The sequence below is a fragment of the Hordeum vulgare genome, chromosome 2H (assembly GCF_904849725.1).
Source record: "Hordeum vulgare subsp. vulgare chromosome 2H, MorexV3_pseudomolecules_assembly, whole genome shotgun sequence".
In the NCBI taxonomy this organism is placed as follows: Eukaryota; Viridiplantae; Streptophyta; class Magnoliopsida; order Poales; family Poaceae; genus Hordeum; species Hordeum vulgare.
Window position 1 is genome coordinate 293,359,646 of NC_058519.1, and position 72,089 is coordinate 293,431,734.

The window sequence follows — 72,089 nt, forward strand, 5'->3', positions numbered from 1 at the left end:
CTCCGGTAGTGTACCGGGATGTGCAACGATCTAGCTTGGCGTATGACGTTGAAACATCTCGCTAGCTATCTTACGATCATGCAATGGCAATATGAAAGTGACGGCACAAGTCATGAGACGGAACGGTGGGAGTTGCATGGCAATATATCTCAGAATGACTATGAAAATGACATAATAGGTAGGTATGGTGGTTGTTTTGAGAAAGGTATATGGTGGGTTTGTGTACCGGCGAAAGTTGCACGGCACTAGAGAGGCTAGCAATGGTGGAAGGTGAAAGTGCATCTATACCAAGGACTGAAATTAGTCATGAAGAACTCATATACGTATTGCGAAAGTTTTATTAGTAATCGAAACAAAGTGCTAAACGCATACTCCTAGGGGAAGGGTTGGTAGGTGTTAACCATCGCGCGATCCCGACCGCCACACAAAGGATGACAATCAATAAATCAATTATGCTCCGACTTCCTAACATAGCGGTTCATCATACGTGCATGCTACGGGAATCACTAACTTCAACACAAGTATTTCTAGATTCACAACACCCTGCTAACATAACTCTAATATCACCAAATCCATATCTCAAAACTTAATTGTTAGGAATCGAACTTCTCTTACTAATCAATGCACTTGAATATAGAAGTTTTTATTATATCCTCTTTGGATGCCTATCATCTTTAGGACTACTTTCATAGCACAAGCCAATTACCGAGTTACTTAGAGAGAGCACTCTCAAAAAGATATAAGTGAAGATCGAGAGTTTTTATTTCTTAAAAATATGACACCTTCGTGCTCTAAAAAGATCTAAGTGACGCACTAGAGCAAAGTTATCTAGCTCAAAACATATAAGTGAAGCACATGCGAGCTAAATTGCCTGACTCAAAAGATATAAGTGAAGCTCAATGAGTAATCTAGCAAATTCATGATGAGTGCATTTCTCTCTCAAAAAGGTGTGCAGCAAGGATGATTGTGACACAAAAAAATAAAAGACTCCTATAATACACGACGCTCCAAGCAAAACAAATATCATGTGGTGAATAAAAATATAGCTCCAAGTAACGTTACCGATGGATTGAAGACGAAAGAGGGGATGCCTTCCCGGGGCATCCCCAAGCTTAGGCTTTTTGGTGTCCTTGAATTTGGCTTGGGATTCCTTGGGAATCCCCAAGCTTGAGCTCTTTGCACTCTTTATCCCATTGTCCATGAGAACATCACCCAAAACTTCAAAACTTCACAACACAAAACTTAAACATAAACTCGTGATATCATTAGCACAAGAAAACAAACTACCAACTATTTAGGTATTGTAGTAAACTTGATTTCTATTTAGATTGATGTTAGATTACTGTATTCTCACTATTCCATGGCTAGTACCCCCCTATACTATCCATAGTTTCATCAAAACAAGCAATCAACACAACAAAAACACAATCTGTCAAAAACAGACCAGTCTGTAGCAATCTGTATACTTCGTATACTTCTGGTATCTCAAAAATTCTAAACAATTATAAAAATTAGGGAAATTGGCATATAAACCAGCAGCAAAAAGAATCAACTCAAAAGCTATTCCTGGATAGGAATTGAAAATAATTTCGAGAGCGCAAAGTTTCTGTCTTTTTCAGCAAGATCAAACAACCATCACCAAAACTAGTCATAAAGGTTTTACTTGGCTCAAACACAAAAAGAAACAAAAACACACAATCATAACAGAATTATGATGGTGTGGACACAACAAAACAGAAAGCAAAAAGGCAAAGATAAATTCATTGGGTTGCCTCCCAACAAGCGCTATTGTTTAACGCCCTTAGCTAGCCAAAAGGCGATAGAATCAAATATCGTCGTCTTTGGTGCTCAAACCATAAGTAGCCCTCATCATGGATTCATAAGGCAATCTTATTTTCTTTCTAGGAAAGTGTTCCATGCCCTTATTTAATGGAAATTGAAATCTAATATTCCCTTCCTTCATATCGATGATAGCACCAATGGTCCTAACGAAAGGTCTACCAAGAATGATGGGGCATGTCGGATTGCAATCAATATCAAGCACAATGAAATCTACGGGTACATAGTTCCTATTTGCAATAATAAGAACATAATTGATCCTTCCCATAGGTTTCTTAACAGTAGAATCCACAAGATCCAAATTAAGAGAGCACTCATCAATCTCGTTGAAGCCTAGAACATCACATAAAGACTTTGGAATAGCGGAAACACTAGCACCCAAATCACACAAAGCATTGCATTCATAGTTTCTAATCTTGATTTTGATAGTAGGTTCCCACTCATCATGAAGTTTTCTAGGAATAGATATCTCCAACTCAAGTTTCTCTTCAAGAGATTTCATCATAGCATCAACGATATGATCGGTAAAGGCCTTGTTTTGGCTATAAGCATGTGGAGAATTTAGCATGGATTGCATCAAGGAAATACATTCAATCAAAGAGCAACTATTGATGGGGTTATAGTCCTAGGGTAGGGTCATAGGCCTGCCCTGTAGGTCCTACCCAAGGACTACCCTTCACAAAGGACAAGGCCCTTAGTCAGCTCCGACTGAATTAAGGACTCCCCATCATCCAGTCGGTAACAGGTCCTCAGCTATCCAGTCGGAGACTAGCATTCGGAGGATATCAAGCTAACCGACTGGTTACCACTCGGTACATCGTAACCTCCCTGGAGGGAAACGGTCGTACGTTTCCAGGTGCATTTATTAGCATTTAGGGCATCCGTTACTTGTAACGTATGCATTCAATCGTCGCTACTCCACCCCTGTACCAGGACCGTTGTGGAGGGTAGCGCACTCTTTATAAGCCACCCTCCCCCGCTGGTAGAGGGGTTAGCAACTCATTGTATTCCATATTTCCACTCGACAACAAGCTCCCTGAGCACTGAGACGTAGGTCTATTACCTCCACCATAGAGGGGCATGAACTCATACAACCTCGCCGTAGCTAAGGCTCTGCCCATCCTTTTCGTACCCTACACATCTACTGTCAGGCTTATACCCACGACAGTTGGCGCCCACCGTGGGGCAGGCGTCTAAGCGACTTCCGGCGAGTTTGCGACTACTTCCTTTCGTCATGTCGTCTGGTGGGGATTCGACCATGGGTCACCAGATCTTCTTCGGCGCTCTCTCCTTCATCGTCGACGATTCGGCGTGGCTTCGGGATGCGCCCCTCGACGTCGAGGCGCTTCCCCGTCACGGGGCTACGCACTTCCGTGCCGGTGCCCGCGGCATTCTTCTTCTCCAACAGTCGGTTCCGGTGTCGACCTACACCGCCGTCACGCGCCGCGTCAAGCGGTCCCGACGTCCGCGGCTCCAGCATTGGGTGCAACACGCCCAGGCGCACCAGAACGCATCTTCACAAGTGGCGGTTCTAGAGTCACTTGTGGTTGCCCCGCCGCCCCAACGCTCGGGCTCGGTTCCGACTGAGTTTCCTTCCGAGTACGCGGGTCGCGGGCCTGCAGTAGAAGTACACATGGCCAATTCCCATGAAGACCCCCATCAAGCTGGCCAGAACGAGCACGAGATCGGCGAAGCGTCTGGCGCGCGTCGTCCACCTCGCCGTTCTGCGAGTCGGCACACTCGGCGGAGCAACGTGGAGTTGTTCCGCACACCTCTCCTCAACTTGGGTGCAGCTGCCAAGATATCCGATTCCCTCCAGTCGACTCATTCAGAGGCTGGTAGAGGGATCGAGCAGATCCGAGCCCTGTTGCACACGGCGCAGCAGCAGAATTCGGCGGTCTCCCAGTCGCACAACAGGATCTATAATAGTTCTGTTCATGCGAATACGCATCGGTCGGTTCACAGCCCAGGTTCCCATCAGCGGCACAAAGGAGGCAGCCGTTCCATAAATCACGAAGATCGCCGCCGTTCACGCACCCCTCCGCGGGGTGGGCCCTACGGGCCCCGACATCATGATGATCGGCGTTCAGTCGGTGACACTTACGACCCAAGGCCCGACGCAAGAGGGCATATCGCCCAGCGGAGGGTCGACAGGGGCCGGGCCCACCGCGATGGTCGCGATATTGACCGTCCGAGTGGAAGCAGGGCCATCGTTTCTAGTCCCGAGTGTTTCAGTCGAGCCATCCGTTCGGCTGATATCCCTCCCAACTTCCGATTGGCGACGGGAATTAACAAGTTTACACGGGAGTCCAAGCCAGAAACGTGGCTGGATGATTACCGAGTGGCAGTCCAGATCGAAGGAGGAGATGACCATGTCGCCATGAAGCACCTCCCTCTGATGCTCGACGGCTCGGCGCGAGCGTGGCTGAACCAGTTGGCCCCCTCAAGCATCTACAGCTGGGCAGATCTGGCCCGGGTGTTCATCAGGACCTTCGAAGGGACGTGCAAGCGCCCTGCTGGCCTCGTGGAGCTCCAGCACTGCGTCCAGAAGCAGGATGAGCCCCTGCGCGACTTCATCCAGCGTTGGACAACTCTCTACCACACGGTGGAGAACGTCACCGAGCATCAAGCAGTCTGCGCCTTCAAGGCAGGCGTGCGGTACAGGGATCTGTACCTTAAGATTGGCCGAACAGGCGACATCTCCATGAGCAAGATGATGGAGATAGCGACACGCTATGCAAATGGCGAAGAAGAGGACCGCTTCCGAAGCGGCAAGCACAAAACAGTCACTGAAGGAGACGGGGGCAACACTCGGAAGCAGAAGCACAAAGCTCCGACCGCGCCGCAAGCAGAAGCTGCAGCCGTAACCAATGCCAAGTTCAAGGGCAAAGGGAAGGCTCAGTTCACCCCCAAGAAGAAGCAGTTCAATAAGCCCATCCTGGACCAGCCATGTCCGGTTCATACGAAGATGGACGAAGAGGGCAACCCCATATATGCGAAGCATACCACTCGACAGTGTCGCCTCCTGATCTAGGGATTCAGCGAAGGGCAACCGAGTGAGAAGGACCATGAACAGGATGAGGAGGATAAGGAGGATCCGTTCCCCCAAGTCCATGCAACCCTGATGATTTTTGCTGACGTCGAGAGCAAGAGTTGACTGAAGCTGGTGAACAGAGAGGTGAACATGGCCACACCTGCCAGCCCCAAGTTCCTCAAATGATCTCAGACTGCGATCACCTTTGACCAGTCGGATCATCCAGCACATGTACCCACCCCGGGAAGACAGGCCCTGGTCGTCGACCCGGTGGTAGAAGGAGTCCGACTACGCAAAGTCCTCATGGATGGCGGCAGCGGCTTGAACATCATGTATGCCGACACACTCAAGGGGATGGGCATCCCGATGTCCAAACTCAGCGAGAGCAGCATGCAGTTCCATGGAGTCGTCCCTGGACGGAAGGCCAAGTCACTCGGCCAGATCGCGTTGGACGTCATTTACGGCTCCGACAAGAACTTCCGCAAGGAAAAGCTGACGTTCGAAGTGGTCGACTTCCAGAGCGCTTATCACGTGATTCTGGGTCACCCAGCGTATGCGCGTTTCATGGCCCGTCCATGTTACGTATACCTGGAGCTGAAGATGCCAGGCCCGAAGGGTGTGATCACCATCCCAGGCAATCGGCAGCGGGCCGAAGAGTGCCTGCAGCAGGGATCAAGAATCACCGACCAGCAGATGGCCGTCCTCGAGCTCGACGAGTACAAGAAAACAGTCGACCCCGCCGACCTGATGCGCTCAAAGAAGCCAGCTTCAGAGTCTGCATTCCAGTCGGCGGGAGAGACGAAGAAGGTCAGAATCCACCCGACGGACGCCACTGCTGCCCCGACGAACATCTCCACCACCCTCGATCCTAAATAGGAAGCCGAGCTCACCCAATTCCTCCGTGAGAACTGGGACATCTTCGCATGGAAGCCCTCTGACATGCCGGGTGTACCCAGGGAGTTGGCTGAGCACCGACTGCACGTGGATTCCACTGCTCGGCCTGTCCGAGAGCGCCTGCGCCGGTCCGCCGCGCACAAGAGGAAGGCAATCGGGGAAGAGATGGCCAAGTTGTTGGCGGCCAACTTCATTCGCGAGGTTCACCACTCCGAGTGCCTCGCCAATGTTGTCATGGTGCCCAAGAAGGACAAGTCGCTCCGAATGTGCATCGACTTCAAGCATCTCAATAAGGTCTGCCCGAAAGACCATTTTCCGCTCCCCCGCATAGATCAAATTGTCGATTCGACTGCGGGTTGCGAGCGTCTGTCATTTCTTGATGCCTACTTGGGCTATCATCAGATCCGTCTGTATGGTCCCGGTGAGTTAAAAACAGCCTTCATCACCCCATTCGGGTGCTTCTGCTACATCACTATGCCATTCGGTTTGAAGAATGCAGGAGCTACCTTTATGTGCATGATCCAAAAATGTCTCCTCGACCAGATCGGTCGGAATGTGGAGGCGTATATGGATGATATCGTAGTCAAGTCACGCAAAGGTTCCGACCTGCTGACTGACTTGGCAGAAACATTCGCCAACCTTCGTAGGTATGATATCAAGCTCAACCCCGCCAAATGTTCATTCGGCGTTCCCAGCGGAAAGTTACTCGGTTTCCTCGTTTCCGAACGAGGGATCGATGTCAACCCCGAAAAGATCAGGACCATCGTCCGAATGGAGAGGCCGGTCAGAATACACGACGTTCAACGGCTCACAGGTTGCCTAGCGGCTTTGAGCAGGTTCATCAGTCGACTCGGTGAGAAAGCGCTTCCTCTGTATCGACTCATGAAGAAATCAGATACCTTCGAGTGGACAGACGAAGCCCAAGTCGCGTTCGACGACCTCAAAGTCCTACTTTCCACCCAGCCGGTTCTTACTGCTCCGCTCAGTAAAGAGCCCCTTCTTCTGTATATCGCGGCTACAAATCAAGTCGTCAGTACTGTTCTTACAGTCGAACGAGAAGAAGAAGGCAAAGCATACAAAGTTCAGCGGCTAGTGTACTACATCTCCGAGGTCCTGACTCCTTCCAAGCAGAGGTATCCCCACTATCAAAAACTTATCTACGGGATTTACATGACTGCGAAGAAGGTGGCCCATTATTTCCAAGACCACTCGGTGTCTGTCGTTTCTGATGCTCCATTGTCGGAAATTCTCCACAATCGAGACGCGTCAGGCCGAGTGGCGAAGTGGGCGATGGAGATGCTGTACTGTGATATCAAGTTCGAGGCCAAGAAAGCTATTAAGTCTCAAGCCCTGGCTGACTTCATAGCAGAATGGGTAGAACAACAGCAACCGACCCACATCTACTCGGCCCATTGGACAATGTTCTTCGATGGGTCCAAGATGTTGAATGGCTCCGGCGCTGGCATTGTGATCATATCGCCAAAGGGCGACAAGCTCAAGTATGTGCTACAGATACACTTCGATTCCTCCAACAACGAGGCAGAGTATGAAGCTCTCCTCTACAGGTTGCGTATGGCCATCTCACTCGGCGTCCGTCGCCTGATGGTCTACGGCGATTCGGATTTGGTGGTCAATCAAGTGATGAAAGAGTGGGACGTCACGAACCCCACCATGACTACATACTGCAATGCAGTGAGGAAGCTTGAGAAGAAGTTTGAAGGTCTAGAACTTCACCATGTTCCGAGACTGAAGAACCAAGCAGCGGATGAGTTGGCAAAACTCGGATCCACTCGGAGACCAGTCCCGAGTGACGTCTGCCTCGAGCACCTCCACCTTCCCTCAGTCAAAGAAGATCCTTTTACAGAGGAGCCGGTACAACCGAAGAGTTCAACGGATCCGACTGAAGTCGATGTACCTGCTGTGGTTGATCTGGTCATGGAGATTCTTTCTGTCGTCCCCGATTGGACTGTGTCGATCATTGCATATATCCTGAGGCACGAACTACCAGAAGACGAAGTCCAGGCCAGGCAAATAGTCCGCAGGTTGAAGTCATTCACTGTCATTGATGGCCAATTGTACAAAGAAAGTATCTCAGGCGTTCTTCAACGATGCATCTCCCCACAGGAGGGGCAGCTGATTCTGGAGGATATTCACTCGGGGACCTGCGGTCATCATGCTTCTTCGAGAGCAATCGTCGCCAAGGCATTCAGGGCTGGTTTCTTCTGGCTGCAAGCTAACGAGATGGCTAAAGATATGGTTGACCAATGTGAGGGCTGCCAATTCTACTCCAACAAGTCCCACAAGCCGACGTCTGCGTTGAAGACGATCCCTCTTGTGTGGCCGTTTGTAGTGTGGGGATTAGATACAGTCGGCCCATTCAAGACAGGCCAAGGTGGATACACACATCTGTTGGTGGCAGTCGACAAGTTCATGAAATGGATCGAAGCCAAGCCCATCAAGAAGCTCGACGCCTCAACAGCCGTCAAGTTTGTCAGGGACATCATCTTCAGATTCGGTGTACCTCACAGCATAATCACGGACAACGGGACAAACTTTGATTCGGACAGATTCAAAGGATTCTGTGGAAGCCAAGGTATCCGAGTGGACTTTGCTTCCGTGGCGCACCCGCAGTCCAATGGACAAGTAGAGCGGGCGAACGGACTTATCTTGCAAGGTCTGAAGCCCCGACTCCTGCGAGAGATAGGACATGTCGCTGGCGCTTGGGTTACCGAGCTACTTTCAGTGCTTTGGGGACTTCGCACAACCCCGAACAGATCTACAGGGCGATCACCGTTCTTCCTCGTTTATGGAGCAGAAGCGGTCCTTCCGAGTGACTTGCTTCACAATGCGCCACGAGTTGAACTCTTCTCCGAAGCTGAAGCAGAACAAGCAAGGCAAGACGGAGTGGATCTTTCAGAGGAGGAGCGCGAGATGGCACTAACTCGCTCAATCATTTATCAACAAGATCTGCGGCGTTTTCACGCGCGACACGTCAGGAGTCGTACGTTCCAAGCAGGCGACCTGGTGCTCCGAGTGGATCAGCAAAGACCTCATAAGTTGGCTCCTGCCTGGGAAGGACCCTTCATCATCTCCAAGGTGCTGAACAATAGGGCATACAGACTCTACAACGTCGACAGGGAGATAGACGAGCCGCGAGCATGGAACGGAGATCTCCTCAAGCGCTTCTACACGTGACCGTCGACTGAAGCAATGTAAAGAACAAGTATTGGTGAAATAATATAAAGCAGATTGAGTTTTTTGCAGGTTCAAAGTTCTTTCGCGGTCGCAGACTCCGGTCTCAAAAAAAAACTTAGCTGCGATACAGAATCGCCTAAGTATTAACCTTCTCCGAGTGTGCACTTCACGTCACACTCGGGGGCTTAGCTGCGATCCAGAATCGCCTAAGTATTAACCTTCTCCGAGTGTGCACTTCACGTCACACTCGGGGGCTTAGCTGTGATCCAGAATCGCCTAAGTATTAACCTTCTCCGAGTGTGCACTTCACGTCACACTCGGGAACTTAGCTGCGATCCAGAATCGCCTAAGTATTAACCTTCTCCGAGTATGCACTTCACGTCACACTCGGGGGCTTAGCTGCGATCCAGAATCGCCTAAGTATTAACCTTCTCCGAGTGTGCACTTCACGTCACACTCGAAGGCTTAGCTGCGATCCAGAATCGCCTAAGTTTTAACTTTCTCCGAGTGTGAACTTAACGTCACACTCGGGGACTTAGCTGCGATCCAGAATCGCCTAAGTATTAACCTTCTCCGAGTGTGCACTTCACGTCACACTCGGGAACTTAGCTGCGATCCAGAATCGCCTAAGTATTAACCTTCTCCGAGTGTGCACTTAACGTCACACTCGGGGGCTTAGCTGCGATCCAGAATCGCCTAAGTATTAACCTTCTCCGAGTGTGCACTTCACGTCACACTCGGAAGCTTAGCTGCGATCCAGAATCGCCTAAGTTTTAACTTTCTCCGAGTGTGAACTTGACGTCACACTCGGGGACTTAGCTGCGATCCAGAATCGCCTAAGTATTAACCTTCTCCGAGTGTGCACTTAACGTCACACTCGGGGACTTAGCTGCGATCCAGAATCGCCTAACTATTAACCTTCTCCGAGTGTGCACTTAACGTCACACTCGGGGGCTTAGCTGCGATCCAGAATCGCCTAAGTATTAACCTTCTCCGAGTGTGCACTTCACGTCACACTCGGAGGCTTAGCTGCGATCCAGAATCACCTAAGTTTTTAACTTTCTCCGAGTGTCAACTTAACGTCACACTCGGGGACTTAGCTGCGATCCAGAATCGCCTAAGTTTTAACTTTCTCCGAGTGTGAACTTAACGTCACACTCGGGGACTTAGCTGCGATCCCGAATCTCCTAAGTATTAACCTTCTCCGAGTGTGCACTTAACATCACACTCGGGGGCTTAGCAGCGATCCAGAATCGCCTAAGTATTAACCTTCTCCGAGTGTGCACTTCACGTCACACTCGGAGGCTTGGCTGCGATCCAGAATCGCCTAAGTTTTAACTTTCTCCGAGTGTGAACTTAACGTCACACTCGGGGACTTCGCTGCGATCCAGAATCGCCTAAGTATTAACTTTCTCCGAGTGTACACTTAACGTCACACTCGGGGACTTAGCTGCGATCCAAAAATACAACTCGGTGATAATACAGATCCAATCGGAAATTCCACGGACACTCAATGAGGCTCATGCAGATGTCAAGACTATTGACATGTTCCGAATGTTTCCCTTTGGCTTCACCAAGAAACGCCAAACCAAAACTCGAGTCAAAATTGCAACAGAAGAGCAAAAGATTCGATTCAAAGTTCAACCAAAGATAGTGGCTCGGTGTGGATCAAGCTTACCCACACCGAAACAAGAATGTGACGGCCAACAGCAGTGGCCAAAAGTTTCTTACAGGTAAACACTTGGCATACCGAGCATAAAAGTGTTCTTACACATCATCTGGATTAACACCAGGACTGGAGGGCTCTACGAACGTGTCCAGACAATACCGTCGGCGATGCGGGTGGCACTTTCATGGAAGGTTTCCATGAAGTCTTCGAATCGAAGTTTCTTCGTGTTGGCGACCTTCAACGTCTTCAGTTTCTCCTCGCGCACCTCCTTGCTATGGACTCGGACCAGGGACAGAGCAACATCTGCACCACAACGAGCTGCAGATTTCTTCCACGACTGCACTCGGTTCGGAATCTCCTACAGTCGGGTCATCAGGTTCTCCATCTCCTGCCGCGACTCATCTTCTGGCCAAAGCTCCTTGTCGATTCGGCCGACGACTTCTCTCAGTCGACCAATGAAAGGACCAACTTTGCCCACGCGGATGTGCGCACGGAGCAGATCCCGATTGGCATCCTCGCTGAGTGGAACGTTCTCGAGAATCGACCGCTCCACATCAGTCGCTTCAGCTTCAGCGTCGAAGCAAAAATCTGCGACAACAGGACAAGCAGACAATAAGCACCGAGTGTGACGCGCATAACACAACCACTCGGAAAGAGCAGGACTTACCAGCCAGACGCGTCATCATCTGCCGAGCCCAGTCGCTGACGTATTTCTCGTGTGCTCTCCACCGTTTGTTCAGCACGTCCATTTGTCCCATCAGAGCAGTCCTTTGTTTCCCCATCTTTTCAACTTCCTCAGTCAACACCCTGTTCACTTCGCGAGCCTCCTCCACTGACTTCTCTCGTCCCGCCAGAGCATCCTTCATGCCAGCCATTGCAAGCAGCGCCGCATCAAGCTCACCAGCTAACTGATTCTTCTCCGCCCTGAGAGTCTCATAGGTTGTTCCCATTTCACAAGTTTTCTGCCAGCAAACACCAACAGACAATCAGAAAATTCCACAATAAAGGTCTAAGTTCTTCAGACCCCTGCCGACGCAAGCAGTCGACAGCGGTCTCCGGGACTACACCCAGTGGGTTCACTCAGAGTGACCCCACTGGCACGCAACTCAAGCAGGACCGCCCTATTGAGATGCATGTTACCACCTACGCCTATGAGGCCAATACTACCCGACCTGAGTACAAATTACACTCGGGGACTCTTACAGTAAGTGCACTCCGAGTGCCACAACTGCTCGCAGTCGGTCATATTATTTACAGATCCGATCAAAGCAAAGACATTATGTATAAAGACAACTGCCGGTGCAAGCACTCGACAGAAGTCTCGGGGACTACAACCACTGGGTTCACTCAGAGTGAACCCATTGCAAACAACAGATGCTCTCCAAAAACACCCAGTGGGTTACAAGAGAAAAGTAAATACTTACTAGCCCACTTACTCGGATATCATCCCGCAGCTCCAAGCTCCGCTGGTACAAGGACGCGACGGAGTCGTAGGCCCTCTTGGTTTCTCCAGCCATCAGCTCCGCCTGCACCATGGCTCCCTTGGCCGCTCCCACCTGCTCCTCCGGGAGACGCTGGATGTTGAACTCGACATTCGACGAGCCTGGCATCGTCGGAAGTTCCTGAGGCATCCCAAGGTCCGCTCCAGTCGGCACCTCAACCACCAGCGCCAGTTCAGTCGGCGGCACGTCGGCGGCGGGAGCAGCAACAGGCGGAGCAGCCTCAAGAACGGGCTCCGCAGCCTGTTCAGCTCTCCCCTGATCACCCTCGTCCATGCAAATCGCCCCTGATAGACCGAACGACGCAAGATCTCAGAAAAAGAAACAGGCAGAACCTATGATAGAATAAAATACTCGAAGTCACTACAACGCACCTGGCTGGGACGAGACGACGTTGTCCGTGTCCATGGGGTCATCCTCCTGGCGCGCCGGAGAGGTGGCAGAAGTAGCGACTCTGTCGAGTGAAATCCATTGACCAATGAACAGGAATTCACTCGGATATCAGAAGAAATTAGAAGATCGATACACTTACGTGGAGGTGACGGGGACAGCAACCCTCATCCGCGGCAGAGCCTTCCGAGGTTTGGACCCACTCGGTTTGGCCGCCTTGGAAGGCTGACCCGCGGGCTCAGCGGCAGCATCCCTGACCCTCTTGGTGCTCCGAGCACTCGGGACCACCGGGGCAGTGGGCGGAGCACTCGAAGATGCTGGAGGGTCCGAGGGAACGGCAGGCTCGTGTCGGCGCTTGGTCCGATGCTCTGTTTGCGGAGGCGGCGAGTCCTGCTCTTCGTCTTCCTCCTCTTCCTCGCTAGTCTCTTCCTCCGACTCCCCGCTGTCGGAGACATATTCGGCGCTCTCCACGCTGCCTTCCTCGCTGCCTTCCTCCTCCTCGGCTGGGTTCCCGTCCGAGACGGGAGAAAACCAGTTGGTCCACTCCTGCATAAAATTCAGTCGGCGACATCAGATGTCACACAGAGATTCAAGCAAACGATAAGATTAAGACAGTTAGGAGCACTCGACAAGTGCCACTCACCTGATTCGGAGGAGGACTATCCGCACAGAAAGGCTTCAATCGCCGAGATCCTTTGGGATTCTCGCAGGGGCCTGTGATCTGGAGCACCCACGAGGTCACCTTCTCCTCAGTCACGCCCACAACGTTGGTCCGAGTGGAATCCTCGGGCCCCGTATAATGCCACATGGCGTGGTCGCGAGCCTGCAGGGGTCGGATACGCCGGCCGAGGAAGACCTCCAGCAAATCTATGCCAGTGACCCCCCTCTTGACGATATCTACAAGCGCCCCGACCAGAGGCTGGATGTCGTTCTTCTCCACCCTCGTGAGCGCGAGTTGCTTAGGTGGGGCGGGCCGATCTAAGCTAAAGGGAGGCAGCCCTGTCGAAGCATTCGGACAGGCGATATCCTGGCAGTAGAACCACGTCGACTGCCAGTTCCGACTCACTTAGCTGGAGGGCAGGATAACTGCTCCGACTCCTTTTCTAGAAACCTAGGCCCCCGCAGAGCTGGAGAAGATGTGTTTTATCATCCGACTGGCTGAGTCGTTTGATGGTTTGGGATCTAGCAGAAAATATGTGCTTGAACAGCCCCCAATGGGGAGGACAGCCAATGAAACACTCGCACAGAACTATAAAAGCGGAGAGATGGGCAATGGCGTTCGGAGGAAAGTGGTGAAGTTGTGCCCCGAAGTGATTCATGATGCCCTTGAAGAAAGGATGCGGGGGCAAGGAGAAACCTCGATAGACGTGGCTGAGCAGCAAGACGCGCTCCCCCTCCCGGGGCGCCGGCTCGACCTCGTTCTCCGCCGGCAGCCTCCAAGACTTGTGCACGATAATCCCATGCTCAACCAGCTGCAGCAGATCCCCCTCCGTCACCGTGGAGGGGAGGAAGTCGCCTTGAATCCACCCCGCCGGCAGCGGCCACTGCCGCCGCTGAGCAGGAGCCGCCGCCTTCCCCTTCTTCTTCCTCGCCTCCATCTTGCTGGTCTGACCCTTGGTCATGGCGGAAACTGCTAACCCGCGGGAGGAAGGAGGAGGGAGGAGTGTAGAGGCGCTGGACGTGGCGAGAGAGACGGAGCAGGTGAAGGCAAGAGATTCGGCGAGCGTAACGAAGAACCCTCGCCGCCGAGATTTAAGTAGGGTTCCGACTGGGTCGCTGGCAGGTGGGCCCGAAACCTTATCCCCCGACCCACCGCGGCGATATTAGTGGAGAGGTTGAAGGCGCGAGAATCGAGGCGTCAGGCGCTACTCGAGCGCAATGGCGTCATCCCCGCTGAGCGCGCGGAACCCGAAATTTGAGATCCCGGAAAATCCGCCGCTGTCAGTTGACTGTCGCATCAAAAGATGCCGCAGAAGCACTCGGCTTCCGACAGTCTGTTTCACGAGTACTTCCACTCGGATCGTTGGTCAGAAAAGATAAAATGGATTGAGGCAAGCAACGCCCAAGCCAAGCCTGCTCCAATCGGATCCAAACTTCAAGCATCGCTTCGTCGTCCCAACCCCAATCCATTCAGGGACTAATGATGGGGTTATAGTCCTAGGGTAGGGTCATAGGCCTGCCCTGTAGGTCCTACCCAAGGACTACCCTTCACAAGAGACAAGGCCCTTAGTCAGCTCCGACTGAATTAAGGACTCCCCATCATCCAGTCGGTAACAGGTCCTCAGCTATCCAGTCGGAGACTAGCATTCGGAGGATATCAAGCTAACCGACTGGTTACCACTCGGTACATCGTAACCTCCCTGGAGGGAAAAGGTCGTACGTTTCCAGGTGCATTTATTAGCATTTAGGGCATACGTTACTTGTAACGTATGCATTCAATCGCCGCTACTCCACCCCTGTACTGGAACCGTTGTGGAGGGTAGCGCACTCTTTATAAGCCACCCTCCCCCGCTGGTAGAGGAGTTAGCAACTCATTGTATTCCATATTTCCACTCGAGAATAAGCTCCCTGAGCACTAAGACGTAGGGCTATTACCTCCACCATAGAGGGGCCTGAACTCATACAACCTCGCCGTAGCTAAGGCTCTGCCCATCCTTTTCGTACCCTACACATCTACTGTCAGGCTTATACCCACGACAACTATCATAATTGAATTCCTTGAAATCCAAAGTAGTAATTTCATCACTACTCAAAGTTTTGATATCCTCTACTTCGCTTTCAGTGCTTTTAGCATCAAGATAGATAGACTCCGAATCATTGGGGCGTTTCTCAACCAAAGTGGATTCATATCCAGCCCCTTCATCATTAGGTTTGACATTAAAAAACAAGGATTCAATGGGAGTCTGTTATGACCGGTACAACGTACCAATGGAGGAGGCCCAATGGGCAGGGTTAATTACGGGCTTAGCCCAAGTTATCTTACCTATCTTAGAGTCCAAGTTATATTAGAGTCCAAGTTATCTAGGGTTTAGTGGAGGCTGTCCTCCTATATAAACACATGTACCCCTTCGATATTAAGCAAACAATAAACAGTATATTCTGTTGTCGTCTCCCTCGAGAGACGAGAGCCCCAAACCCTAGCCGCCTCTCTCTCTCTCTCTCTCACGCCGCGACGGCGCCCAACCGCCGGCGCCCGCGTCCCCAACCTCGCAGCCCGCACTTCCACCCCTAGAACCTACGTCCGAGACCTGGTAAAACCCTAGCCTCTACCAATTTGGTATCAGGTAGCTTGGGTTCGATGAGTTTGTCGGACCTTCCCACCACCACCGCCGCCGCCGCCACCGCCTTCCCCGCCACCTCGCAGCAGCCGCCGCCGCACCACTCGCCGTCGTTGGCCACCTCAGGTCCGGCTGCCTCCGGTCCCGCGGCCCTGGCGGCCGAACCCGCCCCCGTCCTCTCCCCGGCGGAGATGTCCTCGGCGATCCGCGACCTCAACCTGGCGGTCTCGAACCTCCGGACTTTCCTCCAGGCTCCGTACGCAACCCCGCCACCACCGCCTCCGTCGGCGGTGCCCTTCGCGCCACCGCCCCCGGCCACTTTCGCGCCTCAGGGCCTGTCGATCACCCAGGTCCGGTGGTCGCCGTCGCCGTCCTCGCTACCGACTTGGATTGACACGCCGACCTACACGACGACGCCACTACAGCCGACAGTGTTGCAGCCACCCGCCCCCACCTTCGGGGGGTTCATCGGGTACACTGATCCGTACGTCGGGAGCTCCGTGGTGCCGCAGCACTCTCCTTCCGCCGCGCTGGGTCGTCACGAGGGCACCTACGCGGCCTCGCCACACATGTAGCAGCCACCCCGCTTCACCAAGCTGGAGTTCGCCACCTACGACGGCACCGTCGACCCCCTGAACTAGCTCAATCAGCGCAACCACTTTTTCAGGGGGCAGCGGACCATGGCGTCCGACCGCACGTGGATCGCCTCCTACCACCTCCGTGGCGCCGCCCAGACTTAGTACTACGCCCTCGAGCGGGACGAGGGCGGGATGCCTCCGTGGGAGCGCTTTCGCGACCTGTGTCTCCTCCGGTTCGCCCCCCCCCCCATACGTGGGAGCCGCTTGCCTGAGCTCGGTCGCCTTCCCTTCACCACCTCGGTGCAGCACTTTGCCAACCGCTTCCAGACGTTGGCCTGCCATGCGCCTCACGTCACGGCTCGCCAACGCGCCGAGCTCTTCATCGGCGGCCTTCCCGGCCACATCCGCATCGACGTCGAGATGCGCGACCCCCAGGACCTGCAGACGGCCATGTATTACGCACGCGCGTACGAGCAGCGCGCCAACGCCCTGCAGCAGGTGTTCCCGGGCCACGGCACGCGTCCCCCGACCAGCCCCGCCCCGACGGCCGCCACCCCGACAGGCCCCGCCCTTCCGGCCGCTACTGCGGGTGCCCCCGCACCGACACGCACCTTCCAGCGCTTGACGTCGGCCGAGCAGCTCGAGCGGCGCCGCAAGGGCCTGTGCTTCAACTGCGACGAGCCGTATGCGCCGGGTCATACGTGCGCCCGCCTGTTCTACTTGGAGACCGTCGACGACGCGGAGGTGGAGGCCCTCACCGCGGAGCTCGACGCCAGCACACTCTCCGAGGCCGGCGTCATGACCTACAGGCCGGTCGACGCGACCGCCTTCGTTGTCTCCCTTCATGCCATGGCTGGCATCAAGACGACAAAGACGATGCTGCTTCCGGTGACGATCAACGGGGAGCGTCTCACCGCGCTCGTGGACACGGGTTCGACGCACAACTTCCTGTCCGGGGACGCCATGCACCGCCTCGCACTCCAACCGGCGGGCTCGGAGAAGTTCAGCGTCACCGTCACTAACGGGGACCGCCTTGCTTGCCAGGGGGTGGCGCGGCAGGTTCCCGTCCTCATCGGCGACGAGCCGTTCTCCATCGACTGCGTCGGCATCGACCTGGGCTGGTACGACTTCATCCTCGGCATCGACTTCCTGTCCACTCTCGGCCCCATCCTTTGGGACCTCGATGTGTTGTCCCTCATCTTCTGGCGCGAGGGCGGCCGTCGCGTTCATCGGCGGCTCCAGCGCCGTGACTCTAGAGATCCAGTTGATGGCGGCCGCACTCGACAAGGCGCATCCCCTCCTGGCCGACCTCCTGCAGTAGCACAGCAACATCTTCGATGAGCCACAGGGCCTCCCTCCCGCGTGGCCCTGTGACCACCGCATCCACCTGCTGCCGGACACGGCACCTGTAGCCGTGCGTCCGTACCTGTACCCTCAGCTCCAGAAAGACGAGCTCGAGCGTCAGGTGGCGGTCATGCTCGCGTAGGGCATCATCCGGATTTCGACATCACTGATCTCCGCCACGGTGCTCCTTGTGCGCAAGCCCGACGGCACATGGCGCTTCTGCATCGACTACCGCGCCCTCAACGCCCTGACGTCCAAGGACAAGTTCCCCATCCCCGTCGTGGATGAGCTCTTGGATGAGCTACACGGAGCGCGCTTCTTCACCAAGCTCGACCTTCGCTCGGGCTACCATCAGGTGCGCATGCACCCTGACGACATCGAGAAGACGGTGTTCCGCACTCACCATGGCCACTTCGAGTTCCTGGTGATGTCGTTCGGCCTCTCCAACGCGTCGGCGACCTTCCAGGCCCTGATGAACGACGTGCTCAGCCCATACTTGTGCCGCTTTGTGCTTGTTTTCTTTTATGACATTCTCATCTACAGTGCATCTTGGGCGGAGCACCTACAACATGTGGCCATCATCTTCAATGAGCTTCGAGCGCATCGTCTTCACCTCAAGCGCTCGAAGTGCTCATTCGGCACGACCTCCGTCGCGTACCTGGGGCACGTCATCTCGGCGGACGAGGTAGCGATGGACACGGACAAGGTCGCCGACGTCGCCGCGTGGCCGATCCCGCGGTCACCGCGGGCGCTCCGCGGCTTCTTGGGCCTCGCCGGCTACTACCGGAAGTACATCCGGGACTTCGGCCTCATCGCCGCGCCACTGACGTGTCTCCTTCGACGCGACGCCTTCTACTAGGACGAGGAGGCGACTACGGCATTCGAGGCTCTCCAGCGGGCGCTCACGATGAGACCCGTCCTCCAGATGCCGGACTTTGATATGTCGTTCATGGTGGACTGCGACGCCTCTGGCATCGGCTACGGCGCCGTCCTCCACCAGGGCGAGGGACCGCTCGCCTTCTTCAGCCTCCCCTTCGCCGCTCGCCATCACAAGCTCACGGCCTACGAGCGCGAGCTTATTGGGCTGGTTCAGGCGGTGCGCCACTGGCGGCCTTATCTTTGGGGTCGGTCATTCCGTGTGCGCACGGACCACTACAGCCTTAAGTTCTTGTTGGACCAGCGCCTCTCCACAGTTCCGCAACACGAGTGGATCAGCAAGCTCTTTGGCTTCGACTTCACCGTTGAGTACCGTCCCGGCCGTCTCAACACGGTCGTTGACGCCTTGTCCCGCCGCGACACTAAGGATGTCGCGGACGACGTCGCCATGGCTGGCACTATCATGTGCATTCGCTCCGGGCCATCTTTCGCCTTCATCGACGACATTCGTCGGGCAACTTCGACGGCCGTGAACGCCCAGGGCCTACGCCAGCGCCTTGACGTCGGCGAGCTGGACGCGCCCTAGCGCTTGGACGAGGGGCTGCTCCTACATGGCCGCCGCATCTTCGTGTCCGACCATGGCGACTTGCGCCACCAGGTCCTGACCTTAGCGCACTCTGCAGGGCACGAGGGCGTGCACAAGACTCTCCATTGTCTCTGTGCTAATTTTTACATCCCCGGTGATGGCGCGATGGTCCGCGATTGGGCGCGGTCGTGCGTGACGTGCCAGCGGAACAAGACGGAGACACTACAACCCGCGGGTCTACTGCAACCGCTGGACGTACCCTCCCAGGTGTGGGCGGATATTTCCATGGACTTCATCGAGGGCCTTCCATGGACTTCTCCAAGTACGCGCACTTCATCGCCCTGGGTCATCCATATACAGCCGCCTCCGTGGCGTGGGCCTTCTTCAAGGGCATCGTCCGCCTCCATGGTTTTCCGTCGTCCATCATCAGCGATCATGATCCCGTGTTCATGGGACATGTCTGGCGGGATCTATTTCGACTGGCGGGCGTGAAGCTCCGCATGAGCACGGCGTTCCACCTTCAGACAGACGGCCAATCCGAGGTGGTCAACAAGGTGATCGCCATTTACCTGCGTTGTGTTACTGGTGATCGTCCACGAGCTTGGGTGGACTGGTTGGCGTGGGCAGAATACTGCTACAACACCTCCTATCACTCCGCCCTGCGCACCACGCCTTTCGAGGTGGTCTACGGGCGCCCACCTCCGACGATGCTCCCTTACGAGCCTGGGACGGCTCGGTCCGAGACGGTGGGCGACTTACTCCGCACCCGTGACGACATTCCGGCTGAGGCACGCCAGCGTATTCTCCAAGCACAGCAGCTGGCTCGGAAGTACTACGATGCTCATCATCGCGAGGCGGAGTTCGCGGTGGGCGATTGGGTGTGGTTGCGCCTCCTCCATAGGACCACGCAGTCTCTGGACCCGCGCTCCAAGCGCAAATTGGGATCTCGCTACGCTGGTCCCTTTCGTGTGCTGGAGCGTGTCGGCACACTCGCATACCGCTTGGAGCTGCCAGCTGGTTCTCGCCTCCACAACGTCTTCCATGTCGGCTTACTGAAGGCCTACCGCGGGGACCCTCCTGCAGCGATGCCGGCCCTTCCTCCTACTTCGGATGGCTGCCTCCTTCCAGCTTCCGCACACGTGACAAAGGAGCTACAGGCGCAGCAGCGCCGCGGCATCTGGCATGTCTTGGTACAGTGGACCGGCCTAACAGATGAGGAAGCGACTTGGGAGAAGCTCGACGATTTCCGCCAGCAGTTTCCAGATGTTCAGCTCGAGGACGAGTTGTCTAAGAAGGCGGGGAGAGATGTTATGACCGGTACAACGTACCAACGGAGGAGGCCCAATGGGCAGGGTTAATTACGGGCTTAGCCCAAGTTATCTTGCCTATCTTAGAGTCCAAGTTATATTAGAGTCCAAGTTATATTAGAGTCCAAGTTAGAGTCCAAGTTATCTAGGGTTTAGTGGAGGTTGTACTCCTATATAAACACATGTACCCCTTCGATATTAAGCAGACAATAAACAGTATATTCTGTTGTCGTCTCCCTCGGGAGACGAGAGCCCCAAACCCTAGCCACCTCTCTCTCTCTCTCTCACGCCGCGACGGCGCCCAACCGCCAGCGCCGGCGTCCCCAACCTCGCAGCCCGCACTTCCACCCCTGCAACCTACGTCCGAGACCTGGTAGAACCCTAGCCTCTACCAGAGTCACACCAAGCACTTTAAGATCTTCGTGATTCTCATCACGAGAACACGCCTTTTTAAACCATTCATGTCTAGCACGAATTTGGGTTGTTCTTTCTTTACTCTCATTCATGGAAACATGCATAGCTTTCAAATTTCATCCATATTAATCTTGGGAGGAGCACATCTCAATTTCAAAGCATCAATATCAAGAGACATTCTATCAACGGTCCTAGCCAAGTTATCAATTTTGAGCAGTTTTTCTTCTATGGACGCATTGAAAGTATTTTGCGAGTTGATAAACTCTTTAATATTACTCTCAAGATCATAGGGTAATTTATTGTAATTTCCATGAGCATTGTTGTAGAAATTGCCAAAGTTATTAGAGGGATTACTAGGAAAAGGCCTAGGAATAAAGTTACCTCTATAAGCATTGTTGTTGACAAAATTATTCCTACCAACAAAATTAACATCCAAGCTCTCATTGCTATTCTCAATCAAGGAAGACAAAGGCATATCATTTGAATCTAGAGGAGCACCTTTACTAGCAAACAATTTAATTAACTCATCCAACTTAGCACTCAAAGAGTTAATTTCTTCTATAGCATGCACTTTTTTACTAGTAGGCGACCTTTCAGTGTGCCATTCAGAATAGTTTGTCATGATATTGTCTAGGAGTTTTCTGGCTTCTCCTAGTGTGATTTCCATGGAAGTTCCACCGGAAACGGAATCCAAGATATTTCTAGAAGCAAAATTCAAAGCAGCATAGAAGATTTGTATAATCATCCAAAGACTCAAGCCATGAGCGGGACAATTTCTAATCATCAATTTCATTCTCTCCCAAGATTGTGCAACATGTTCATGATCTAGTTGCTTAAAATTCATGATATCATTACGGAGAGAGATAATCTTAGCCGATGGAAAATACTTGGATATATAAGCATCTTTGCACTTGTTCCAAGAATCAATACTATTTTTGGGCAAAGATGAAAACCAAGTTTTTGGTCGATCTCGTAATGAGAACGGAAATAGCTTTAATTTAATCACATCATTATCCACATCTTTCTTCTTTTGCATATCGCATAACTCAATGAAGATATTAAGATGGAATGCGGCATCTTCACTAGAAAGGCCGGAAAATTGCTCTTTCATAACAAGATTCAGCAAAGCAGCATTGATTTCATATGATTCCGCACTAGTGGCGGGACCAATCGGAGTAGTAATAAAATCATTATTAATAGTATTCGAGAAGTCACACAATTTGGTGTTTTCAGTCATGGTGACTTCAGCAAGCACACAAGCACACAAGCGAACAGAAAGCAGGCAAAAGAAAAGGGCGAACGAAAAAGGCAAATATTTTTGTAAATTTTTATTTTTCAGAAGTGGGGGAGAGGAAAACGAGAGGCAAAAGGCAAAAAAGTAAATGCAAGAGCTGAGTTTGCGACAGTTACTTGGATAAGCTTCACTTAGAATAGTCCCCGGTGCCAGAAATTGACACGTTGAAGTGAGACTATTCTTGACTTGATACTCCTCGGCAACGGCGCCGGAAATTCTTCTTGCTACCTCTTGAGCTTGCGTTGGTTTTCCCTTGAAGAGGAAAGGGTGATGCAGCACAGTAGCAGTAAGTATTTCCCTCAGTTTGAGAACCAAGGTATCAATCCAGTAGGAGTATCAAGACAAGTCACCAATGTACCTGCGCAAAAACAAACAAACTTGCACCCAACGCTATAAAGGGGTTGTCAATCCCTTCACGATTAATTGCAAGGTGAGAACTGAAGGTGGAAAGTGCAACAAAGTAAAAGTGTAGAGCTGAAAATATGATGTGAAGTATACCCGAGGGCAATAGTGTTCACTAGAGGCTTCTTTCACGGTAGCAAGTATTACGGTGGGTGAACGAATTACTGTCGAGCAATTGATAGAACCGCGCAAAGTCATGATGATATCTAAGGCGATGATCATACATATAGGCATCACGTCCGAGACAAGTAGACCGATACTGTGTGCATCTACTACTATTACTCCACACATCGACCGCTATTCAGCATGCATCTAGTGTATTGAGTTCATAACAAACAGACTAACGCCTTAAGCAAGATGACATGATGTAGAGGGATAAATTCATGTAATAGATATAAACCTCATCTTTTTACCCTTGATGGCAACAACACGATGCATGCCTCGCTACCCCTTCTGTCACTAGGTGAGGACACCGCATGGTATGAACCCAAAACCAAGCACTTCTCCCATTGCAAGAATTATAGATCAAGTTGGCCAAACGAAACCCACAACTCGAAGAGAATTACAAGGATACGAAATCATGCATATAAGAGATCAGAGGAGACTCAAATAATATTCATAGATAATCTGATCATAAATCCACAATTCATCGGATCTCGACAAACACATTGCAAAAGAAGATTACATCGGATAGATCTCCATGAAGATAATGGAGAACTTTGTATTGAAGATCCAAGAGAGAGAAGAAGCCATCTAGCTACTAGCTATGGACCCGAAGGTCTGTGGTGAACTTTGGGGGGTGAATAGGCAACGATCACTTTTTAATTAATCTTAACAAGTTAGGGTTAGCAACATAAAGGTTCTCTAAAATGACAACAAGGTGATGAACCTATATGATGCTACCAACTATAAACACTAAGGCAAGTAAGAGATAGTCTACAACAAAAACATACACAATGTAATAACCGCAAGTGGAACCAATGAAGACGAGGATGTGTTACCGAAGTTACTTCCCTTTGACAAGAAGTAAGTCTCCGTTGGAGCGGTGTGGAGGCACAATGCTCCCCAATAAGCCACTAGGGCCACCGTATTCTCCTCACGACCTCACACAAAGCGACGTGTCGTGATTCCACTATTGGTGCCCTTGAAGGCGGCGACCGGACCTTTACAAACAAGGTTGGGGCTATCTCCACACAATGCTGAGAGGCTCCCAACAAGACCATAGAGCTTCACCACAATGGATATGGCTCCGAGGTGACCTCAACCGTCCAGGGTGCTCAAACACCCAATAGTAACAAGATCCGCAAGGGATTAGTGGGGGGAATCAAATATCTCTTGGTGGAAGTGACGATCTTGGCCTTCTCAACCAATCCCTAGGAAATCAACAAGTTTGATTGACTAGGGAGAGAGACGGGCCCAAATGAGCTTAGGAGCAACAATGGAGTCTTAGAAGGTCAAAGGTAGGGTTCTTGGAGTGGAAGAACCCTTTATATAGCGAGGGGGAATCCAACCGTTTTCTCACTCACAGCACGAGCCCAGCGGTACTACCGCTGAGCCCATGGTAGCGCGAAGATACTACCGGCCAACCGCCGCCAAGAAAAGTCTTCGTAAAAAGTCCGACGAAGTACAACCGCAAGGATGGCGGTACTAAAGTCCTGGGGCGGTACTACCGCTGACCAGGGGCGGTACTACCGCTGGGCCAGCGGTACTACCGCCAACACCAGCGGTACTACCGCCAACACCAGCGGTACTACCGCTAGGTGACCTTTTTGCAAGAGGAGAGAAACCAGAGATGGGAAAAGCTCCAAAGTTGTAGGGAAAGGGGATGGAGATAAAGTGTGTGCGTGCCAGATTGATTTCACCCAAACCTTTCCAATACGGATCCCCTCTTAATAGTACGGCATTCCTATGACTCAAAAACCACCAAAGAGAATCGTAGAGGACACCGTGCTTCTGTTCCACGGAGGGTGTCGAATCGTCTTGTGCCTTTGTCATGTATTATCTAAAAGCTCAATGCACACGATTAGTCCATTAAGGTACTGTCATCAATCACCAAAATTACTTAGGCATAAATATGCCCTAACAACTGCGTGACGAAGAACTTGGTGTCGATGGTGGGGTCGAGGCGAGAAGATGGTACATCTGCTCGTCGAACGTGGCGCGGTTGTCGGAGACGGTGCCGGTTTGGCGAAGCTGCAACAACTTGTGCAAAACCAGCTCGTACTCGTCGGCGCCGAATTCTTCAAGTAGGGAGGCCATGAACGCCTCGCAAGCGATGTCGTGATGTGTTTGACGAAATGCATGTAGCTAGTGCACGGACTGGCCCTCGATGTACAAAGTCGCAATGGCCACCCAGTTATGTGGTGCCACCGTGTACAACTCGAAATATGCCAGGCAGCGATCGATCCACAAGTACGTGGTGGTGCCTTCTAACCTTGGAAAATCATGCTTGGGCGGCTTGTGGTGCTCCCCATTGGTGTAGAACGCGGTCGGGGAAGAGGTCGACCCCATCAGTGGCGCAACGACCGTGGGCGGGATCAGAATTAGGGGCGGACGGTTGTCCCCCAAACGAACCTGCGATCCTGCCGGACGAGCCAGATCCGGAGGGTTGTGCGGAGACGGGGTGGTGGTGGTGGTTGTGGCTCCGGGGCTTGGTGGACCAGGGTGGTGACCGATCCGGGGTGGACGAGGATCGCTCCACCATCTTGCGCGTCAATGCGATGTTCGCCTGTGTCAGATCGATCTGCTTGGCCAGGCCATGTAGCTCCTCGAAGAACTGGTTGTTGAAGGCGGCTTGGATCTCGATCTGCTTGTTGTGGAACAATTTCTGCTCGTCGACCTTGGTGATGAGCGACTCGAGCAGCTTGGTGATGTTGTTGCCCGCACCCATGGCCGCCAGGATTTGTCGCTTTGTTGCCTAGGATTTGTGGGGCACCGTTGCCGTTGACTGGGAGAGATCGAACCCCGCGACGGATTTCAAGCGAGTCGACCGGAGTGGCTCACACCGACACCATAGATGTTATCGGTCTGCTCACTAGAACAGGGGGAAATCGACGAGATTTTGGCTCTGAATACCAACTGTAACGCACCACATGAAGGGGAAAGGGGATCAGATCGGGAGTGAGAGGCAGAGAGGGGAGGGAGGAGGGTTGAGGGAGAAGGAGGTGAGATTACGAAGGAATCTTAGATAGGTTCACAAAAGTCACATAGAACACACATCTCTCTCACAGACGGCTACTTTATAACTTCATACCCATGCATACGCTTTCTCCTCAGTTGCATGCTGGCATGCCAGGTCACACCTACCAAGTATGACAGCACGCTCGTAACGGAAAGCTGCATGTTAAGTGTTGCTAACATGACAGGTGTGGGGCATGTGTGGTGAGATGCATAAGATAAATACGTTAGTGAGTACTTCCTCCATTCCTAAATATAAGTCTTTTTAAAGATTTTCATTAAGAAACTACATACAGGTGTATATAGACATACTTTATAGTGTAAATTCATTCATTTTGCTCCATGTGTAATCTTTTAATAAAATCTCTTAAAAGACTTATATTTAGAAAGAAAGAAGTAGGATTTGCACACCACAAATAATGACGTGGGAAAGGTCCTGACAGTCATCCATCCTACCAGGGTAAAAACAAAAAGATTCAAGTTACCCTCAGGCCCGCTAGGATCCTCGGTTGGCCCCTTAATACCCCTAGGTCCCCTTTGACTTTTAGGATTTTAGAACATAGAAATAGGAAAAATATATAATTTGAGTGACATGTATACTTGAATCTTATAGGATTAGCATAGCGTTTGATTAGACTAAAAAAACTGAAAAAAAAAAGTTGGAGTGGATGCTAGATTTTTAATGAAATGTAATACATTTGGTTCCAAAGAAAAAAATCTTATAATATTCAATCTTGTGAATGAAAAGACAAACGTATCAAGAAAAATAAATGACAAACATAGGAAAAAGTCCTAGGATTCTAACGCCACAAATTCTATGGAAATTCTTTGAATCAAAGGAGCCCTTAAAAAATACACACCTCCAGACATCGTTCTTTTTCCAGACGTAAATCATATGCAACCAGTAATATACACCTATAAAATAAATACAGAGGTATATATTTACACCCATGCCAAGCAGGCCTCAATACAATAAATTGCTAACCGAACATGATAACTAGTTAAAAAAATGTAGTCTCTCCGTTCCTAAATGTAAGTCTTTTTAGATATTTCACTACGGAACTATATACGAAACAAAATGAATGAATCTATAGTCTAAAATATGTCTACATACATCTGTATATACTCTTCTAATGAATCTTTAAAAAGACTTATATTTAGGAACGAAAGGAGTATGATATTTGAAATCATTGCAAAATACCAACAAGAGAGATCATCCGAAAGGAAACATTTAACTGGGACATCATTACAAAAATACTGAGCTTGTCAAAGGCACATATTAGATTGGAACAAATAATTCGTCTTAAGTATGAAATGGTACATCCACAACTCCTAGCCAGCTCTGCAGTCAAAATACCAAGCCTCAAGCCTACAGACACCAAAACACGTGTGAATCAAATCAGGCTGTAAACTATTCTCTCCGTCCCAAAATAAGTGATTCGAAAATGACTCAGCTTTATACTAACTTTAATATAAAGTTAAGTCATTTTTGAGTCACTTATTTTAAGACGGAAAGAGTATAATTTTATAGCAGAACAAAGACATTTGTCGAACTAAGTATAGAGTGAATTATAAAGTTGAGTCATTTTTGAGTCACTTATTTTAAGACGGAGAGAATATAATTTTATAGCAGAACAAAGACATTTGTCGAACTAAGTATAGAGTGAATTATAAATACCTTGCTGGCAATGTTATTGGAGAGCCAGTCCAGGCCCTCATACAGACCCTCACCGGATGTAGCACATGTGCTCTGGATATACCTGTTGAAATGAAGAATCTTGAGTTGGTTAGAGCAACTCCAACTGGCCGATCCAAACGGACGGCGGTTTTGTCCGTTTGCTTTTCTTTTTGGGTCGGCAGTGCTACGCGGGTGACCTATTTTATGTCCGCACATTAGATAAAATAGGTCAGCATGCCAACGCCCAAGAGTTCATGCCAGCATACATTGCCGGCCTACATTAAAAACCACCATGCAGTTCATGATGGCACACTTGCCAGCGACCGGCACACATGCCAGCACGCCAAAAGGGGCGGAAATTCGACCACGCCATGTCGACCCGTGGTCATGCCAGCACACTTGACGGCATACAGAAAAGGTTCCGTGATCTTCGTCGTGGATCACAGCTGATCGAACTTGAGCATTTCGGCCTGCATCTTCTCGAACCATAGCCTCTTCCTCGGCGAAACAGTGTTCAGATCAACCTTCATGATCTCCACGCCCGTCTTCATGCTTGCGAGGGCCACTTTTTTCGCCTTGATCCTAACATTGGTGGCCTCAATCTCAAGCATCTTGGTTTGCTTCGCCCCCTCCAACTCAAGCATCTTGGCTTGCCTCTCCGCGTCCATCTTGAGCCTCCTTTGGATTTCCATTAAGGCGTGCATTTGCTCTTCCTTTTCTTGCCGACCCTTCTCCTCCGAAGTCTTTGTTTATCATGCCCTCCACCTTTTCAAGCAAGGCGATCGACGCCGCGTCCCGCATGTCCTCCTTCGAGTTGGTCTTCCCTCACGGCCAGGCCTTCTTGCCGTCACCATGGTCCTGCATAGCTTCTTTCCCCCCACACGCCAAGAGGGCGGCATATTGCGCCTTGAACTTCTCCCGGTTGATGATAGTCCAACAATGGGTGAGATGGAAGGCTTTGTCGTCGTGTTGAACCTTGAATGCCTCCAAAGCTTGAAATACCTACAATTGAAACCAAGCAAGCATATGTGAGCAAATGGACAAGCAATCCACGGGAAAAAAGCGTGGCACGAAAAGGGAATGAGAGGGCATGCATACCATGTCTTGAATGCCGAGGTCGGGCGTGCCTTGATGCTCTCATAGGTGGCATAAAACTTGTTGTACTCTTGTTGAATCACCCTCCAACGCTTTGAAAGTGACACCCATCCACGCTTGCTTTGCATTTGGTACGGGGGAAACTTCTTGCGCTCATGAAACTCACGGTGAACATGAGTCCATAAGGCTGACCACTTTTGTTCGGCGCGATCTTCGGATCTTACCCAATGTCCCTACAACACTCACAAAGGAGCTTGTCCTCAGCCGACGTGTATGCCTTTGTCCGCTTGCTCTTGCGCTTCGGCTTCGCCCCAGCAGCAGTTTAGTTGGTGAGCTCCTCCTTGAACAAAGGCTCCCCGTCGATGTCCATGTCATCGTCCTCCTCCTCAAGACTGAAGTCCTACGCGAACTCATGGTCGAGCGGGAAGCCGTCTAGGCCGACCTGATCTTGCATGAAGGCGTCATGTGGATCATTTATGGCTTGCGTGAACGGCGCTCGGCCGTCCTGGCTTTGGATCTCATCGGGATCGTACGCACCAACCGGCACCTTTGAAGATCATGTTCTTGAGGAAACGGTTGGCCGTGTCATCGTCGACGGCCGCCGGCATTCCGTCGAACAAATTGCGGGCGCCGTTGAGCAAGTCGGCTGGCATCTCGCGTTGTCGTTTCCTCATGCCTCCGAACGATGATCCGTCTGCTACCGACGCGGCGTTGAGGTCGATGGTCACAGGCGCAGGCGTGGAAGGGGCCACGATGCTCACCTCCGGCAAGCATTCCCCGAAGAAGCGGCTACCTTGCAGGTAGACGTGGAAGTCGGGAATCGACTGCGTGCAAGACGCGCGCAGCGACTCCGGCGGCATAATCCGAGGATATGCTGACGAGCCCGTGCTGGCCGCGGCTGGGTTTACCCCTAGGTACAACAAGGCCTCCATCGTTGCCGCCTTCACCCGGGCATTGGTGTCTTCCTGCTGCGCGACAGCGACGAAGGCGGCGGCGGCGGCAGCCTCGCCCCTTGCAGTGCGCATGCCGCCAGCCCTTCTTCTTGGCCGACTCCACGGCCCGCTCCTCGGGTGTCAACTCCTTCTTCTTCTTGGGCAGCGCGACGCCCTTGCGGGGGGCACGGGCCTTGCCTCTTGCTTCGACGGAGGCGACGGGCGAGGCCATTAAGCCTATGGCAGCGACGGCCTCGAAATCGCCGTCCATGGCGATGGAAGCGGGCGCGGGAGCGAGTGGGAGAGTTTGGAGAAAATGGAGGGAAAAGATGGCCGCTTTGTCATCGACTTGCGGGCCAGGGAGGGAAGTAGGCGCGCGTCCGCTTCGTGTCCGCGCCAACGCAAAAATTAGGTCAGGAATGAATCAGCTGCAGACGCACGTCTATTTGAATCGGCGCGTTGGGCCAACTTTTTATCCGCGCGGACCCAAACGAACGGCTACGGACGAAATGGGTCGCCCCGTTGGAGTTGCTCTTATGTAGGTGGATTCCAAAACTTATTCCACAGCAAAAGATAAGCAAGAAAAACAGGTAGGACTTGTTTACCAGTGGCGTTGGCGAAGGGAATGTAATCCAAGCTTATCAGTAATTTCAGCAGCATTCATAGCATTTGGAAGATCTTGCTTGTTGGCAAAGACAAGCAACACAGCATCGCGCAACTCATCCTGTCATCAATAATGACTTTCATATAATGCAGTCGAACAAAATATCAGTTCCTAACTACATAAATTAGAGGTTCCTTAGATGTATGTATGCCAAAGAGGATGTATGCTAGAACAAGTGCAACAAAACCATATACTATAGTAACTCTCTACTAGCTAATAGGCAACAAAAACTGCATGAACAGGCCACTTCCTACAGATATTTTTTCCCAAAAAAGGGGTTAAAAGTTAAAACATAATAAACAGTAAGTGGTCTCATATGAACTTCCTGTCAAAATAATTGCTTCTTCTCACATTAGTGTGTTACACTATGATAGTTCAAACCGTTGCTATGTTAATCAAGCTCGCCAATTGGTTGCTATATTGTATGGATGGCATGATAAGAGTAATCCAGCACAAATGTACCTCATTCAGCATCCTGTGGAGCTCATCTCTGGCTTCAACAACACGGTCCCTATCATTGCTGTCCACAACAAAAATAAGACCCTGTGTGTTCTGGAAGTAATGCCTCCAGAGAGGTCTGATCTGTTCTTACAAGCACAAAGCATCAGCTTAAATGAAATGTAACAATTTCCAGGAAGATTAATGCAAGGAAAACACTGAATTTACAATACACAGAACACTGCAGGAGGTCATACCTTGTCCTGACCGCCAACGTCCCAAACAGTGAAGCTAATGTTCTTGTACTCGACAGTTTCAACATTGAACCCTGCATTTTTTGAAGGAAACATTGTCACCATGTCATTGTTCAAGCTTAAGTAGAGGCTGTTCAATAAGAACATGTGTTCAAAGCATTTTGTCAACTTTTTGTTGATATCAGCCTGTGTAAATATGTGTTCTGGGTCTGGGGTACGACGGAATCATTGGGACGCAACCCGCTCCTCCCCACGCAGGCAACCCGGGAGCCAACCCTAGCCGTCGCCCAACCTCCACTTCCCACCGCCCTCCTCCTGCCACCGCCGCCACCGGAGCGCGCCACCGGGCAAAGCCCGCATGGCATCGGCCACGGCGGGGCCTTCTCCCCCGACACAGGTGGCTCGGCTAAGTAAGGGCAGCACGAACGCACGACGGGCTGGCTGCAATGAGGGCTTGCGCCGACGAACAGGTGCACGGACAAGGCTTGCACGCGTGTGCTGGTGCACGGTTCTAGGAGCAGTGACTGCGGATCTGGCGCTCGGCCAATGCGCCGACAAGTCTGCGGGTGTGTCGTGTGTTGTTGTGGTTGGTGGCAAGCTGTCTAGCGTGTTTGGCCACTGCCAGTGAGAGTTGCTGTGGTGACTGCAGGTTCGGTGAGCTCCAGGTGAAAGCCTAGCAAGACCTAGGTTGATGCTGGCATCGACAGCATCCTAGGATGTCATTCCCTCCTTGGAGACGTCGTCTTGGGAGCCCCTTCACCTACCTAGTCATCTCGATCAAGAGCTCACTAGATGAAAACTCCAAGCTTCGGCCTTGGTCGGAGCGACCGGCGGCGGCGGTCCTCGTCGCTTCCCCATTGGGGGCGACGCCTTGGAGGTCCACTATTGTATATTGACGGTTGCTTGTGTGGCTTTGTTGATTCCATCGGCTAGGCGAGAGCGGCTCCAAAAAACTCAAGTGTTGTATTGGCTTTGGTTGTTTGGACGACAAAGCTATCGACTAGGCTGGTACGCGGCCTCAGGGTTGGTGTGGAAGTCAGAGCGGCGATTCCAAAAATCTCCTAAGAGTAGGGTGTTGGCTTTGGCCACATGGGCAGCAGGGTCGTCGGCTTGATTGGTACGCAGTCTCGAGGCTGGCGTGCACGGATATCGCAGTTATATCAGTCTTCCGCCGGTTTTCCTTATAAAGTGGTCAACTCTTTTCTTAATGAAAAGGTAGAGCTCCTGCCGGTTGCTCAAAAGAAAATTTTATCAGTTATATCATTGTAGAGGACACATGTAATGTTGGCTTCAAGGTCCAGGCTATCTTTTTCTCCATCCTATTATTCAAGCAAGCATTTGATGATTCTGCCTTCTAAATTCGAACAAGAGATAACACATACCAGTGATTTAATCAACCACATCAAGACTTGAAGAAGAGGCAACAATCCTGATGTGCGTAACAATAGTTCAAGCAGGAAGAATACAGAGGTAGTATTACAAGTTTGCAACTTCATTATCAATTAAGAATTTGAGCTTGAGAGGTACTCCCTCTGTCCGAAAATAATTGTCATGGCTTTAGCTCAAATTTGTTATAATTTGAACTAAAGCCACAACACTTCTTTTCAGATGGAGGGAGCAACTTTTATGGCATGCGCTTTAAGTAGAGCAGCCATAGGCTCTTATAACCTTTTCAGGTAGGGAACTAGGGATGCCCTGAAAAAACAGTTACATATTTTTAGACATCAAATAAAATAGGCTCTAATGCTTAGAATTCAGGTTTCCACACAATGTAGATCCATCGAATCCTCATAGTTTAACTAATAACCTTCTATATACAATGAAAAAAACAGATGTTCGGTTGAGAATGAAGTGGACTGTCACAAATTTAGGCTACATCACCCCCCCCCCCCCCCCCCACACACACACACACACACTATAAAACCCGTTACATAATCCCTCAAGTTCCAAAACCAAACAAAACATCGCCTAGACCACGTAAACCTGTTTTGGAAGCCGGTTTTGCTGATGTGGACACATTGTACAGGTTATTAATGCCGACAAGCTTTTCACCAAGTGTCTCGTGCCAATATTAGCATCTCTAGCCCATTCCCCAAGAGTTATATATGGGGCAGAAACTTCCGTTTTGGGGGATTAACAGCCATCTATCCCATCGCCGATTTCCTTTAGCACCCCAAGAAGTAGCGTTTCATCCCCCCAAAAAATTCACACTTCTCATTAAAAATGAGGCCACTCCACTCCCGCATTCATGGCATGGCGGCCAATGGCACGGCACAAATCAATGGACCGCCTCGATCTCCCCACGCCGTCCTAGATTTGTTGATGTTATCCAGAACCATTTTCCCACATCTTCCCAATCGCTGAGCCCTCGCACAGCTTGTCGACGCCTGCCTAGTTCTCCGATCCCGGTCTCGAGCCTTCTTCCATGTCGCAGCAACCGCCACCAAAGGACTGCATCATTAGGCTTATGGATGTGGGGCAAGTGGGCGACGGAGATCCATACCACGGTCGCCTGAAGTGGGTGTGGCTTAGCATGCGCGTACAACATCGCCGTGCTCCACTTATTCGAGAGCCGCGTGACACATAACTTCCTCGAGACGCCACAAACACCATCACGCCCCTTGGTCCGAGAAGGAGCACCTTGCTAACAAGCGCGCTGATGCCGCCTTGGTGGCGGTACTGTTCGAGGATCCACGTATGGTGGCCCCTTGGTGCTCCACTTATTCGAGAGCCGCGTGTCGGTGCACTAGAGACTAGGGTCTCCTGTGCCCCACACTTGTGCACGGGCACCAGCAGCACCCTTGGCGACAGTAAACTAAGAAAGCCGACGGGAAATTAAACCCCAGGCTCAACAAGACCACACCCCACAAAAGGTGTGAAGAACCAGCCCAGGCTACAAGGCACCGACAAACCCTCCTTGCCGAGAAGACTCACAAGGCCCCGGCAAGCCCTCCTTGCCGGGAAGACTCGCAGGACCCCAGCAAGCCCTCCTTGCCGGGAAGATGTCCAAGGCCCCGGCAAGCCATCCTTGCCGGGAAGACGGGCTAGGCCGCAGGCAAGGACGCCAGGCCGGCAGGCTCCCTTCGCCCGCCAGGTATCCCTCCTGCCACAATGCCACCGACCGCCACCGCTCCAGCGCATCCCTCATGCGCGCACAAAGCCCAATTGTCGATACACTTGGGTACGTGTCGAAGCCACCTTGATGCTGGTCAGGTGGCCTGACAAGGCATTTACTGCCCCTGACACCGCAGTAGATGGATAAGCGGTGAACCCTGTTCACTATGCAACCCGTGAGCACACTGTTGGTGACCCATTTGCCTATAAAAGGAGGCCCAAAGCTCATTTCTAGGGGTTGGACCTTTTGGGGTTTAGACTCTTTGATCACCAGCTTAATTATTGTAGCAAATAACCCTACAGTAAGCACCCAATACAAACAAAGCAAGAGTAGGGTTTTACGCGTCAAGCGGCCCGAACCTGGGTAAACGACCTTGCCGGTGATGATCCCTAGTTCCGCTCTTGGCGCCACCTCTCTCCCTCCGCCGAACGATCAAGGAATCCCTAGAGTTTCCCAAAGGCACGTCGTTTTCCCGACATCTTTGGCACGCCAGGTAGGGGGAGCTGCTGAGAGCCTTTTCGCAGATTCTAGCAAGCTCCGCACCAGATCTTGGGAAGTTGAGCGCACCGCCGCGGTTCCCCAAAGCTGGATGCAGCGATGGTCGCTCCACTTCGCTATGGTCTACGAACGCCTGCACGAGCGCGCCGCTGCGCGAGCGCGGGCCAAGGAGGCGGAGACCCCGAGCTTCGACGAGGCCTCCGACGCATACTCCGGCTGACGCACCTCCGCGGAGTGATGCATAGCCGTCGAGGATGCGCCAACAGGTCTGGAAGCCCAGGCACGCACTCCAGCGGAAACGTTTCCCCCCCTTTGGAAGCGTCGCGTCGCCGCCAAAGATGCGCTCGGGGGCTCCGCCAGCACGGCCTGGCAAAAGAGAAAAAGGAGTTATACTCCGGCAACCCCTTTCCTATACGATAGTCAAGGACTATCGGTAAGAACCTTGTCGGTGGGGAAGTTGCCGGGAGAGTGTAACATCCTGCTTGCCGGGGATCTGAGGCCCCGGCAAAAGATCCAAACGTCGCGCGAAGAAGTGCCGTGGCACAACAGATAAGTGATAGAGATTTTAGATGAAATTCTCGAGTAGATAGGTTGTTTCCTTTCTAGAAATCCCAATCTTTGTTTGAGAAATCTACGCGCAGATGGAACATTGTCAGGATCAGTGCACCTTGGCTCTGTTTCGAACTCGTTCAACGACCTGAATGGCCACAGAGCGCCTTCACACTGTTTCGAACTTGTTCAACAGACCAAGCGGCTACGCAGCGCCTTATTTCGCCTCGAGGCGCGCTCGACGATCTAATGGTTGCACTGAGTGCGGCAAGGAGCCTTGCCGGTAATGACACCTCCGACGAACTGCTAAGGATCCGTTCCTCAAAGCACTAGCGGCAGGACCAGTCACGCCGGCAAGCTTCCGGAAAACGCAAAGGGTGTATCATAGAAAGAGGGGGATCAGACACAAAGGAAACAACATTTCATTCATCTGTTTGAGGCAAACTCAGACATATTACATGGATGATTTTTACTACTCTAACCTATGATACTGTCTTTTGGCGAGGGACATGCTTGCCGGACAGAAGGTCAAGAAGACAAAAGGCGTGACGGCCTTCGGCGCAACCCAGGCTGGTTCCTCCTGGACCAGCACTGCGCAGAGGAGAACGAGGCCGGAGGACAGGGCGACCGGAAGGGATGAAGAAGTCGGACCCCGCGATCGCGCCTCCTCAAAGACGAGGCGCCGATGCCGGCTCCGGCAAAGTAACCCCGCCGGGCGGGGGAGAGGCGTGAGCTGGCCTCAGCGGCATGGCCGGCTGTCAGTTAGAGCTCGGGGTGTGTGGGGACCCCGACTTACCAGTCGAGATCGTCAATGAACGTGCTCAGTGATCCGAGAGATAAATGCTCACCGAACACGCAGATACTGAATAATAAGAGTCTTACATCCAAGTACCGAATTATTACATCGTATGACCGAATGATCAAGTTCACGAGTAGGGCCTAAAAGGCCAAATCACACGGATACATCTAGTAGCGGAAATCTTAGGGCTAAGCGGGTGCCCATGCCATCAGCCTACACCAACAGGCATTCTGACTGGGAAGCGTCCTAGTTCGCAGGGCCGTCTCCAAAGACGTACTCTTCTTCAAACTCCGGTCCTTCCATGTCTGGTCAATATTATAACCAGTGGCAAGCCAATGAGTACTTTTGAATGTACTCGCAAACAGCCCACACGAGATGAACAATGCAAGTGAAGGATAACAATAATATGCATCTTTGGTGGATATCATCTTGGTGGTAAACAGACATGATCATGGGTATGCAACATAAGTTAAATGTTACTTTGAAGAACAGGTTACAGATATCAATATATCTGCCAAGGGCTGAACACTCCGGGTTCACCCTATATGCCAAGTCACCAAACTTGGTCATATCAACTCTTTTATTTTAACACCATGTTACCACATACTCACACACACTTGGTTTATGCGGAAACGACTGGACGTAGTTTAAGCAGAATTACCCAACTGTCCTTGACCGTGGACACGGCTATTCGAATAGTTTTACACTCTGCAGAGGTAGTACGCTGGACCCACGAGATCCGGGAAACTTTCGTGTCATCCATAACTCGCCGTATATAACATACCCGAGGTAAGTACCCGATCAATGCCTTTCCCCTGACGATAATAGACAAAGAGGTCCACTCGATTGGTACCCAGCCCACATGTTGTACGTCTTACGAGCACCGACTCTGGACAATATCAACCATGCGGGGACCAACGGTGTGACTGGAACACGTAAAAACGGCATAGTCGCCCTACCTGGCACAACCCCATCACGAGAGTGACCACACATCACTCCCGCCACTAGTAATGTGGCTCTTTGCTAGCACCGACCAGAGTAATCAACAAAGCCCCGTCCCATAAAGGGGTAACGTGGTCGTACATGTAAGGTTGGGACGATCGACACATCATAAATCTAATCCCATTTCCGAAACCATACTCACTCAAAATACCCGGTGCACCACTTCACCAAAAGTGGCCACCTACCTCATCATCACCCTCGGGCATTAGTGGCACCCGAGGGGTTTTCATAACCTTGGTTTTATGTCATCATCATGCTCATGCTAATACTATTCTAACGTTACTTGTCGTACATGATATTAGCATGACCCTCATAGGTGGTAGGATCAAGTTCAATGCATGTGCTCCGGACGAGCCATCGGTAACATCACTTCAATGATTTATCATATGCAACAGAAATATTTGCTACACTACCATGCATCATAACATATGCTCAGACATGGTCAAAGGGCTGCTTGCCTTTGCTCTCATAAGTTCTCGGGGTCTTCGAGGTCTTCCGATCCAACTCCGAGTATTCCGTCTACTCCGTCAACTATCGTCGGAAACAAACACAATAAGCCACACAACAAGCAGAAATAAAAAGGGCTACAAAAATGGAAGTTATATTTTTCTTGGACCTCTCTGATCATAAGAAAAATACCTGAAGCTTGCCATAGGAGATTTGAATCATCAAAGATTTTTGGATGGATGAGAAGAGGAATAGGTGATCTCTAAAGATGCCTACAGAAAATATCATGATAAAAATGAGTGAAGGCACTCATTTAATAGAGCATAATTTTAGAAATATTTAGGGAGTTGTTTCACTGGATTTGGAGTTGGCATGAATATTCTAGGGATTTTATAACATGGAATAAATAGCAAAAGGGAGCTATTTATTTATGGCAACAGAAATATGTCATAGAAAAATGTTGACCAAGGCTTCAAAAATAGGGCATGATATTAGATGTCTCTGGAATTTGGAATCACTTCATTTGGAGTTGATTTAAATCCTGTAGGAATTTACAAAGTGGGGTTTAAAATATTCAAATGGGCATTTGAATATTAATTCCCACAGAAAGTCTTCTGGAAAAATATGCAATGCACATATGTGGATAGGTTTTGAATTTAGGAACCTGCAGAATTTTGAATCATCAGATTTGGAACTAGAGTAAATTTACTATGGATTTTACAAGTTCCTGATAAAAGAAGATGCAAAAGGGCTAAACCGGGAGGTTAAACTGCGCCCATGGCGCTAAATAGGCCTCGGGCCGGCCCAACTGAGCGGCTGGAGCGCACAAGGGCCACGCTGGAGGCGTATTCGCCCGAGTGCGCGTTCGCAGCGGGGAGGCGGCAAAGGCGGAGGCGCTACCACTTAAGTGGCGCGGCCCACCTGGCTGCCTCACCAGCCAGCTGAAGCACGGGGCCCGCTGGCCTTCTTCAACCTCCCGCCGTGGGGAGGCAGAGGAGGCTCGACGAAGCTCGCCAGCGCCACAAGGCACCGTTCCCGCTGACCCGGCCACCGGTGCACTCGGGAAGGCCTCCCGCGTCTTTAGGGTTTAGGCGCTACCACTTAAGTGGCGCGGCCCACCTGGCTGCCTCACCAGCCAGCTGAAGCACGGGGCCCGCTGGCCTTCTTCAACCTCCCGCCGTGGGGAGGCAGAGGAGGCTCGACGAAGCTCGCCAGCGCCACAGGGCCCCGTTCCCGCTGACCCGGCCACCGGTGCACTCGGGAAGGCCTCCCGCGTCTGACCAGGGGTCAGTCCCCCGCAGAGGAGCGCAGGGGAGAGGGGCTCCTGGCCGCGGCGGAGGTTGGCAACGGCGAGCGTGGACAGGCCGGCTCGGCAGGGGAGAGAGGGAACTAGGTGGAGGGGAAGCTTCAGGGGAGCGTGGGGGACGCCCAAGTGTCGCAGAACAAAGGGGAGGGGCTCGGGAGAGCCGAGATTTAGGTGAGGCCAAGGCGACGTCGTGGCGGCCATGGAAGAAGGGGGAGAGGGAGGAGAGCTTGGAAGAGAAGGGGAGGCTCAAGAGCTTCACAGGAGAAGGGGAGGAGGAACTGAGGGAGCCATAGAGGCTCGTGGGAGCGCTTAAGTGGAGAGGGCAACACAGGAGGGCTCGGGAGCTCTGGGTGCTCCCTGTGCATGGCGTCCACGCGCCCCAGAAGGAGCTTGGAAGCTAGCAGGTGCCGGGAAGTGGCTTGACTGGTCAAGGGAAAGGGTTGTGACATACTGAGACAAATTGATTCGGCTAGAAACGGTCGGGAGGAAAGAAACAAGGTGTAGAGCACCGTTTCTACACTTTAGGGAGGTGGTCACCACCCCACTTGGTGTCCTGGGCCACCCCTTGGCCAAGCCAAGGTGTCAAACATGCAAGGCATGAGTGCCACAATGCACTGGTGGAGTTTGGACAGATATGGAGCTAGTTTGAATTGGTTTGAACACTGATTAAGTTTGCAACAGGAAACTAGGGGCTGGCAGAAGTGGTTTTCAAAGGGGAAGTCTTGGGGTGAAACCATGTCTAGCAGCATCTGGTATGGAAGGACTACACCACTGCAAGGTTTCAGCTCAAGCAAGGGAGGGTAGCTAGTACTTGTTGTACAAAGCTATATTTCAGCCTGAAATCTGGTTGTAGATGTGCTGCTCATTTTCTCCACATGAGCATGCCATCTTTTGGCTTGAAACAATGCTTTGGAATGCTAGGAACCCTCTGGCAAGAGGTGGGGGCTTTGGCTTAAGCAGGAGTGGGGCAAGAGGGGTAAAAGTGATGATCCAAGGGTGAAAATGAGTGGTAGCTACAAAGGGTCTCTTTCCAATAATTGACCAGTCGCCATGGAAATGTTACTGGAGGTAAAATGTAACTATAGAAAGTTGTGGTAGAAAGTTGAGCTCAAGGGTAAAAGTGGAAGGGGCCAAAGTAGCCATTAAAGTAAGTGCACACAAGGTGTTTGATGAGTGTCAGGGCAATCAGATGGACTTCAATGGATATGAAACTTAACAGCATCAAACAATAGATGAAAATAAGCTTGGACACCAAATTTGGGATTTGGTGGAGAAGGTTTCAAATGTAGACTTGGAAAACCCATGAAATGGGCAGAAATGGCTTTCTGCTTACAAAATCATTCAAATCAATTCCCACAAATTCAATATTTGGTGTGGGGGCATTATTTGAGCATTAAGGCATGCACAAAAAGTTTGGGGTCAAATAGAGAAACTTTATAATGTAAAATTTCCCAAAGTCAGAAATCAACAGAGAGGGTTTTGAGGGGCTTGGGACAAGTTCTTCTATTATCCTTGATGCACCACTTGGTGTGGATGCATTATTGGAGTATAAGAACATGTCCACCAAATATGACCACAATTGAAGACACTTGACAATGTAGAGTTGCTCAAATTTGGATCTGGACAGATAGGGTTTAGAATAATTAGGGGAGTCAAGATTGAGATTGAGATGAAAGTTGGCAAGATCATCAAACATGTCATAGGTGACATGTTGGAATTTTACTGGAATTTATTGAGAAATATTCCAAAAGCTTGAAATAGGCAGGAAGAGTTCTGAAGGGGTTTGCCCAATAATTTTAACATGACCATGTGTTGGAACTCATATATATGGAATATATATGTCCACTGACTTTCCCAAATATTTTGAAAGCAATAAAAATAACTTTCCTTCATAAGAGACCATTTTTTGTCCTCCAAGAAGGCATTTAAATAAAATGGTAAAATAACTTTTAAAATAATGATTTTGTGGTTTTTGGAAATCATTTTGATAATGGATTTTAAATAAAATAATTGGTGCAAAATAAATTTCCTAATTTGAGGACTTGTAGTACAAATCCCATCTCAGGGGGTTTTGAAAGCTTAATTCAAGGAAATGCTTTTTGGTGAAAATAATATTGATAAAGTAAGTTTTTGGTCCTAAACACATGGCATGATCATTAGGCAGGAGTTTTGGGCTAAGGAGATGAGTCTGAAGAGTAATAAGAATTATTGAGAATCAAACACAAGCATACAAGCAAGCAAGCAAGCAATAGTCACTTCAAGCATCAAAAGCATTCACAAAAATTTAATTGGTCCTAATTTTTGAAATAAGTTAATTTTTCAAGAAAGCTAAACACAGGGTGTTACAGGGTGTCGTGCTCCGACTTGACGCCCCGAGATCCTGACCTGCCAAGAGCGCCACTACCACTGTTGTCCTCCTCGTCGCTATCGCTCAAGGAGGGACATTCGGCGCCGCTCGAGCTCTCTTCGCAATAGCCGAGACGCACACCTGAGCGCCCATAAAACTTGACGGATAGCATATTATCCTACGCCAGCTTGAAGCGGAGGACATGCCCATCCTCGAGGTTGTGGGTGCGGGCGAAGGCTTTCCAGCCCCGCCCGAGCAACATGGAGCGGCGTTCCGGGTACTCCACGTGCACCTGCATAGCGTCGCGGGAGCAGCCGTACGCCCGCAACCACAAGACGGGAGGCTTGGCGGCCTCCATCGCCCTGGCAAACTACAGCGTGCAGCTCCACGACGAACTACAGCGTGCAGATGGCCCCGAGGAACACCGTGCAGCTCCACGACGAACTACAGCGTCGTCCCGTCCGAGTGCCCGCCCCATGAAGGAGAAGCTGGCGCTAGGGGAGAAGACGGGGTGCTAGAGTAGCATCTCGCCTTCCCCGGTTACGGCCTCCACGGCGACCGCGGCCCCTTGCCCCTCCACCACCTCGGGCGCTCGGGCCGCCCTCCGCAGCTGCGGCCGCTGAAGTTGTGGCATGATCCGAATGGGATCCTCTTGCCGCCCTGGCGGCCGCCCTCGCCCTGGTTAGGGGTGAGCGCCACCTGATGCTAAGGAAGACACTGCAGAAACAAGCTGGGGATGCTGAGTGTTTCGGGAGTTGGATGGATGAGCAAAACCCCCTCGCAAACCTCCTAATTTATAGGGCGAGGCGCGGGGGCTAGCTCTCCTCACTCCAGAAACCACCGTCCCTCTCGCCCAATCACCCCTGATCACGGGCGAACAGGGAACCGCCCTGTTGCACAAATGCATGCGGGGGCGGGCCCTGCCACGACTGTGACCTTTAAGGCCACGAACGCCACTTGCCTGACCGTTACTGTGCATGCCTCACGCGTGGCAGTAATGCTTCGGGAGGTGGGAAGGCCAGTGTGCGCACGCCTCTCCACCTCGCACGCTCGATGCGCGACGTGGGGAAGGGCCACTTGCAATGGCTCCAAGCTGCCAATCGCCCTATCACGGAAGCCCATGCACCACTTTGGGTCTGGCCCAACTACGCATCGTGCACGTGTGTGGCCCAGGCCCGAGGGCTCCTGTCGGTGCACTAGAGACTAGGGTCTCCTGTGCCCCAGACTTGTGTATGGCCACCAGCAGCACCCTTGGCGACAGTATACTAAGAGAGCCGACGGGAAGTTAAACCCCAGGCTCACCAAGACCACACCCCACCAAAGGTGTGAAGAACCAGCCCAGGCTACAAGGCCCCGGCAAGCCCTCCTTGCCGGGAAGACTCGCAGGGCCCTGGCAAGCCCTCCTTGCCGGGAAGATGTCCAAGGCCCCGGCAAGCCATCCTTGCCGGGAAGACGGGCTAGGCCGCAGGCAAGGACGCCAGGCCGGCAGGCTCCCTTCGCCCGCCAGGTGTCCCTCCTGCCATAGTGCCACCGACCGCCACCGCTCCAGCGCATCCCTCATGCGCCAGCACAAAGCCCAGGTGTCGATACACTTGGGTACGTGTCGAAGCCACCTTGATGCTGGTCAGGGGGGCTGACAAGGCATTTACTGCCCCTGACACCGCAGTAGAAGGATAAGCGGTGAACCCTGTTCACTATGCAACCCGTGAGCACACTGTTGGTGACCCCTTTGCCTATAAAAGGAGGCCCAAAGCTCATTTCTAGGGGTTGGACCTTTTAGGGTTTAGACTCTTTGATCACCAACTTAATTACTGTAGCAAATAACCCTACAGTAAGCATCCAATACAAACAAAGCAGGAGTAGGGTTTTACACGCCAAGCGGCCCGAACCTGGGTAAACGACCTTGCCGGTGCTGATTGCTAGTTCCGCTCTTGGCGCCACCTCTCTCCCTCCGCCGAACGATCAAGGGATCCTTAGAGTTTCCCATGGTGTCGTTTTCCCTACACCGCGCGAAGCATAACTTCCTCAAGACGCCACAAACACCATCACGCCCCTTGGTCCGAGAAGGAGCACCTCGCTAACAAGCGCGCTGATGCCGCCTTGGTGGCCGCACTGTTCGAGGACCCGCGTATCATCAATGAGAATCATGCCTTCTTAGTGTATGTGGAGAATGCACGCACGATCGAGCACGAGTGTCGCGAGATCATCCACCTCATCGATGATGACTCGATGTGCTGGAGTGAGCGCACTACCAACGACCATGGGGCCAACCCCTGCGACGGGGGGTGGGCGTGGGGGTGGGTGTGTGTTTGTTCCACATCTACTTTGGGTCTGACTTCTTGGAATTCTCCTAGTAGAGCTCCTCTTCATATATCTAGTTCTATTTAGTTTATATACTCCCTCTGTTTTAACTTACACCACATATTAGCTTTGACCTAAGTCAAACTTTTTAAAAGTTTGACCAAGTTCATGAAAAACAATCTAAACTTTCACAATAAAAAATACTCCCTCCGTTCCTAAATATAAGTCTTTTAAGAGATTTCACTAGGGGTCTACATACGGAACAAAATGAGTGAATCTACACTCTAAAGTATGTCTATATACATCCGTATGTAGTCCACTAGTGGAACCTCTAAAAAGACTTATATTTAGGAACGGAGGGAGTATATATGGTACGAAAATATATTGAATGGTGATTCCAATAGTATGGATTTGGTATTGTGGATGTTAATAACTTTTTGTATAAAGTTGGCCAAAGTTTAGAAAGTTTAACTCGTGACAAAAGTAATAGGCGAAGTAAATAAAAATGGAGGGAGTATGTAATATGTAGATGCTTTAGTAAGTTTGATGTCAACATAGTGGTATTGTAGTAGGTAATGGAATGTTTAACTATGCAATTAAGTAATACAAATTTGTGTTTGAAGAATTTGTGTGCAAACAAAATTATTTGGGGGATAAAGTCTTGGGGTTGGGGCTAGGCATATAGAAGTTCAATTCCCTAAGGAATGAAAAAATAAAGGAAGGGGGTAGGATGGGGAGTTAAAAAATAGGGGATTGTCAAGAGATGCTCTTGTCGCACCTTGACCTTGCTAATCATAGCGTAGCATCCACCACGGTCGAGGCGCACCAACCGCGCCTTCAACACTGACAAAGCTCCGCTCAAGCACTTTACGACCATGAGGCGAACGGCGATGTGGGGCGAGCGCCATGGTGCACGAAGCCCGTGGCAAACTACAACATTTGGTGGACATGGCACCGGCTCAGGTATGGTAGGAGTAGAATGTGCCCTACTGCCTGCACTGACTTCTTATGCATCCTTGCGTTGAGATGCATACTTGCGGTGAGAAACAACATTGGATGGACGTGGCCCTGGCTCGGGTATGGCAAGAGCATCATGGCCCCCAATGCTTATGCTGACATCTTATTTGTCCTCACGATGAGAAGCCAAGGCTACTTACTTAGCTAAGCTAGTTGTGTGTCACAACACTAGCGGCCACTGTTGTTGTGTTTGATCTAACACAGGAGGAGGCACGAGGCCCTTCGGCATTGCTCACTGCTCCTACACACTACTACATCTTGACACCGCCAAGACACTTCCCATCATCACATAGCTGCAAGCCACCGCTATCGGCAACACCCAGTACCCCACCTCCCATATCAACCGACGCCCTATCAAGCTGATCGGTATCAACGAAGCATACAAGTGAGAGGAACCACCAGCACACACACTCAAGTCATTATACCAATCTAGGTGAGTCAAATCTCGCTGGCACCAGAACAACACGTGTGAAGGGGTTTGAGTCGACAAAGGACGAGCCGGTGCTACAAGTAGTGTTGTCATGGTCTGCGGGAGGTGAGCCCCTACGCAGTGTTGTCGTGGTCTGCGAGGGGTCCTAAAACGGCATAGCTTGCTCAGATGCAAGCAGGTAGGTGCACAATGGAAACAAGGACGACGAGAAGTGGGTGCACAACAATTGTATGCATGAAGAGAAAACGGTTCACACTGGTGCTGCTGACCTACGCTCTCCTCTAGTGGACCATCTCACATCGCTCCTCCTTGCATGGCATCCTCTCCTACCTCATAGCACATATTGTTCCCACGCAGGAGTCGATAACCTCTTCCCACCAGCATGGTGCGGGTGCCAGGTTTAACTCCGAGACTACACCGCAGAGATGTTGTGTCTCACATGTGTCAGGACTGCAGGACAGCTTTTCTAGGAAGGCACTGCTATAATGGTTCCCAGGATGATTTGCCAGTACAAGTTAAAAAATAAATCCTAGTCCGCATACTATGTGGATCAAACCATCTTCAGAACTTCCACACACAAAAAAAACATCTTCAAAACCAGCTTGGAGGTATGCGATCAGGTGTGTTGCCTGGTTTGGAAACTTGAGGTGATTATATAACCAAATTTGGAGTTAATGTGGTAATGTAGCCAGATCGTGAAAGTTTAGGGGGTATATGAACTCTTTTCTTTGGTTGATTAATTACAGCCTAACATTTTCTCCCAACTATTGGTTAGCCAAAATATTGGCTAGAGATACCTTGACCCTATTGCTAAAAAATTGCACCAAGAATAGTTTCAAAGACTAGCATGCAAACAAGACGAGAAGCACATCTCACCGATAGTTGGGATGGTGGTAACGATCTCGCCGAGCTTAAGCTTGTAAAGGATGGTAGTCTTTCCGGCGGCATCAAGACCGACCATGAGGATCCGCATCTCCTTCTTGGCGAAGAGCCGGCTGAAGAGCTTCCCGAACGCGAGCCCCATCTCGCCCTTACACTCTTCCGATCACCTGAAATTCACGACCATTGCTCGCTCAGATCTACATTACGGGATCCAGCCCGAAAAACAAACGTCTCAATACACATCCTCATGCGCAAATCTAACCCCACGCTGACCGGTCGCAGATCTAGCGCCGCCGAGAACCACGCAATTCGAATGTCAGATCCAATCTTTGGATCGGTGATCTCGGCAGAAAATCGATGACCGATTCCTCTGTGGCAACGGGAACAGACAGGGAGATAATAGTCGTGCCTACCGGCTGGGGAGGAAATGGGGTGGGGTAGTGGGGATCCTCCTTGATAAGGATGGCAGTTTGGTCATGCGTATGGGTATCGCGGGTACTACGGCGAGGTTGATGGTGCCGCCGCGGCGCGATGCTTCAGACGGGCGTCTTGTGCGTCCCGCTAGAAGTAAGCTGCGGCGCTATGTATTCCCAACTGCATAGGGCACCTAAGAGAATTTAGATTTTCCAAAAGTATTTGTCGCGTAGGCAATTAAATCCTCGCAGTGCATGCATGCCTATTGATTCGCTATTCATCCTGAAATTTGAGAAAGGTTGGCGTAGGAGTGGGTTAGTATAGGTGGTTCATTTGAAAAATTAAATATGTGTTATATATCACGAAAAGTATATCACTCTACACGAATGTAGATTTTAAATATATATTTTTTGTCACATATGATACATATTTAGATAGTTAAATTGTCGACCTAAAACTACGCGAATGACTTATACAACGGGACGGAGATAATAAAGAATTTGCCATTAATTGGTTCAGATAACAAAAAATTTCAGCGTATTTTACATCTATCATACCGGCCGATTAGCACGCGCCTAAATCAGAGTGCATAATCTTAGGCTGGTTGTAATCGATAGTATCACATGATACTAGTATATGATATCACATATGTAATGCATAGTATCATATGTTAGTATCATAGAGTAGTTCATTTATTATCATAGAAGACACATAGTAGCACATCATTTAATATGATATGGTATCATGATATGATACTCAACCCTCTTTTTCTTCATTAAATTATATGTCACCTCATTGAGATTGTTTAGTTGGCATGAATGATATTATCTATGATACTCTCATTACGGACAGCCTTAGACGCCATATGCATAGTAACTAGAGATGCTACTTGTTGTTTCTGATCTCACGCCGCTTGTTGTTTCCGACGATGTTGCTGCTGATCAGGGTTAGTGCGACGGCAGCCATTCACCCTGTTTTCTTTACTAGCTCTAACAACATCTCCAACAGTTGCGCTATATAAGCGTCGCGTTGAAAAAACAGCGTCTATTGCGCGCGCAGCCGCTTCGGACGCTTCAACGGAGGCGGAAAAAAGCGCGCGGGGGAAAACGGTTCAGCGCGCGAGGCGAAACGGCTTCGCGCGCCTCATATTTCGTGTGTCCGCTACCGTGCGCTGGACAGCGACGACTCGAGCGCATCGTCTACCCACCATTGGATCCAGGGGTTGGCGTCACCGCCCTCGCCACCTCATTTGCTCCGGCGACCCGACGGCGCTTCCCAGGCCTATGCCCGCGACGCCTCGGTTTCCTCCATCTCCCTCTAATCCGCGCCGCCCCTCGCGCGCCATTCCATCGATGTAGAGCGCTCGGCCACCAACTTCCGCTCGGCGCCCACAAGGTGTTCGACAAAACGCTTGCAAGGTATGTCTTGCTTCAGCTTGATATTTTTTATATGAATTCGGTGCATGCTTTTTCTAGTTTTTATAGACTAGTTTAAATTCAGTATTGTAGATGAGCTCGTCATATGATTCTTCCGAAAAAGAATTTGATATTGAAGAGGAGGATGACCTTGCAATGATCCTAGCTATGCACATCAATAAAAAACCGAAGCACGGCGGTTCGGTTATGGGTCGGCAGAAAATTTGGAGGGATAAGATCGATGCCGAAAATAGGTTGATGAGGCACTATTTTGTGGATAATCCCGTGTACCCCGAGTCGTACTTCCGGTGTCGGTTTAGGATGAGCACCGAGTTGTTCAGGCGCATTGCAGAGAAACTGGCGAGCCTTGATTGTTCTTTTCAGCAGAGGAGGAATGCCGCCGGAGAACTCGGCCATAGCACCTTTCAAATGGTGATAGTCGCTTTGTGTATGTTGGCATACGGTATTCCGGCTGATCTAGTTGATGACCACTTGGCCATGGACGAGAGTCAGGCCATCATGTGTGTCAAGCGCTTCGCAGTCGGAATTATGCAAGTGTATGGCCCGGAGTATTTGAGATCTCTCAATGTTGAAGACGTCGCAAGGCTATTGGAGATGAACAGAGCTCGTGGGTTCCCAAGTATGCTTGGCTCAATAGATTGCATGCATTGGAGTTGGACGAACTGTCCTAAGGCATGGCATTGGCAATTCCGCGGCCAAAAAAGGGTTCCACTATAATCCTTGAAGTAGTGGCCGATCAAGAGACTTGGATTTGGCATGCTTTTTTGGAATGTCTGGATCTTTGAATGACATCAACGTTGTTAATCGGTCACCACTCATGAATAAGATTACAAATGGTGAACTTCCACCGGTGGAGTTTGTAGCAAACGGTCATACGTACAACTATGGGTACTATCTTACGGATGGCATCTATCCAAAGTGGCAAACATTTGTGAAGCCGTTGAAAAAACCGGAAGGTAAGAAAAAACTAGATTTCCACAATGCTCATGCGGCGGCTCGGAAAGATGTGGAGAGAGCTTTGTGGATTTTGCAAGCCTAATTTGCTATTGTGGGAGGACTGGCTAGATTTTGGGATCAAAAGATGCTTTGGTACATCATGCACGCTTGTGTGATCATGCGTAACATGATCATCGAGAATGAGCATGGCCAAGATTTAGACTACTCTCACTATGAGCTCATGGGACATCCCATGCGAGTGCGTCGTCGGGCTGCGAGGGTGGCCCGATTTGTTGCCTCTTATCATGCCACTCAACGTGCCGAAACGCACAATGATCTTAAGAAGGATCTAATCGAGGAGTGGTGGACATGGAATGGCCAACGAAATGAGAGTGATGACCCGTATGTTTCATGTTGTAGTGTCGAACTATTTATTGTTGACTATTGTGAAAAATCAAACTATTTATTGTTGATTATTTTTTATTTGTTTGATCTTCTAAAAACTCATTTGTAGTCTCGTATATTGTTTGTGTTGGGCGTGTGCTATGCATTTTTGCAGCGCCTGCTGGAGCGGCGCGCGCGCAATATTTTACGGCGGCCGCTGGAGCCAGCACACTCCGACGCGCTATATTTTGCTATTTCGGTGTTGCAAATTGTTTTTAGCGCGCTCGGTATTTGGGCGCCTGTTGGAGATGCTCTTAGCAATTAAGCTAGGGTTTTGCTGTCCTCCGGCGGCTTCGTCGTTCAAGAGTTTTTTCGTCAATCTTCGCTAGAAAGTTATTGGCGATCCCCGAGGCGGGTCGCCGAGAGCAATGAAGCTTATCAGTTGGAACTGTTGGGGCCTTCTGGGTGCCCCGACAGTTCACTCGCTTCTGGATATCTAGAGGCGGCATAATTGGGATGTGTTTTTTCTGTCTAAGACACATTTGGATGAAACTAAGACAAACTTCTTGACGAAGAAGATGGGCATGGACTTCAAAATCGTGGCGCCATGCCTTGATGGAAGGTTTGGAGTTTTACTACTAGTTTGGAAGAAGGAGGTAAGGATCTACTCCTGGACTACGATGTTTAGCTTCATTGATGTGTCGGTGGTGGAACAAGATGACAGAGAATGGAGGTTGTGAGGAATATATGGCGAACCAAGCTCGGACAGTAAGGAGCGTACCTTTCGGTTGGTACGTGATCTACATGACCAGTCTCGTATCCCATGGTTGGTGGTTGGGGATTTTAATGAGATTTTACTCTCGTCGGAGAAGGAGGGAGGTGCCCCACGTCAACATTCGTGCCTTCAAGCCTTCCATGATATGCTATGGGACTGTGCTTTGGAGGACATTGGATATCATGGCGACAAATTCACCTGGTTCAGAGGTGGGCTGCGGGAGCGCCTTGACCGGGATGTTTACAATGTTGATTGGATGGAGATGCATCTGATGTCTGGACTTTGCAACCTCGAAATGGGGAAATTAGACCACCGACCCATCCTCCTTGACACGGAGTACCTGACGGGAGTGGCCGTGCAACCATCAAAGTTGAACCGCAAGTTTGAAGCGAGGTGATTATCAGAAGAAATGGTGGAGGAAGTGGTTAGAACTGCTTGGCAAAAAGCTATTGCACAAGGTCTGTGCCCGTCAACAAAAAGTAAGCTTGAGGTCGTGCACAAAGATATGCATGAGTGGGACCGCAAGGTTCTGAAAGGTCCTAGGGACCGGCTTAGAGCTAATCAAAAGGAAATGTACATCCTGATGAGAGCAACCTTCAATGCCGAAACCAAGGAGAAACACAAGGATCTCTCACTCTTAATCGAAAACCTCCTCGAAGATTTGCCCGCAAAGTGGACGGGTGAACTAGCTGAAACGGTGAGATCGCAATACAAAATACTTTCACCAGTTTGCTTCCGCTCACCGGCGTCGTAACCTTATAAAGAAACTGAAAGATAATAATGTTGTTTGGGTGGAGGGTAATGATAACCTCAAACCCCTTATTTTTATTACTTCCATGACCTCTTTACTTTGGATGCTGGTGTGATCTATGAGGGTTTGATAGCTACGATCAAACCGAGGGTTACGGAGAACATGAACATGATTCTCACAGCTCCGTGTATGCAAGAGGAAGTAAAGAAATAGCTTTGGCAGATTGGTGAAATGAAGGCGCCCAGGCTTGATGGCCTTCACACTATCTTTTTCAAGAGGTTTTGGCACATTCTGGGTGAGGAGCTTACCAAAGAAGTGCTTTAAGCAATTAATAATAAAAAGATCCCTGAAGGATGGAACTCAACGAATGTTGTGCTAATCCCAAAGATAGATAGCCCGGAGGTTTTCACCCAATATAGGCCCATAAGTGTATTCAATGTGGTCTACAAAATAATTTCCAATATGTTAGCAAACTAACTCAAGAAAATTCGGACTCAGGTGATCTCTCCTACTCAGAGCACCTTTGTTCCGCGCAGGCTGATTACACATAATATTATGGTAGCGTATGAGTGCTTTCATGCAATAAAAAAGAAGACTCGTGGAATCAATGGTATATGTGCTGTTAAACTAGATATGCTAAAGGCATATGATAGAGTTGAATGGTTCTTTTTGCAGCAAATGATGTTGAAGTTGGGCTTCAACCCACAATGGGTGGAATTGATATGGAGTGTGTCTCCTCTATGAGCTTCAAAATCAAATTCAATAACACGGAGACGGACGAGTTCAGTCCCATGAGGGGGCTTGATACGTCTCCGTCGTATCTACTTTTTCAAACTCTTTTGCCCTTGTTTTGGACTCTAATTTGCATGATTTGAATGGAACTAACCCGGACTAACGCTGTTTTCAGCAGAATTTCCATGGTGTTGTTTTTGCGCAGAAATAGAAGTTCTCGGGATGACCTGGAAATTTACGAGGACTTTTTGTGGAATATATAAAAAAAATACTGGTGCAAGAATCAACCGAAGAAGTGGAGTGTGGAGCCCACAAGCCCACTAGGCGCGGGCCCCCCTCGCCACACCTGGCAGGCTTGTGAGCCCACGAAGCTCCACTGCCTCCAATTCCAACTCTATTTAGTCCCTTTCGTCCGGAAAAAATTCAGAGAGAAGAGTTCATCGCGTTTTACGATACGGAGGCGCCGCCACCTCCTGTTCTTCCTGTGGAGGGAAGATCTGGAGTCCATTCTCGGCTCCGGAGAGGGGAGATCGTCGCCATCGTCATCACCAACCTTCCTTCATCGCCAATTCCATGATGCTCTTCACCGTTCGTGAGTAATCTCATTGTAGGCTTGTTGGACGGTGATGGGTTGGATGAGATCTATCATGTAATCGAGTTAGTTTTGACGGCGATTGATCCCTAGTATCCACTATGTTCTGAGATTGATGTTGCTACTACTTTGCCATGCTTAATGCTTGTCACTAGGGCCCGAGTACCATGATTTCAGATCTGAACCTATTATGTTGTCGTCAATATATGTGTGTTCTTGATCCTATCTTGCAAGTTGTAATCACCTACTATGTGTTCTGACCCGGTAACCCCGGAGTGACAATAGCCGGAACCACTCCCGGAGATGACCATAGTATGAGGAGTTCATGTATTCACTAAGTGTTAATGCGTTGGTCCGGTTCTTTATTAAAAGGAGAACCTTAATATCCCATAGTTTCCATTAGGACCCCGCTGCCACGGGAGGGATGGAAAGTAGATGTCATGCAAGTTCTTTTCCCTAAGCACGTATGACTACATACGGAATACATGCGTACATTACATTGACATACTGGAGCTAGTTACATATCTCTCCATGTTATAAGTGTTGCATGATGAATAACATCCGGCATAATCATCCATCACTGATCCAATGCCTACGAGTTTTTCCTACTGGTCCTTGCTACATTACTTTGCCGCTACTGCTGTCACTGCTGCTACTATTACTTTGCCGCTACTGTTGTCACTGTTACTACTGTTACTGTGTCGCTACTGCTGTCACTGCTGCTACTGTTACTCTGTTGTTGCCACTGGTTACCTTTGCTCTTGTTGCTATCACACTACCTTGCTACTGATACTTTGCTGCAGATACTAAGTCTTTCAGGTGTGGTTGAATTGACAACTCAACTGCTAATACTTGAGAATATTCTTTGGCTTCCCCTTGTGTCGAATCAATAAATTTGGGTTGAATACTCTACCCTCGAAAACTGTTGCGATCCCCTATACTTGTGGGTTATCAAGACCTTTTTCTGGCGCCATTGCTGGGGAAGCATAGCTCTATTCTCTGAGTCATTTGGGATTTACCTCTGCTGATCACTATGAGGAATTCGAAAGATCCAAGAACTAAAGTCTTGCCTCCAACTACGAGGACACGTAAGGAACTGCCATCTAGCTCTACACTTGATTCACCTTCAGTTATGAGTAAGTTTGCGACACCACCTCCTGCTAGAAATTTTGATATGTTGCATGTGCTTGATGATGCTACTTCTGCTGTCCATAATGCTTGTGATGATGCTATGCCTGATATTGCTTTGCCACTAGGTGCATTCCTTGATGCACAAATTGCTAGAGTTGCTGCTAGATGTGATGATACTTCTGAAACTGATGAGATTATTGAAGTAGAACATGCTATTTCGCCTGTTAGACTAGCTCTCCTAGATATGAATTGCCTGATATGCCTGAGGGTTATGTTATGGAGGGAGAGATTGCTGAGGACTTTCTTGCTTGTAAGGATAGCTATGATGTTGAGAAATTACTACGCAAGTGGAAAGAAAGATCTTGGAACACTAGGATGAAATACGACCCGAAGTTTGCTACTTCGCCTATCTTTGTGACCGATAAGGATTATGAATTCTCTGTCGACCCTGAGTTAATCACTCTCGTCGAATCTGATCCTTTTCATGGTTATGAGTCTGAAACGGTTGTAGCACATCTTACCAAACTACACGATATATCCACCCTATTCACGAGTGAGGAAAAGATCCGCCACTAGTATATCCTTAAGCCGTTTCCTTTCTCGCAAAAGGATGATGCTAAGACCTGGTTCACTTCTCTTGCTCCTGGTTGTGTGTGTAGCCCCCAGGATATGATCTACTACTTCTGTGAGAAATATTTCACTGCCCATAAGAAGCAAGCTGCCTTGCAGGAAATATACAACTTTGCGCTAGTTGAAGAAGAGAGTCTCCCACAAGCTTGGGGGAGGCTTGTCCAGCTACTGAATACTTTGCCTGATCACCCTCTTGAGAAGAATGAAATACTTGATATCTTCTATAATGTACTAACCAATGCCTCTAGAGACCACCTAGATAGTTGTGTTGGTTGTGTTTTTAGGGAACGAACCGTAGAACAAGCTGAGATCCTATTAAATAATATCTTGTGCAATGAGAATGCTTGGACTATTCCTGAACCACCTCCTAAGCCAACTCCGAACAAAAGAGGTATCCTATTCCTCAGTCCTGAAGATATGCAAGAAGCTGGGAAATCTATGAAAGAGAAAGGCGTTAAATCTGAAGATGTCAAAAATCTACCACCTATCGAAGAGATCCATGGTCTTGATAACCCGATATAGGTAGTAGAGGTAAATTCTCTTTGTAGATTCAATGAGAGTGATATTCCTTTTGATAAACCTGCTAGCTTATGCTTGGATGAATTTGATAACTTTGTTGCCAAACAACAAAGTTTCAATGATTATGTTAGTAGACAATTGGAACAGAATGCTCGTATACTTAGTCATTTAAGTGCTTGTGTGGACAGAAATGTCAATGATCTTAAGATTCTGAGTAAACATGCCTCTATGGTTACTACTCAGGTAGAACAAGTACTTAAGGCTCAAAATCACTTGCTCAATGAGTTGAATGACAATTCTGTTAGAGTCGTCACTAGAGGCGGTAGAATGACCCAGGAACCTTTGTATCCTGAGGGTCATCCTAAGAGAATTGAACAAGATTCTCAAGGAGTTAGCACTGATGCACCTAGTCATCCTAAGAAGAAGAAAGATGATAGGAACTTGCATGCTATCAACCCCGTTGTTGTTACACCTGAGAATCCAAACGATGTCTCTGTTTCTGATGCTGAAACACAATCTGGCGATGAACATGAACCTAATGATAATATCAATAGTGATGTTCATGATAGGGATGTGGAGATTGAACCTGTTGATCTTGATAACCCACAGCCTAAGAATAAGAGATATGATAAGAACGATTTCATTGCTAGGAAGCATGGTAAAGAAAGGGAACCATGGGTTCAGAAACCCATGCCCTTTCCTCCCAAACCATCCAAGAAAAAGGATGATGAGGATTTTGAGCGATTTGTTGAAATGATTAGACCTGTCTTTCTGCAAATGCGTTTGACAGATATGCTCAAAATGTCTCCTTATGCTAAGTACATGAAGAATATTGTGACTAATAAGAGGAGGATACCTGAGGTGGAGATTTCCACCATGCTCGCTAATTACACCTTCAAGGGTGGAACTCCTAAGAAACTAGGTGATCCCGGAGTGCCCACTATACCTTGCTCCATTAAAGGAAACTACGTTAGAACTGCTTTATGCGACCTTGGAGCCGGTGTTAGTGTCATGCCTCTTTCTCTTTATCGTAGGCTTGAACTAGATAAGTTGATACCCACTGAAATCTCTCTGTAAATGGCTGACAAATCAACTGCTTCCCTATCGGCATTTGCGAGGATGTACCTGTTGTGGTTGCGAACGTTACTATCTTAACACACTTTGTTATCCTGGAATTCCCGAGGATGATGCCATGGTGGTCATCCTTGGAAGACCCTTTTTAAACACTGCAGGGGCTGTTATTGATTGCAACAAAGGCAATGTCACTTTCCATGTCAACGGTAATGAGCATACGGTGCACTTTCCAAAGAAATAATATTGAGTACATTGCATCAATGCTATCGAAAAAAATTCATCGATTCTTATTGGGAGCTTTGAATGCCCTATACCTACTGTCAAGATGAAGTATGATTTGCTTGTTGGGGATATACACATCCCCATTGAGGTAACCTAGTGGCTATTTGAAAATTCTCCGTTTTCTTTTGCGATTCGAAAAAGTTTGTCAAGGAGACTTGATCAACCTCATTGACGGATTTCTTTCGATGACCATGAGATGGATGAATCGAGGAGTCACAAACCTCCATTCCAAGCTTTCACCTTCGGTTGCTTAGAAGAAAAATGATAGATTTAGCTTTAGTTTTCCCTGTTTTCTGCTTTTAGTGTCCCGTAGAAAAGTACCCCGAAAATAAAAGTTCTCCGAATGCCGTGAAAATCAAGTATGATTTTTTCTGGAATTTTTGAAAAATTCTGAGACGGAGAGCTAGTCAGGGGGCTGCACCAGTGGGCCACAAGCCCTGGAGGCGCAGGCACCCCCTGGTCGCGCCTACCGGGCTTGTGGGGCCCACGTGTACCCCCTCCACTTATTCTAGCTCCCATCTGCTTCTCCTACCTCCAGAAAAAAATCGTTTCGGAGCTCAAACCCGTGTTGTTGCTCTTCTTGCTGCGATTTTCGATCTCCTTGTGCAAAGCCCCATTCACCAAACTGTTTTGGGGAAATTCTCCTTGGTATGTGACTCCTCCATTGGTCCAATTAGTTTTTGCTCTAGTGCCCTATACGTCGTGTTTTTTTGCTGCCTTGGTGACCCTGTTCTTGAGCTTTGCATGCTAATTTTAGCTGGTCCCAAGTAGTTTTGATGCGTGATATGGCCTCTAGGCACTTGTCGGAGTAGTTGCTATGAGTTTCGTTAAGCCTTGTTCACTTTTCCTTAGAGTCACTAAAAATTTCAAAAAAATTCAGAGATAGAAAAAGGAAAAGATGAGGAGGTTCTTAAGAGACTCTTCAAGCCGTGACCCCAAGGATGATAAAAGTGAGAAGAAGAAACCCAAGTATCCGGTCCCCCGAGTTGCAGAAGTTCGAGCGTGCGAGTGGCCAAGCGATGTGTTCTTACGCGCCGCCGGACTTTGTGAGGACTTTTACTACTTGGTGGAGAACGCAGGCCTTACCGCCTTCGTTGAAGATAAGTGTCCGCAATACCTCTTCCTCGCTAATATTTTCGTGCAAAGCTTTAATTTCTATCCAAGGAAGAGTCCTCCTATGGTTGAGTTCAAATTATATGATATCCCCCAACACATGTCACTTCAGGATTTTCGCAATGTTTGCAAATTACCTTATGTTGGGGATATTCATGAACCTCGTCCACGAGACTTGGAGGCTTTCATAGATACTATCGCTGTAGGAGAGGAGAGAGGAGTGTCTTGCGCTAGAGCTGCTAGCATACATTTTCCCGTGCTTCGGTACTTCTCATTTTTCGTGGGAAAATGTTTGATTGGCCGTGGGAAAGCTGGGACCCTTAGCTCCCCAGATCTTTCGGTTTTGCGCGAAGCCCTTTATTATGATATAAAACTTATAGCTTGGGCGCTATAGTAGCTCAACGGTTGAACACGAACCATTCTAAAGGCATTGTTTATGGAGGTATCTATGCTACCCGTCTTGCTAGACATTTTGAGATACCTATTAGTCCACACGAGGAAGAAGAGATTCTTCTTCCTGAGAGATATCTAGATTATGATAGCATGATTCGCCATGACTTTCTTGATAAAGATACAAATAGGAGGATGATTTATAACCTGGTATTTAGTCATGATACTCGTGAGACTATTACTTTGCCTGCTCCTTCTTTGTTCAGTCTTCATCTAGGCAGGTACATTATTATGCCCTCGGACATCTAAGCATATTGGGGCATAGCACCACCACAGGCGCTCGTGCCCGAGCTACCAGTCGAGTATCAGACGCCAGTTTACCAGTGGGACCATAGGAGCTCACACAGCAGTGGCACCCTCAGTACACTCCGGGGTACCCCGGAGACGGTTATTTCCCTCTTTGGGAGTAGACCAACTTAGGCCAAAAGCCTAAGCTTTGGGGAGTACGTGTTTCTCACCGACTTTATATTCCTGCTCACACTTTCACTTTGATAGTCGGTGTTCACACTTTGCCACTGTATCATCCATGCTAGTTTATTTCTTTTTCTCGTTTTCTTTTTGTGTGTTTGTCTAGTTGAGAAAACCCCAAAAGATTTCCCGTTCTTCTTTTGCTTTTTGGAAGCTTTCCCGTGTAAATAGTTTTCTTTTTCTTTGGGTCAAGGTAGATGACCATGGTTACAATGTTTAGTGGCTCTCGCATGCATATCTGTCTATCTGTCAAAGAGCCATATTAATTTGTCTTCTCCTTTGTGTTTGCTTGCAGATTCCAGCTTAGTCCAATGCACGAGCACTCTTATTATTGTTCACATCATTCGGTCATGCAAGTGAAAGGCAATAATGACAATATATGATGAAGTGACTGAGCCTGGAAAAGCTGGTATGAACTCGATCTATCTTGTTTTTGTAATTATGACTAGCTCATCGTTCCCGATTCAGCTTTCTTGTAAGAGAGACATGTTTGCAATGACAACTTAGAGATCGTAGTTTCTGATGCCATGCTTAATTAGCTAGGAGCTTATAATGGTTTGTCTTGGATGCCAACATGAATCTTGAGATGATTATGATGTAGTATGATAGGATGGTATCCTCCTTTGAATGATTCAAGTGGCTCGACTTGGCACATGTTCACGCATGTAGTTGAAACAAAATCAACATAGCCTCTATGATATTCATGTTTATGGTGATTTATGTCCTACTCATGCTTTCACTCAATGTTGGTTAATCTCAATGCATTTTGATAACAGTTGTCGCTCTCTAGTTGGTCGCTTCCGAGTCTTTTGCTAGCCTTCACTTGTAATAAGCGGGAATACTGCTTGTGCATCCACTTCCATAAACCCAAAGTTGTTCCATATGAGTCCACCATACCTACCTATATGCGGTATCTACCTGCCATTCCAAGTAAATTTGCATGTGCCACTCTCTAAACCTTCAAGAAATAATCTGTTTTGCATGCCCAAACTGCTCATGTGGTGACAAGGGGCGACCAGTATCTTCCATGCTAGGCGTGTTATCCTTGATATGTGTTTATTCACTATCACTCACGAGAAAGGGGCCGGTAATTGGAATGCCTAGTTCCATGCTAAAATCGAAAAGATAATTGCAAACAAATCTCCCCCTGGATTGTTGTTGGTATGGACGTCACCCGAGTATTCGGCTAGTCGTGGAGTGTGATTGATCGGTGGTGGGGGAGTCAAAACTTTACTTTTCTGTTTGGGAATCGCCTATAGTATGTATAGCATGGAAGATGGTGAAAACTCTTGGTCATTGCATTGACAATGAAAGCATGCCACCCAAAATTATGTATCTCTGTCTTCAAAGCTTGAACTCTAGCACCTCTGCAAATCAATGCTTCCCTCTGCGAAGGACCTTTCTATTTATGTTTCTCTTGAGTCATCCTCTTCTTATAAAAGCACCAATTAGAGAGCACCTCCGTCATTTTTATGCTTTGCTTTTGACTGATATTGAGTATGACTGTGATTGGATCTTCTTTGCCATGAATTACAATGTTTAGTTAGCCCTTGGTCTTTGAAGGTGCTCTGCATTTATGTTTTGCGGTCTCAGAAAGAGCTAGCGAGATACCATCTGTTCACACTACTTCATGATTGTTTTGATTGAAGTGTTGACGTTTGAAACTTATCATTATTGCTCGCTAGTTGATTATGCCATTGATATGAGTTTACCGTGAGACCTAGATGTAATTTCCTTATGTGGTTAGCTTATGATTTTGCTGAAATTCTGGATATGAGTTAGACATAGTTGCAACAACAAGATCAAACAGAGTTCGTAAAAGTTTTTCTCTTGTCTCTTTCAGTTTGTCAACTGAATTGCTTGAGGACACACAAGGTTTTAAGCTTGGGGGAGTTGATACATCTCCGTCGTATCTACTTTTCCAAACTCTTTTGCCCTTGTTTTGGACTCTAATTTGCATGATTTGAATGGAACTAACCCGGACTAATGTTGTTTTCAACAGAATTGCCATGGTGTTGTTTTTTGCACAGAAGTAAAAGTTCTCGGAATGACTTAGAAATTTACGAGGATTTTCTGTGGAATATATAAAATATACTGGCGCAAGAATCAACCGAAGAAGTGGAGCGTGGGCCCCACAAGCCCACCAGGCGCGGCCCCCCTGGCCGCGCCTGGCAGGCTTGTGGGGCCCACGAAGCTCCACTGCCTCCAATTCCAGCTCTATTTAGTCTCTTTCGTCCGGAAAAAATTCAAGGAGAAGTGTTCATCGCGTTTTACGATACGGAGGCCCCGCCACCTCCTGTTCTTCCTCTCGAGGGCATATTTGGAGTCCGTTCTGAGCTCTGGAGAGGGGAGATTGTCGCCATCGTCATCACCAACCTTCCTTCATCGCCAATTCCATGATGCTCTTCACAGTTCGTGAGTAATCTCTTCGTAGGCTTGCTCGACGGTGATGGGTTGGATGAGATCTATCATGTAATCGAGTTAGTTTTGACGGGGATTGATCCCTAGTATCCACTATGTTCTGAGATTGATGTTGCTACTACTTTGCCATGCTTAATGCTTGTCACTAGGGCCCGAGTGCCATGATTTCAGATCTGAACATATTATGTTGTCGTCAATATATGTGTGTTCTTGATCCTATCTTGCAAGTTGTAGTCACCTACTATGTGTTATGATCGGGCAACCCCGGAGTGACAATAGCCGGAACCACTCCCGGAGATGACCATAGTATGAGGAGTTCATGTATTCACTAAGTGTTAATGCGTTGGTCCGGTTCTTTATTAAAATGAGAACCTTAATATCACGTAGTTTCCATTAGCACCCCGCTGCCACGGGAGGGGTGGACAATAGATGTCATGCAAGTTCTTTTCCTAAGCACGTATGACTACATACCGAATACATGCCTACATTACATTGACGAACTAGAGCTAGTTACATATCTCTCCGTGTTATAACTGTTGCATGATGAATAACATTCGGTATAATCATCCATCACCGATCCAATGCCTACGAGTTTTTCCTACTAGTCCTCGCTACATTACTTTGCCGCTACTGCTGTCACTGCTGCTACTGTTACTTTGCCGCTACTGCTGTTACTGCTACTACTGTTACTGTGTCGCTACTGCTGTCACAGCTGCTACTGTTACTTTGTTTTTGCCACTCGTTACCTCTGCTACTATTGCTATCACACTACCTTGCTACTCATACTTTGCTGCAGATACTAAGTCTTTCAGGTGTGGTTGAATTGACAACTCAACTGCTAATACTCGAGAATATTCTTTGGCTTCCCCTTGTGTTGAATCAATAAATTTGGGTTGAATACTCTACCCTCGAAAACTGTTGCGATCCCCTATACTTTTGGGTTATCAGGGCTGAGACAAGGTGAAAGGACGTGGATGTCGCCTAGAGGGGGGTGAATAGGCGCTTTAAAATAATTACGGTTTAGGATTGAACAAATGCGGAATAAAACTAACGTTTAACTATCAAGCACAAAGCCTAAAACAACCAGGCTCACCTATGTGCACCAACAATTTATGCTAAGCAAGATAAACAACTAACTGATAGCAAGATATATGACAACAAACAATATGGCTATTACAAAGTAAAGTCATAAGTAAAGGGTTCAGGTAAAAGATAACCGAGGCACGCAGAGACGATGATGTATCCCGAAGTTCACACCCTTGCAGATGCTAATCTCCGTTTGGAGCGGTGTGGAGGCACAATGCTCCCGAAGATGCCACTAAGGCCACCGTAATCTCCTCACGCCCTCGCACAATGCAAGATGTCGTGATTCCACTAAGGGACCCTTGAGGGCGGTCACCGAACCCGTACAAACAAGGTTGGGGCAATCTCCACAACTTAATTAGAGGCTCCCAACAACACCACGAAGCTTCACCACAATGGCATATGGCTTCGAGGTGACCACAAATGCTCGGGGCAATCTCCACAACTTAATTGGAGACTCTGACGCTTGCCCGGAGCTTTACACCAAAATGATTGAGCTCCGAGGAACTGATAACCCAAAAGTATAGGGGATCGCAACAATTTTCCTAGGTAGAGTATTCAACCCAAATTTGTTGATTCGACACAAGGGGAAGCCAAAGAATATTCTCGAGTATTAGCAGTTGAGTTGTAAATTCAACCACACATGAAAGACTTAGTATATGCAGCACAGTATCAGTAGCAAAGTGGTGTGATAGCAACAGTAGCAACGATAACAGTAGCAGTAGTGACAGTAGTAGCGGTAATAGTAGCAACAGCGACACCAGTAGCGACAGAGTAACAGTAGCAGCAACGACAGCAGTAGCGGCAAAGTAACATATCAAGGACCAATACGAAAAACTCGTAGGCATTGGATCGGTGATGGATAATTATGCCGGATGATATTCATCATGCAATAGTTATAACATGGAGAGATATGTAACTAGCTCCAGTTCGTCAATGTAATGTAGGCATGCATTCCGTATATAGTCATACGTGCTTAGGGAAAAGAACTTGCATGACATCTATTGTCCATCCCTCCCGTGGCAGCGGGGTCCTAATGGAAACTACGAGATATTAAGGTTCTCCTTTTAATAGAGAACCGGAACAAAGCATTAGCACTTAGTGAATGCATGAACTCCTCATACTATGGTCATCTCCGGGAGTGGTTCCGGCTATTGTCACTCCGGGGTTGTCGGGTCATAACACATAGTAGGTGACTACAACTTGCAAGATATGATCAAGAACACACATATATTGACGAGAAGATAATAGGTTCAGATCTGAAATCATGGCACTCGTGCCCTACTGACAAGCATTAAGTATGGCAAAGTACTAGCAACATCAATATCAGAACATAGTGGATACTAGGGATCAATCCCCATCAAAACTAACTCGATTACATGATAGATCTCATCCAACCCATCACCGTCTAGCAAGCCTACGATGAGATTACTCACGAACGATGAAGAGCATCATGGAATTGACAACGAAGGAAGGTTGGTGATGACGATGGCGACGATCTCCCCTCTCCAGAGCCCAGAACGGACTCCAGATCTGCCCTCCAGAGGAAGAACAGGTGGTGGCGGCGCCTCCGTATCGTAAAATGCGATGAACTCTTCTTCTTGATTTTTTTCCGGACGAAAGGGACTAAATAGAGCTGGAATTGGAGGCGGTGGAGCTCTCAGGGCCCCAGAAGCCTGCTAGGCATGGCCGGGGGGGGGGGGCCTGCGCCTGGTGGGCTTGTGGGATCCTCGCTCCACTCCCCCGGTTGATTCTTGCGCCAGGATTTTTGATATATTCCACAAAAATCCTCGTAAATTTCCAGGTCATTCCGAGAACTTTTATTTCTGCGCAAAAACAACACCATGGCAATTCTACTGAAAACAACGTTAGTCCGGGTTAGTTTCATTCAAATCATGCAAATTAGAGTCCAAAACAAGGGCAAAAGAGTTTGTAAAAGTAGATACGATGGAGACGTATCAACTCCCCCAAGCTTAAAACCTTGCTTGTCCTCAAGCAATTCAGTTGACTACACTGTTTGATCTTGTTGTTGCTATTATGTCTAACTCATATTCAGATTTTCAGCAAGATCAAAAGCAAACCACATAAGCAATGACATTTAGGTCTCAAGAGGAACTCATATCAATGGCATAATCAACTAGCGAGCAATAATAATGAGTTTCAAATGTCAACACTTCAATCAAAACAATCATGAAGAAGTATGAACAGATGGTATCTCGCTAGGTCATTCTGAGACCGCAAAACATAAATGGAGAGCACCTTCAAAGACCAAGAGCTGACTGAACATTGTAATTCATGGCAAAGAAGATCCATTCACAGTCATACTCAATATAAGTCAAAATCAAAGCATAAAAATGATGGAGATGCTCTCAAATTGGTGCTTTTATAAGAAGAGGATGACTCAAGAGAAACATAAATAGACAGGCCCTTCGCAGAGGGAAACATTGATTTGGAGAGGTGCCAGAGCTCAAGCTTTTAAAACAGAGATAAATAATTTTGGGTGGCATGCTTTCATTGTCAACGCAATGACCAAGAGTTTTCACCATCTTCCATGCTACACATACTATAGGCGGTTCCCAACAGAAAAGTAAAGTTTTGACTTCCCCACCACCGATCAATCACACTCCACGACTAGCCGAATACTCGGGTGCCGTCCATACCAACAACAATCCAAGGGGAGTTTTGTTTGCAATTATCTTTTCGATTTGAGCATGGAACTGGGCATTCCATTTACCGGCCCCTTTCTCATGAGTGATAGTGAATAAACACACATCAAGGATAACACGCCTAGCATGGAAGATACTGATCGCCCCTTGTCACCACATGAGCGGTTCGGGCATGCAAAACAGATTATTTCTTGAAGGTTTAGAGAGTGGCACATGCAAATTTACTTGGAACGGCAGATAGATACCGCATGTAGGTAGGTATGGTGGACTCATATGGAACAACTTTGGGTTTACGGAAGTGGATGCACTAGCAGTATTCCCGCTTAGTACAAGTGAAGGCTAGCAAAAGACTGGGAAGCGACCAACTAGAGAGCGACAACAATCATCAATATGCATTGAAAGTAACCAACATTGAGTGCAAGCATGAGTAGGACATAAATCACCATAAACATGAATATCATAGAGGCCATGTTGATTTTGTTTCAACTACATGCGTAAACATGCATCAAGTCAAGCCACTTGAATCATTCAAAGGAGGATACCATCCTATCATACTACATCATAATCATCTCAAAATTCATGTTGGCATCCAAGACAAATCATTATAAGCTCCTAGCTAATTAAGCATGGCATCAGAAACTATGATCTCTAAGTTTTCATTGCAAACATGTTTCTCTCACAACAAAACTGAATCAGGAACGATGAGCTAGTCATATTTACAAAAACAAAATAGATCGAGTTCATACCAGCTTTTCCAGGCTCAGTCACTTCATCATATATCATCATTATTGCCTTTCACTTGCACGATCGAATGATGTGAACAATAATAAGAGTGCCCGTGCATTGGACTAAGCTGGAATCTGCAAGCAAACACAAAGGAGAAGACAAAGTAATATGTCTCTTTGACAGATAAACAGATATGCATGCGAGAGCCACTAAACATTGTAACCATGGTCTTCTACCTTGACCCAAAGAAAAATAAAACTATTTACACGGTAAAGCTCCCAACAAGCAAAATAAGAACAAGAAATCTTTTGGGATTTTCTCAAACTAGGCAAACACACGAGAAGAAAGCGAGAAAAAGAAATAAACTAGCATGGATGATACAGTGGCAAAGTGTGAACACCGACTATCAAAGTGAAAGTGTGAGCATGAATATAAAATCGGTGAGAAACACGTACTCCCCCAAGCTTAGGCTTTTGTCCCAAGTTGGTCTACTCCCAAGGATGGGCCGCGCGATAACCAAAATCATAATGGGGGTTGTACGGGAGCGCTGCAGCTACCGCCTGAATAGCTGCCTCACGGAGGCGAGCAACCTTTGCCTCCCTCACATACTCCTGTGCCTCTCCTCTGGTTATGTAATATCTCCGTTTTATGTGAAAGTCAAAGAAGGCAGGAGGAGGAAGGGTAAAAACACGTTGTCGGTTAAATATTAACCGGTATAGGAGGGATTCATTATCCCTCTCAAGGAACTGATAGCGTGTCACAGCGGCGCGATCAAGGAAAGCTGTATGGAGCGGGGATCTCCTTGGCGGATGGGTACTCCAAGGAAATTTGCTATGCGAGTGGCATAGATCCCACCAAAGAAATCCCCATCATTAGCATTATTATTCAACATCCTTGCTATTATAACTCCCATGTTGAAACGTCTATCACCCATTACTGTGCTCTTAAGAATACTAAGGTCAGGTGCACAGAGGTGGCAATGCTCGATCTTGCCGTTAATGCATCTACCTATGAAGAGGGCAAAGTAATGCAAGGCAGGAAAATGAATGCTCCCCATGGTAGCCTGCGTAATATCTCTAGTTTCTCCGACAGTTATACTAGAGAAAAAATCTCTAACCGAAGATTTAGGAGGATCATTGAGACTACCCCAAACAGGTATCTTGCAAATTCTATTGAAATCCTCTAAATCCATGGTATACGATTTATCATAGAGATCAAACAGTACGGATGTGTCACAACCAGCTGAAAATTTGAATCTACGAACAAAAGAGGCAGTGAGAGTAGTGTACTGTTCACATTTGTCGGATATGAATTCTTTGAGCCTGACATTGTGAACAAGTGTATCAAACTCGTCTTTGAAACCTACATCAATCATGAACCCATCAGAAGGCCATTCACATGGTTGTACCTGTGCGTTCCTCGGTTGGTAAGGATCGGGTTCCCGAATCGCGAGACGGGGACCCCTCTTGCTTGAGGAACCACCATGATAGTTTCTCCTGAACATCTTCCTTTTCCGAAATTTTCAGTGACTCAAAGGAAAAGTGAACAAGGTTCAACTAAACTTATAGCAACTACTCCTACAAGTGCCTAGAAGCCATATCACGCATCAAAACTACTTGGGACCAGCTAAAATTAGCATGCAAAGCTCAAGAACAGGGCCACCAATGCAACAAAAATACGCAACGTATAAGGCACTATAGCAAAAACTAATTGGACCAATGGAGGAGCCACATACCAAGGAGCAATTTCCCCAAAACAGTTTGGTGAATGGGGCTTTGCACAAGGAGATCAAAAATCGCAGCAAGAAGAGCAAGAACACGGGTTTGAGCCGCGAAACGATTTTTTCTGGAGGTAGGAAAAGGAGACGGGAGCTGGAATAAGTGGAGCGGGGACACATGGGCCCCACAAGCCTGGTAGGCGCGGCCAGGGGGGTGCCCGCGCCTCCAGGGCTTGTGGCCCACTGGTGCATCCCCCTGACTAGCTCTCCATCTCAGAATTTTTCAAAAAATCCAAAAAAATCATACTTGATTTTCACGGCATTCGGAGAACTTTTATTTTCGGGACACTTTTCTATGGGACGCAAAAAGTAGAAAACAAGAGAAACTAAAGCTAAATCTATCATTTTTCTTCTAAGCAACTGAAGGTAAAGGTTTGGGACATAGGGATGTGACTCTCAGATTCATCCATCACGGTCATCAAAAGAAGTACGTCAATGAGGTTGATCAAGTCTCCTTGACAAAAAAATTCAAATCGCGTAAAAACGGAGAATTTTCGGATAGTCACTAGGTTACCTCAATGGGGATGTGCATATCCCCAACAAGCAAATCATACTTCATCTTAACAGTAGGTATAGGGCATTCAAAGCTCCCAATAAGAATCGATGAAGTTTTTTCAATAGCATTGATGCAATGTACCCGATATTGTTTCTTCGGAAAGTGCACCGTATGCTCATTACCATTGACATGGAAAGTGACATTGCCTTTGTTGCAATCAATAACAGCCCCTGAAGTGTTTAAAAAGGGTCTTCCAAGGATGACCGCCATGGCATCATCCTCGGGAATATCCAGAATAACAAAGTCTGTTAAGATAGTGACGTTAGCAACCACAACAGGCACATCCTCGCAAATGCCGATAGGGAAAGCAGTTGATTTGTCGGCCATTTGAAGAGAGATTTAAGTGGGTGTCAACTTATCCAGTTCAAGCCTACGATAAAGAGAGAGAGGCATAACACTAACACCGGCTCCAAGGTCGCATAAAGCAGTTCTAACGTAGTTTCCTTTAATGGAGCAAGGTATAGTGGGCACTCCGGGATCACCTAGTTTCTTAGGAGTTCCACCCTTGAAGGTATAATTAGTGAGCATGGTGGAGATCTCAACCTCAGGTATCCTCCTCTTATTAGTCACAATATCCTTCATGTACTTATCATACAGAGACATTTTGAGCATATCTGTCAAACGCATTTGCAGAAAGACAAGTCTAATCATTTCAACAAAGCGCTCAAAATCCTCATCATCCTTTTTCTTGGATGGTTTGGGAGGAAAGGGCATGGGTTTCTGAACCCATGGTTCCCTTTCTTTACCACGCTTCCTAGGAGCGAGGTCGTTCTTATCGTATCTCTTGTTCTTAGGCTGTGGGTTATCAAGATCAACAGGTTCAATCTCCACATCCTTATCATTGCTAGGTTGAGCATCAACATGAACATCACAATCGATTTTATCATTAGGCTCATGTTCATCAACGGATTGTGTTTCGGCATCAGAAACAGAGACATCGTTTGGATTCTAAGGTGTAACAGCAACAGGGTTGCTATCATGCAAGTTCCTATCATCTTTCTTCTTCTTCCTAGGATGGCTAGGTGCATCAGTGCTAACTCCTTGAGAATCTTGTTCAATTCTCTTAGGATGACCCTCACGATACAAAGGTTCCTGGGTCATTCTACCGCCTCTAGTGTCGACTCTGACAGAATTGTCATTCAACTCATTGAGCAAGTCATTTTGAGCCTTAAGTACTTGTTCTACTTGAGTAGTAACCATAGAGGCATGTTTACTCAAGAGCGTAAGATCATTGACGTTTCTCTCCACACAAGCACTTAAATGACTAAGCATACAAGCATTCTGTTCCAATTGTCTGCTAACATAATCATTGAAACTTTGTTGTTTGGCAACAAAGTTATCAAATTCATCCAGGCATAAGCTAGCAGGTTTATCAAAAGGAATATCACTCTCATTGAATCTACAAAGAGAATTTACCTCTACTACCTGTATCGGGTTATCGAGACCATGGATCTCTTCGATAGGTGGTAGATTTTTGACATCTTCAGATTTAATGCCTTTCTCTCGCATAGATTTCTTAGCTTCTTGCATATCTTCAGGACTGAGGAATAGAATACCTCTTTTCTTTGGAGTTGGCTTCGGAGGTGGTTCGGGTATAGTCCAAGCATTCTCATTGCACAAGATATTATTCAATAGGATCTCAGCTTGTTCCACAGTTCGTTCCCTAAAAACACAACCGACACAACTATCTAGGTGGTCTCTAGAAGCATCGGTTAGTCCATTATAGAAGATATCAAGTATTTCATTCTTCTCAAGAGGGTGATCACGCAAAGCATTCAGTAGCTGGACGAGCCTCCCCCAAGATTGTGGGAGACTCTCTTCTTCAACTTGCGCAAAGTTGTATATTTCCTGCAAGGCAGCTTGCTTCTTATGGGCAGGGAAATATTTTTCAGACAAGTAGTAGATCATATCCTGGGGACTACGCACACAACCAGGAGCCAGAGAGGTGAACCAAGTTTTAGCACCATCCTTCAGTGAGAAAGGAAACAACTTAAGGATATAGTAGTGGCGGATCTTTTCCTCACTCGTGAATAGGGTGGCTATATCGTGTAGCTTAGTAAGATGTGCTACAACCGTTTCAGACTCATAACCATGAAAAGGATCAGATTCGACCAGAGTGATTAACTCAGGGTTGATAGAGAATTCATAATCCTTATCGGTCACAAAGATAGGCGAAGTAGCAAACTTCGGGTCGTATTTCATCCTAGCATTCAAAGATTTTTCTTTCCACTTGCGCAGTAAGTTCTCAAGATCATAGCTATCCTTACAAGCAAGAAATTCCTCAGGCATCTCTCCCTCCATAACATAATCCTCAGGCATATCAGGCAATTCATATCTAGGTGAGCTAGTTCTAACTGGCGAAATAGGAGGTTCTACTTCAATAATCTCAGCAGTTTCAGAAATATCATCACATCTAGCTGCAACTCTAGCAATTTGTACATCAATGAATGCACCTAGTGGCAAAGCAGTATCAAGCAAAGCATCATCACAAGCATCATGGATAGCATAAGTAGCATCATCAAGCAAAGGCGACACATCAAAATTTCTAGGAGAAGGTGGTGTCGCAAACTTACTCATAAGTGAAGGTGAATCAAGTGCAGAGCTAGATGGCAGTTCCTTACCTGTCCTCGTAGTTGAGGGCAAGACTTTAGTTTTTGGATCTTTCGGATTCCTCATAGTGATCAGCAGACGTAAATCCCAAGTGACTCAGATAATAGAGCTATGCCTCCCCAGAAACGGCACCAGAAAATAGTCTTGATAACCCACAAGTATAGGGGATCGCAACTGTTTTTGAGGGTAGAGTATTCAACCCAAATTTGTTGATTCGACACAAGGGGAAGCCAAAGAATATTCTCGAGTATTAGCAGTTGAGTTGTCAATTCAACCACACCTGAAAGACTTAGTATCTGCAACAAAGTATCAGTAGCAAAGTGGTGTGATAGCAACAGTAGCAGTAGTGACAGCATTAGCGGTAACAGTAGCAGCAGTGACAACAGTAGCGACAGAGTAAGAGTAGCAGCAAAGTAACGTAGCAAGGACCAGTAGGAAAAATCGTAGGCATTGGATCGATGATGGATAGTTATGCCGGATGATATTCATCATGCAACAGTTATAACACGGAGAGATATGTAACTAGCTCCAGTTTGTCAATGTAATGTAGGCATGCATTCCCTATATAGTCATACGTGCTTAGGGAAAAGAACTTGCATGCCATCTATTGTCCACCCCTTCCATGGCAGCGGGGTCCTAATGGAAACTACGGGATATTAAGGTTCTCCTTTTAATAGAGAACCGGAACAAAGCATTAGCACTCAGTGAATACATGAACTCCTCATACTATGGTCATCTCCAGGAGTGGTTCCGGCTATTTTCACTCCGGGGTTGCCGGGTCATAACTGTTGGGGAACGTCGCATGGGAAACAAAAAAATTCCTACGCGCACGAAGACCTATCATGGTGATGTCCATCTATGAGAGGGGATTTCCGATCTACGTACCCTTGTAGATCGCATAGCAGAAGCGTTAGTGAACGCGGTTGATGTAGTGGAACGTCCTCACGTTCCTCGACCCGCCCCGCGAACCATCCCACGAACCGTCCCACGATCTAGTGCCGAACGGCCGACACCTCCGCGTTCAGCACACGTACAGCTCGACGACGATCTCGGCCTTCTTGATCCAGCAAGAGAGACGGAGAGGTAGATGAGTTCTCCAGCAGCGTGACGGCGCTCCGGAGGTTGGTGGTGATCTAATCTCAGCAGGGCTCCGCCCGAGCTCCACAGAAACGCGATCTAGAGGTAAAACCGTGGAGGTATGTGGTCGGGGTGCCTTGAAAAAGTTGTCTCAAATCAGCCCTAATAGCTCCATATATATAGGAGGAGGGAGGGGAGGCTTGCCTTGAGGCTCAAGGAGCCCCAAGGGCTGCGCACCAAGGGGAGGAGGAGTCCTCCTCCAATTCTAGTCCAACTAGGATTGGAAGGTGGAGTCCTCTCCCTTCCCACCTCCTTCCTTTTTTTTTCTCTTCTCTTTGATTTTCTATCTATGGCGCATAGGGCCTTCTTGGGCTGTCCCACCAGCCCACCAAGGGCTGGTGTGCCACCCCCAAGGCCTATGGGCTTCCCCGGGGTGGGCTTCCCCCGGTGAACATCCGGAACCCATTCGTCATTCCCGGTACATTCCCGGTAACTCCGAAACCTTCCGGTAATCAAATGAGGTCATCCTATATATCAATCTTCATTTCCGGACCATTCCGGAAACCCTCGTGACGTCCGTGATCTCATCTGGGACTCCGAACAACATTCGGTAACCAACCATAGAACTCATATACGCATAAAACAACGTCGAACCTTAAGTGTGCAGACCCTGCGGGTTCGAGAACTATGTAGACATGACCCGAGTGACTCCTCGGTCAATATCCAATAGCGGGACCTGGATGCCCATATTGGATCCCACATATTCTACAAAGATCTTATCGTTTGAACCTCAGTGCCAGGGATTCATATAATCGCGTATGTCATTCCCTTCGTCCTTCGGTATGTTACTTGCCCGAGATTCGATCGTCAGTATCCGCATACCTATTTCAATCTCGTTTACCGGCAAGTCTCTTTACTCGTTCCGTAATACAAGATCCCGCAACTTACACTAAGTTACATTTCTTGCAAGGCTTGTGTGTGATGTTGTATTACTGAGTGGGCCCCAAGATACCTCTCCGTCACACGGAGTGACAAATCCCGGTCTCGATCCATACCGACTCAACGAACACCTTCGGAGATACCTGTAGAGAATCTTTATAGTCACCCAGTTACGTTGCGACGTTTGATACACACAAAGCATTCCTCCAGTGTCAGTGAGTTATATGATCTCATGGTCATAGGAACAAATACTTGACACGCAGAAAACAGTAGCAACAAAAGGACACGATCAACATGCTACGTCTATTAGTTTGGGTCTAGTCCATCACATGATTCTCCTAATGACGTGATCCAGTTATCAAGCAACAACACCTTGTACATAGTCAGAAGACCCTGACTATCTTTGATCAACTGGCTAGCCAACTAGAGGCTTGAGGACAGTGTTTTGTCTATGTATCCACACATGTATATAAGTCTTCATTCAATACAATTATAGCATGGATAATAAACGATTATCTTGATACAGGAATTATAATAATAACTATATTTATTATTGCCTCTAGGGCATAATTCCAATAGTCTCCCACTTGCACTAGAGTCAATAATATAGCCCTCAGATGACCATGCGAATTACATTGTAATAAATCTAACACCCATACAGTTCTGGTGTTGATCATGCTTTGCCCGTGGAAGAGGTTTAGTCAGCGGGTCTGCTACATTCAGATCCGTGTGCACTTTGCATATATTTACGTCCTCCCCTTCGACGTAGTCGCGGATGAGGTTGAAGCGTCGTTTGATGTGTCTGGTCTTCTTGTGAACCGTGGTTCCTTTGCTAAGGTAATGGCACCCGTGTTGTCACAGAACAAGGTTATTGGATTCAGTGCACTTGGCACCACTCCAAGATCCGTCATGAACTGCTTCATCCAGGCACCCTCCTTAGCCGCCTCCGAGGCAGCCATGTACTCCGCTTCAGATGTAGAATCAGCTATGACGCTTTGCTTGGAACTGCACCAGCTT

At 48.5% G+C, this 72,089-nt stretch overlaps 2 protein-coding genes across 4 annotated transcripts; both read right to left on the reverse strand.

Moving 5' to 3' along the window:
• Positions 1-26,932: 26,932 nt before the first annotated feature.
• LOC123426117 (ADP-ribosylation factor 1) lies at positions 26,933-46,134 on the reverse strand. 3 transcript variants are annotated; one of them, XM_045109899.1, is made up of 7 exons: positions 45,793-46,134; positions 45,525-45,697; positions 30,841-30,911; positions 30,608-30,727; positions 30,087-30,205; positions 27,455-27,536; positions 26,933-27,145 (listed from the first exon to the last, which is right to left on the reverse strand). In XM_045109899.1, the coding sequence occupies exons 2-7, from the start codon at positions 45,670-45,672 to the stop codon at positions 27,140-27,142; spliced, it is 546 nt and encodes a 181-aa protein (XP_044965834.1). In that variant the 5' UTR covers positions 45,673-45,697; positions 45,793-46,134; the 3' UTR covers positions 26,933-27,139. The 3 variants fall into 3 exon arrangements, with proteins under 3 accessions (XP_044965834.1, XP_044965835.1, XP_044965836.1); XM_045109900.1 differs by having other exon boundaries at positions 45,944-46,111; XM_045109901.1 differs by having other exon boundaries at positions 45,804-46,110.
• Positions 27,655-30,080, reverse strand: LOC123426118. The gene is made up of 2 exons (XM_045109902.1): positions 28,553-30,080; positions 27,655-28,456 (listed from the first exon to the last, which is right to left on the reverse strand). Exon 1 carries the CDS (start codon positions 29,572-29,574, stop codon positions 29,068-29,070), a length of 507 nt encoding a protein of 168 aa, XP_044965837.1. The 5' UTR covers positions 29,575-30,080; the 3' UTR covers positions 27,655-28,456; positions 28,553-29,067.
• Positions 46,135-72,089: the final 25,955 nt, after the last annotated feature.

Coding starts and splice junctions, on each gene's coding strand:
- LOC123426117 (XM_045109899.1), bottom strand. CDS start 45,672: ATGGGGCTCGCGTTCGGGAAGCTCTTCAGCCGGCTCTTCGCCAAGAAG. Junction 30,912..45,524: donor TACCACCATCCCAACTATCG/GTGAGATGTGCT, acceptor CAAAAAATGCAG/GGTTCAATGTTGAAACTGTC. Junction 30,728..30,840: donor ACGTTGGCGGTCAGGACAAG/GTATGACCTCCT, acceptor TTGTAAGAACAG/ATCAGACCTCTCTGGAGGCA.
- LOC123426118 (XM_045109902.1), bottom strand. CDS start 29,574: ATGCGCACTGCAAGGGGCGAGGCTGCCGCCGCCGCCGCCTTCGTCGCT.